Here is a 60948-nt window from a genome sequence, read left to right on the forward strand (position 1 = left end):
CTATGACAAGTTAGCATCTACGTTGGCCATTCTTTTTGAAAAAAGTAATAACCAACTCTTTCAATTTGTCTTTTAGTCTGTAATGGTGAATACTTGTGTAAAGTGTAGAAAAAGTCAAACTTTTTAATACTTTTGCAAAATGAACGATTGTATGTTCTCTTAAAGATCTTTGGATTTTTTAGTACCCGCATCTGATTCACTCCACCTCTAGAATAGGCTGTTTCACAATAACCCCGAAGCCCGACTTTGATTGCTGATTAGATAGACATTAATGATTTATAAAGAGTTTCCGTGGAGCACTTGAAAGACCCATCAATATACCGTTGTTTGTAAAGACACTTTTCTAGTTTAGGTATCCAATACAGTGATGGAAGATCCAGTTCTTCATCTTTGGTTGAAATTTCAAAGGAACAGACCTATGATTATCCCGGATTTCCCCTTTGATAAGTGTCGTGATCATGATATATGTTGAGTTTTCAAGTGAGTTGTCAATACCTAATTCATTTATCAAGCAGTTTATGTAATGAGATTTAGACATAAAAACGATGTTGTTTGGGGCTATATCTGTGCGGACAACAACATATTTGTCACGGAGGAAGGACAAGTGTTTTGCAATATTTGGGTCTTTAAAGATTGACGTAGCATGATTATTGATAGACCCATTCAGTTGCTTAATTCTTATTTGTATCAACGACCTAAAGCCTTAATCCATTCGGAAAGAGTATCTACGTATTCTTTCTCTTATAGTCGGATTAATATTGCAATATGTGTAGCTATTTCCCAATGACGAAACCTGCTTCAATATTAATGCACATCATAAAAAAATTGTATCAATATCTTAAAGTGTATATAACTAACATTAGTGTATTTAATAATGGTTGAATTTAACTTTGCTTTTATGATAGCTCCATGAGAATTGATGAATTGAAGTAATACTCCATCTAGTGTATTCAAATTTCAAACAATATAATGGAGGAGAAAGGCTGATATAATTATAAACATTTACCATTACCCTCCCTTCTATTTTTGGTTTCGGTATCGGTTTCTGTTTTGGTATCGGCTTAGGGTGAACATGTCTATTATTAAAAAAATATATATAGATCAGGCGAGCGACACAGGCTCTTTATGGCCTCTGGTTACTGATTGTATTTGTTTTTTCTATTCCCCGCACGATTTGTTTTAGAAATTTTATCGCCAATTTTCCCTTTTTATGTAAATTTAGACCAAATTTCTACTTTAATCCGTTGCCACAGATCACGTTTTCTGACTTACAGCAATTTACAGCATCTATAATTGAATCAATTAATTATCATCCCAGAGATGATGTTTTATTGAACTTATCTTTACAAAATAGTGATCAAAGATCATTTAAGACGACTAGAAATTAACTTTGGGTTTGTAAATCAATTTGGCAGACGACATTTCAGTATTTGCAGACTATATCGCAAGAGCATAGAGTTTCCTCTTAGGAATTATTTAACCATATTACTGTCATTGATAATACAAAGTGATATTCTACGCCGAACCTAACTGTCTTCCTTTGAATTAAAAGTGATTTAATTTGTTTTACATCCATCAAACCAAAATAGAATGTAAATTGTACTATGAGTTTTCAGCACCTTGTCATTTTGAAATAACAGATTTTTGCCGAGTATAGATTTTTTATAAAATATCTTATATGAAATATAAAGCCATCGCTTGTAACAGAACTCGTTAGCATAATGAGAAAAACACTAATCTATGTACTACATACGAATAAAAGTAAATTGAGATTTTTTTCTCCATTAAACAGCAACCGAACATATAAGAGTACTTGAATGATCCTGTTTGCTAACATGTCCTATAGTCATCTCTTTAATGTCCGGGGCCGGGAGAGATCAACTATTTAGCATACATCTGTAGGTAACTGTATTGACCTGTTTATACGTTACAGTATTTGGAATGGGAGTCTTCGTAGAAAACCTCATATGGTATAATTGACAATAAGACAACTATCCATAAAGACCACAGAACAAATATGTGAACAATTACAGGTCACCATTAAGGAAAACAATAACTACATTGTAAGCTATAAAATTCCCCGGTATGACCATAACAAAAATACGTTAAGAACCAACAGTGAACTAGGATGGGCAACATATTAATAATTAACAGTAATATCGTAGAGATGCGAATATATTGACAATAAAATAACAACTATGGTTTTATATATTAAATCCATCCTTTGATCGGCGTATAATACTACCAATTCTCCAAGATTTCAATTACAGGGAACGATCAGCTGTCCAGTAAATGAGTATTGGATACATTGATAAAGGAAATGACAAAACATTACACACCAGTTGACATTTTGCATTTTATGTCGGGTTATAATTAAATTACCTTTAACCAATTTGATTATGGAAGGCAGAAAAGCAAATTATTAAGAGAAAGTCAATCAAAACTATCAAATGAGAGATTATGCATTTTCATTATCTTCTTCTTCCAGATAAGGTACCGAATTCAATACTTGAATGTATGAGGTCCCGCGAAAACTAACACAGTGTCGGACATCACAGAAAGTTTTCTCTTGGCTATTTACAGGATAAAACGTTCTATATATATATACAATTAAAACTTTTTAAAGGATGTTACTGTCTAAATTTTTGCAGAGCATGCCATCAATGCAGTTCTGAATCCTTCAACTGTGTCAGCTGATGTCGCTGATGTTAGCAGTTGGTTCAAGTCTCTGGTGGTCATTAGAAAAAAATGATTAACCGGAGGCGTCTGTTGTAGCCCTTTTTTTGAAGAAGCGGTTCTTACCTCTGGTCCAGCTATCGTTTGGCGTCAGATATTGGTGCCGATCTATTTCTATTAGATCATGTTGAATTTTGAACAGCATGTATAGCCTATTTTGTTTCCTGCGGTCTTCAAGGCATTTTCATTTTAAAGGTGTTACCATTTTTGTTACACAGCCAGGTGCGCTGTTTGTGTAGTTGTTGTTTTGGAATCAGGCTGCTCTTTTCTGTACTTTTTCGATTGCTTTTATTTTACCCTGTTTTGTAGGGTTCCATAATGTGTAAGCATACTCAAACGAAGGTCTTATTATTGTTGAATATGCTGCTGCTTTAACCGGTTTAGTGAAATCTTTTAGGTTATGTCGTATGAAGCCAAGTGTTTTGTTTCCTTTACCCACTATATTGTCGATGTGTCTGTCCCAGGTTAGATTATCGCTGATTGAAACTCCTAAGTATTTGCTAACTTCTATGGTGTCTAGTGTGTCCATGTAATTTATAATTGGTTGATATTACAGGACGGTTCTAGTGTTGTATTCGAATTACAATGCATTTTTTCCCATTGAAGCTCATTTGCCACTTATTTTCCAAGTTCTCTAATGATGTTAGATCTTTCTGCAGTAGGTCACTTTCTGCTTGGTTACTTATGGTTCGATAGAGGAGGCTGTCGTCTGCAAAAATTTTGGTCTCTGAAGATGTTGCTGTTTCTGGCATGTCTTTTATGTAGGCCAGAAACAGTAGAGGTCAAAGAAGTGTGCTTTGAGGAACACTAGAGAGTACTGGTACTTGTTCAGAGACAGCTTCTTCTAGAATAACAATTTGCCTTCTGTTTTGTAAGAACGATCTTGTCCACGTGTTTTCTTTAGGATTTACTCCATAGTACTCAAGTTTATGTAGTAGGCGATGGTGTGGCACTTTATCAAACGCTTTAAATAGCAAAATATAGTAGGATGATATCTACCTGGATGTTCATTTTTATTTTTTATGTAATATCATGAATGGTGATGATTAGTTGGGATTCGGAAGATCGTCGTTTGCGGAATCCATGCTGTGCGTTTGTGAGCATTTTGTTTTTGTCGAAATGATCCATTACGCTGCGGTGTACAATATGTTCCAGGACATTGCATGTAATGGAGGTAAGTGATACAGGTCAGTAGTTTGGTGCTAAGTGTCTTTCATCCTTTTTGAAAAGTGTTACTACATTTGCATCTTTCCAATCTTGAGGGACTTCTCCGGTGTTGAGGGATGATCGGTACAGTTCTGTAAGAATGGAGCAAGTTGGTCTGATGCTGTCTTTAGTATACAGGATGGTATAGCATTTGGTTCAGTTGCCTTGTGCGGTTTTAGATTCTTCAATAATTTGTTAACTCCTTTTACATTGATTTGTATGTCAGTCATGGTGATATATGGACTTTTCCCTTTATTTGGGAAGTTGTTCTTGTTTTCTTTTGTAAATACGGACTGGAATTGGTCGTTAAGGATGTTAGCTTTACTTTTGTTGTCGCTTTGGAGGAATCCCATTTTGTTCTTTAATGGTGCTACTCCTGTCCATTCCTGACCGTTGCTTTTAATATAGGACCAGAATTTCTTAGAGTTGTCCTTGTAGTTGGAGCTGACTTCTTCCATGTATTTCTTATTGGCTTGTCTTACTTCCCATTGTACTTCTTGTCTTAGTGTCTTGTATCTGTCTTGGTATCTTTTCTTTTTGGTTTTCCTAGCTAGCTTCCTTAATGCTTTTTTGGTTGATCAAGCGTCTTACTGCTGTGTTCATCCATGGTTGAATTTCTGATTTGAAGCTGAAAATTCGCATACATTTTTTCGTATTTAAATCGTCAATAAATATTTCAATCGGTCAGTGTTGCTCGGGAAATATGGCAGCTTATTAAAAGTCGTGTTTTGAAGCCGAAGTTTAGCGATTGTTACTGGTTTGTAAACAATTAATAAAGAATAACGGATATTCAGTTAAGCACGTGTATGACAGGTACAATAATAGATATAGTTTATCTTAATGACGGAGCGATGTTTACGTTTGGTTTTCCATTCGCACTTGCGTGTTGCGATCACCGGATTTTTACGAGAAAGGTCACGCTTAGGTAACTGTACATACGGAAAACATGTCGGCGAATTGTTTGCTGGAAGCAAGCAATTAAAAAAGTCAACGTCTTCTAAATTTAGACAAACTATAGAATTTTCTTCAGAAAAAAAGTATATGTACATAAGTTTTATAATAAAAACTATCCATTTTATTTTAGTTATAAAAAACATGAATATTTTTTTTTCAATTTGAGGTTTCATATGACTTTAAATTAATGTCAAGTATGTCTGTTTTTCCCCTCTAAATCCATGTGCGATTTGAACACGTGTTTGTGCCATGGATTACCTTGCATGCTATGTGTATTTTTTTTCTCAACTTAACACTACATTTTAAGGTTTGGTTTAAAGTACATTATTTTATTATTACATCACATACTGTTATCTTCCTTGTTTGAAGCTTTCCTTTAATGAATAAATCGCCATGAGGGCTTAATCTCTTCAGCTTTGATAAGGGCATGTCTCGTGACATTTTCTTCTAATATATGATTTAACGATAAGTCTGTCGCATAACAAAGATCTAGGTTATAAGCACAATCAAACTAAGTTCAAGCTCAGCATCGTTTTCAAATTACAACAAAGTAATCCCTCTAACTAACGTCTGGAAATCAAGAGAAAATCATTGTGAAAACAACAAGTGAGTACTTATCATTAGTTAGATTAAATAGGAAACATCATTGTTTATAGAAAAAAGAAAAATAGACAAACAATGGTCCCAAAAACATCACACAAACATGATTCCAGAAAAAGCAAACAAACCACTTAAAGTTACTCATTTAATGTTAAAAAACTTAATTGTAAAATCTTATGCAAAGGCAAGCCATAAAAGATAAAAGATGAAAGAATTTTGCTAACAACAGGTGGAAAACATCTGTTGTTATCCAATGATTATGCTACCTAGCGGTGGAACACACAAAAGTCATGTGGTTATCAAAAGATTCTGCCAAAAACATATTGAACACATCGGTGGTCATCTAAGGCTTGTCTAAATAACTATAAGTGGAACACAGATTCGGGAATCTGATGATTGGGCCTACAGTAAGGTAAAAAAGAAAAAAAATGACTGTCGATTTCGATCATATTGACTTATATATATAGCATGTTTGGCAGGTCAGTTTTGTTATCGAAGATGTCAACAACAACATGGGGTTCTGAAAAATACCATTTAGATTTTATGGAAATGATATAAAATTGTTGGACATTTGTTTCAAGTATTATATATATCCTCTTCAATATTCAAATTATAGTAGTACTGGACAATATAAACATTGTAAGTGGAACAAAAACAGGTAAAAATGGGCCTACCTCTTTAGGTTAAATTTGCAGCAATTTTTCTTATTTGTTCTTGCTGAAATCGTATCTTTAAATATTTTGATTTATCAAGTTATTGTGCTGTTGAAAAGGTTTACATTCTTTGGTAAAATTTTGCATCGATAGACGACTCATAGATGTCTTTATCCTGAACGAATAAATGTATATCCGATAGAAATAAATAAGCTCTAGATTTGACTGTTGTTTTGTTTTTTTAAATAATTTCCTTCTTAATACAATACTCAGTTTGCGGTGTTAATGTTTCATCGTGCGTTTGTCATTTAGTCATGAGCTTTAAAACTTGCCTTTAGATTGTAAGAACCTGATTGTATACAACTGAAGCTGTTACACGGTTAATTAATGAAAAAGGGTCCTGGTGTGAAATACATTCAAGGAAAATTAGTCCCACATATTTAGAAAAACCATAGCGTGTTTGTTATACGGAAGTACATGTTCTCTACTTTTTTAAATTTAGCAAAATAACATCCGAGATATGAGAACTTGTTCATTCTTTAATATTGAAACCATAAGTTCTGTTATTTGTAGTATATATAAAACAATTTGTGTAAATGAATGCACAAACACATTTAAGTACATTTATTGAGTATAATTCAGTTCCAAATAAACATGCTTTCAATCATAAAGAAGGAAGTCCCACGTCCAAACATGACAAGAATATGATATAAGATGGTTAGCAACTTATTGATGAACATGACATCGCTAATTTACATCGCGATTATTAAGTTACAGAAGCTTTCAAATCCCAACTAAAATGCTGTTATCAAGTTATTCAATTCATTCTTGTCAACTATAATTTCTTATGGTCATTTGTCTTTCCTCTGGATCAGAATGTGTTAGGTTTGACATAAACATCGATTAACTTTCCAGATTATACGATGCTTATACGATGCCTTTATACAAATGTGTATTTCTTTACTGCACATATGTAGATAATCAAATGTATTGTATGTATACTGTAGCTTCATTTTTGTCAATAATAACATTTGACATATCTGAAACTGAAAAGTTCTTTCTATCTTCAACCCAAATCTTCCTTACACTTGCAAATATGATGACAGCAATAATACACATGTTGATTGATTCCAAAACTGTCTATTTATAAATTGATAAACTGAGGTTTCAACTTCCTCATACAAAATTGACTGCAAGTGGAATTGACTGTTATTTCAAGGTTATTTTTGTTCATAGCTATTCTACGGCTTCAACTGTTTCGTTTATTTTAATCCTTGGCTTTCAAATATTTGGCGTGTTGCGTTCCTGGTGAAGGTAAATTGAGAAAAGAGCTTCGGAAGCGTGAAATTTATAAAGAGTTGGTTTTATTTTTTACAGCACTGTGTCTATACAGCTGCTGGTAAACTATCATGAAGTTCCCGCTGGTATCATCGTCTCAGTAATCGGTGCTTGAGTACAGACATGACTTATCGAAAACCTTGTCCGTTTTTAAATTTAGGAGAAACCAAGGTTTCATCTCCTTCATGTACAGTTGACCTTAGATAGATTTCTTTTTGGTCATAATCAGTCTATGGAAGAAGCGTATCGATAAAAACTTTTCTTATATCACATAGCGATATTGTCTAATATCAATTGTAAACATGCAGACATTCCATGCGGAAAATGTTGTTTTCGGCAACGAAAAATTAAGAAAATACTAACTTTAAAACTTATTGTCCAAATATAAACAACAATTGAGTCTTAATATACATTCATAAGTTAGTTAGAAGCTAAAGTTCGTGTAAAATTTGAAGTTTTGTGTTTTTCTTATATACATAAATAAACAAATGCTATTAGTTCTTATATCAATGCGGTACTTTTAAAATATCATAGCGTTGTTTTTGTTATATCAATATTAGTACTTATTAGTATTAATATTAGACTGCTGTGCCCATATTTTGACAATTTTACCTAATATGTCTGTTTTGTTCACGCATCGTTGTAAATATGACAGAATGTGATGAGACTGTCATACACGTGAGAGGTTAAGCGCTATAAAACCAAGTTCAATCCACCATTTTCAAAATTTGAAACTGCAGTACCGAGTCAAGAATATGACAGTTGTTATTCATTCGTTTGATGTTTTTTGTCATTTGATTTTACCATTTGATAAGGGACTTTCTGTTTTGAATTTTCCTCGGAGTTCAGTATTTTTGTGATTTTACTTCTTAGTAGTATTGTATGTAAATAAGCAGTTTTAAGACCATTGCTTAAGTTCATATTGTTTTTGGTAACATCTTACAAATTTCTCAATTGGTTTTGGAAGCAAAACTAATCGAATAAGGGTTTAATAAACAATGTCGTAATCAAATAGCTAAGTATCAAAATGATTGTTCACATATATAACATTTAGCAAATTTTATAATGAACGCACCGAAATAATATATATCCGATATGCTCGCAACGCACGCATGAAAGACTTTCTTTATTGATAACAATGAAACTAACTTGTGACAAAGAGGAATCATACTGTCCTCGTTCAGATTAATTCGACAAAATCTGAAAATGGTGGATTGAACTTGGTTTTATAGCGCTTAACCTCTCACGTGTTTGACAGTCTCATCAAATTCTGTCATATTTACAACGATGCGTGAACAAAACAGACATATTAGGTAAAGTTGTCAAAATATGGGTACAGCAGTCTAATATTAATACTAATAAGTACTAATATTGATATAACAAAAACAACGCTATGATATTTTAAAAGTACCGCATTGATATAAGAACTAATAGCATTTGTTTATTTATTATATGTAGATAAGAAAAACACAGCATTTCAAATTTTACACGAACTTTAGCTTCTAACTAACTTATGAATGTATATTCAGACTCAATTGTTGTTTATATTTGGACAATAAGTTTTAAAGTTAGTATTTTCTTAATTTTTCGTTACCGAAAACAACATTTTCCGCATGGAATATCTGCATATTTACAATTGATATTAGACAATATTGCTATGTGATATAAGAAAAGTTTTTATCGATACGCTTCTTCCATAGACTGATTATTTTTAACGTTTTGTTTTAGACATACAGGCTTATCAACTGTTTCGGTTCGTATACATCCTTGGTCTTCAAATATTTGGCTTTCAACGTTCCTCGAGAAGTTAAATAAAGAAACGCGCTTCAGACAGATGAATTTTATGATGAGTTGCTATCATTGTGTATAAAAGAGGCGGAAGATATCAACGGAATATCAATGGAATGATTAGTTGAAGAATAACGAACAACGACAAATACAAACAACGGTGTACAAAACACATCGGGGAAAACTAAGATTAAGCCACACGAACCCAACCAAAACCAGGGGTTATCTCTTCTGGGGTTATTAAATACTACTCTATGTGCGACACCAGCCGTGTAACTCCTATAAATACACATAAAATAGTATACAAGTAACGTTAGAAATAAACATTTATTTTCTAACGAGGGAACATGACGGGCAAAATACGTATGATTATAATCGTTATTTAAATTCTAATTCGTAAACTCAAACGAACATAAAATATTTATCAAATAACCACAAACTCTTACATGGGAGACGCCACTTGCAGAGACAAGTGCGCTCGAAACACAAAGAACGGGAAAATAGCATTGAATATTTATTTGAATTTCTTAATTGCGATGAACAGATAACTGTGCTGGAAAGTCTTCTCTAACGTAACCATTCTATTCTCTGTCCGATTTTCACCTGTTATCCTTCAGAAAAATCTTATCGGAAGTAGAGGTGTTAGCACTGCTCTTGTAATGAAAGACCAATCATTTCGAAACTTATGAACATTTGACTTCTTGGTGAATGTTATTCTAACTAAATATTAATCAAGGTGTATGTCAGCATCTTTAATATAACTATTCAAAGAATTTTGTTTGTTTGTTAAATAATATACCAATGAGCATGTCTGAAATTCAGCCTAATAGCTTCAATAACCGTCAGTATTGTCTAAACATTCGCCCTAGTGACTTTAATAATAATATGCTAAGTTACTTAAATAATAAACAGCCTAGTTGCTTCATCAACAGTCACCTGCCCAGTGTCTTCAACAACCAGCCCAGTGTATGTTATAACAACTTGACCAGTGTTTTTGAACAACAACCAGCCCAGTGTCTTCAATAACAATCTACCCAGTGTCTTCAACAACAACAAGCCAAGTGCCTTTAATTAAAACGTGCCCAGTGTTTTCAACGACAACCATCTCAGTGTCTTTAATAACATCTCCAGAGTCTTCAAAAACAACCAGCCCAGTATCGTTAACAACAAGTCGAGAATTTCAACAACCAGCTCAGTGTCTGTAATAACAAGAAGCCCAGTGTCTTCAACAACAATCAGCAGTGTCTTCAATAACAACATGCACAGAGGCTTCAACAATAAACCTGCCAAATGTCTTCAACAACAACATACCCAGTGTTTTCAACATCAACATGCCATGTGTCATGAATAACTACCAGCCAAGTGTTTGTAACAACAACCTGCACAGTGGCTTCAACAAAAACCAGCCAAGTCAATGCAAATGTCTTCAACATCTACCAACCCAATGTCCTCAACACCAAGCCCAGTGTCTCCAACAACAACTACCCAAGAGTCTTCAATTACTACAAGTCCAGTATCTTAATAACAACCTGGCCAATGGCGTCAATAACAACATGCCGAGTGGCTTAACATAACTGTAACTATCAGCTTAGTAGCTTCAATTACTAAAATGCCGCGTGGCTTCAACAACAACCAGTCAAGTGTCTTCAACAACATGCTGCCCACCGATGTCAATAAGAACCTGACCAGTGGCAATAATAACACGCCCAGTGGCTTTATATAACTATCAGCCTATATCCGCTTTAAGATTTGAACATATAAGAGCTAGATGAAACTTGGATAAAAACTATGAAGAGAAGAGGCAACGGTATTGTACTATCACTATATATGTTAATGAAAGATGTATTGCTTTTCAGCCTATTTCACAGAACTTTGCCATATTTGAAATATTCCTGTAACTTCCAATCTCAAAGTGTTGCACTCAGGTTCTTACATTCAACAAAACATTTAAGAAGCAAATGCATAATAAAATCAGTTTTGTAATTATGATGGATACTAGCTTAGAGAAATATTATAGCATATCAAGAATTAACTGAAACAACTTTCTGACAGGATATAAATACAGTCCCTTACGTGTCCATTCGGGGAAAACGAAACAATTGATTTACTGCCAGCAATGATAATTTCCGCAAACACATTGCTTTTCAGTTTAAAAATATAATACTTGAGATAAACAAATTTCTAATCAGATTTGTTAAAAACTCTTGTATTCCCCTTTGTGCGAAATATTCTTCCGCTTTGATGATATTTGTCGACTTTTACACACGGCATTTGTATTTCCCTCATTTTATCTATAATATATTGTACATCATACATGAATTGTTTTGTGCGTACCAGGAAGTAAATATAGTTGTGTACTCTTTAGTATAAAACCCAGGAAAATGAATTTTGATTAAAGCTCGGCTCTTGTGTCCTAGTCCCATTTTTCTTCCTTTAATGGACCATATCGAGATTAATAGCAGACATCGATTTTCTTTCAGAATGGGTCAAACATATATATATGGGGTCGTTGAAACAAATCAGAATATAAATAGAATAAATGGTTCTATCAACACGCATGCTATGTTCTTTTCAAAGAGTCGAATCTTGCTTTGAACCAGAGCTACCCCGTGGCAAATACTAGCTAGTAGTTTGTTGTCGCAGCAGAGATCAGATTGGATCCGCCCCTGGTATCATATAAAATGTGTTGAACTATATAGGGGTACAGCTGCAAAATAAATACAAAAGGAGCTTAAATAAAAATAAACAAACTCAAAATATGCACAACTTGGCACGACGTACACAACAAACTCAGTGGCGGATCCAGAACTTCTCATAAAAGGGGGGCCCCAGTCATGCTTCAGTGATTCCCTAGCTATATAATCAACCAAATGTTTTCCACTAAAGCCCCAGAGGCGGATTAAGTGGAGCCCAGGAGGCCCGGGCTTCCCTTTTTGGGAAAAAAAATCGGTTGCTTATATAATCCTATATAGGGAATCACTGAAGCGTGACTGGAGCGGGCCCCCTCTTAGGCAGTCAGTGGGCCATCACTTATGAAAATTTCTGGACCCGAAACTGCGCCGCCCCCCCCCCCTCTTTGGATACGTCTATGAAACTATTGTTTTACTTCTTTTCTGAAACAAATTAGACTATGATCACTGAGGGGGAGGACAGGGGTAAGGGAGACAGGGAGAAAGGGGGTAGGAGAAAGGAGAGGAAGGCTGGGAGAAAGGAGAAAAAGTTGGAGAAAGGAGAAAAAATAAAATATCTCTCCTTTTAAAAAAATTTCTAATATTTCAAGAAAAAATATCTCAAAAGGAGATGTTTTATTCTAATGGGAGAAAGGAGAACGGGGGTAGGAGAAAGGAGAAGAGGGTGGGAGAAAGGAGAAGGGTATCCCCCTGTCCTCCCCCTCATCACTTATAAATATATGATTTTTTTTTCTCTTCTCAAATTTTTAGAATCATGCATACAATGTATTAAATAAAATTGCCCCCCCCCCCTTTTCACATACACATGTATATATATACGATGGACTAAGACGATGTGTCAGAGCCTTTTCAAGATATTTCTTCAAGAATCTAGGGTCATCTAGACCACAATAACATTGCATTCTTTTAATAACTAAATGACCTTGAACTTGAATAAGAAAACAACATTTTGCGTTTTAAAAATATCGAGAACTTTCGAGTTTCAGCATTACGGCCATAAAAACAATGAAAACGCCAGAGGTTAACAGAACGAATAAACGATATCAACAATACAGACGATTTATAGCAGAACTGACAGAGTAAAGATGACGTTTGTCCCAGTGCTTTGGAACCGCTACAATCAGTCTACACAGCATGATTTTGATGACATGTTTCACTTTATGGATGATTGGGAGCCTATGTCCGTAGGTTGTGGATATGGTCGTCACCCACCATGCCAGGGAATGGCAATGCGTAGGAGGCGCAGACCGGAGACTTCACTGGCGGATAAAAAGTGGACATACAGCGTAAAAATCGGAGACTTTGATGCACAGCATGTCAAAGTGAAAGTTGATAACGGTGAGTTTTATAATAATCAAATACGTATGCTTAAAATTTAACAAAATATATAACTTATAGATGTTACAGGACATCGTTCTCAACTACTTATTTTGACTGACTTGTGGTTCAGCGACAAATATTACATGCATATATATTTAAAACCCTTAGAAATTTGAATTTTGAAATTGCGTTTACAGGAGGTAATCCAGTGAGAAAAAGGGGGGGGGGGGGGGGGCAGTTATATGTCAATAATAGAACGACAATACAGACGACAATATTTCAAAAGCATTGATTTATTAGTCAAAAAAGGGGTTTCAACCCCCCCTTTTTCAATAATAGATAAAAAAAAAAATACCAAAACTTTCCTCCATTTGTTATGATCTGTTATCAAATTGTATATCCATTTGGCTTAGTCTCCACCGAATATTTTTTTTCATGTTATGGTGCTCCAAAGGAGATCTTACATATGAACATGTTCCATTTTGTTAGGTTTTATTATTCACTTAACCATGGGTTTTCACTATATCACATGTTTACTCAGGACATTGTCATAATATGTTCCTCCTTGATTCAGGATGTTACTCTGCAGTTTACAATAAGTCTTTGAAATCAACTGTAGTCAACAATAATGTATAGAATCTAGAACTGCATAATTTGGCAGGGGCGGATGCAGGAATTTTCGAAAGGGGGGGTGCTAACCCAGGGCACCCAGGGCAAAGGGGGGGGGGTGCAAAACATGTCCCGATACAAATGCATTGATCCCCCCCCCCCCCCCCCCCCCGGATCCGCCACTGATTTGGTATTAGCTGGTTAACATGGTTAAGTAGCACTTAAAAAGTTTGCTTTTGGTAACTTAATTTCTTTGTGATGATTTTGCTAATTACTGGGTTATTTGTAGTCCTTCTATATAGGTACATGTATTATTGAATTAATTGTTTTCTGATTTTCATTGTTATTATATGTAACATTTGTTAATCCACCAAGATTGAAAGGGGAAATTTGAATTATTCAGCAAATAGATTAACCACTCTTAACTGTTCAAGTGCCTGTCTTAATTCAGGAATCTTGTCAGCAGTTGTCTGTAAATAATTTTGAATACTTTATGTGGATTTTAAGGGCTTCTGTGATAATGGCAAATCCCTGTTAAATTTATTCCAAACTTATCTAGACTCAATTGGCTATAAGACCTTAAAAAATTAACAAACTTTGACTGGAGATGGCTAGATGGAAGGGTAATGCTGTCTACATTTGTGTTGTTAGACATTGCTTCCTCATTGACATTCATGTAAACCCAACATATCCCTTTTTATTTATAGGTAATGTAATTATTCATGCCAAGTACACTGATGGTAATGATGAATGGGGGGATACTGTTGAACGTAAAAGGACAGTCAAGGTTCCAGAGAATGTTGATGCTGAGAAAATGCACAGCTTCATGAGATCAGATGGGACTATGGTATTAGAAGCCCCTTACCTTCATCCGGAGGAGAGACAACTCCAAGTTGTACCACATGAAGGAGCCTTAGTGTCAAGTGATAGTCACAGCAACCTGATGAAATTCAATGTTGAAAATTTCCGACCAGAGGAAGTTAAAGTGTCATGTAAAGATGGATTATTGACAGTCCAAGGAGAAAAACAGAGGTCTGAAGATGGTCATGAAATACGAGAGTCATTCTGGCGTCAGATGACAGTTCCACGATCTGTGGATGGAAAGAATATTGAATGCTTGAAAGATGAGGAAGGAAATCTTACTATTCGTGCACCAGTTTTTGAAGATGTTGAAATGGAACAAGCCAAAAAATAAATCCAGATTTGACTGTCCAAGTCACAATAGCGGGTTTTAGACTATACTTTTGAACTTGATTACATTTTTGTAGTCAACATTCTGTCTATTGTGATTTTTTTTGCAATATTTGACCAATCATTTGATGTGTCTCATACTTTCAGTAATTTAAAAAGAAAAAAGAAAAATCATTTATGTTTGCTAATTTAAATTGTTAGAACTTTTTTTTCTTCAATTGTTTGTCATTGTATAGTGTAATATTATTATGTGAAGCAGTATTATGTTAAATGTTTACTATATTCTATAATGGACCAATCATTGAATGTCGCATAATTTTTAGTTCAGTTTAAAAAAGAGAACAAATATGTTAATACTTTGCTCTTGTGTATACATGTGTTTGTTTTGTTGTTGTCAGAGAAAGACATTAAATTGTCTGACACAGTATTTTTATCAGTTTATTATTGTTCAAGGTTACAATTTTGATAACAGCACTTTTCAAAGTCCGTTGAGGCCAAGGTTTTGTTTGGTGTTTATCTGTGTTTTTATTTTATACTGCATCTTATTACTTATGCTTTCATTCATACTTGAATGGTTTTATATTCTAATATGGCAAATTAGAAAATTAATTCAAAACATCGATTTGATAAGTGTTATCCTATGTCACTGGTTGGACTCACATGAAACACTCTATAATGCTCAGTGCTGTTTTGTTTGCTTGATAAAATATTCATTTCAAAAGACAGTGTATGATAAACTGCTTTACCTTTGCGTCAAGCTGACAGTCCCTCCATCTTTTTACCATTTAGTAACATATAGCCATCAGTCCTACCCTGATATACCCTATCTTTTTCGGGTAATTAATACTGATAGCGTTTGACAATTTTAGCCGAACAGATTTATCAATTTTACATAACTTAAATTATTGTATGCTGGTTCATATTCTGGACGCCAGTCTTTGCTCCTTTATAATATAACGGGAAGGATTGTGCCTGATGTTCATATGATGAAATCATAATCTTTCAGTCAGTTTAATTGAAGTCTGGAGCTGGCATGTCAGTTAACTGCTGGTAGTCTGTTGTTATTTATGTATTAGTCATTTCGTTTATTTTCCTTGATTACATCTTCTGACATCAGACTCGGACTTCTCTTGAACTGAATTTTAATGTGCGTATTGTTATGCGTTTACTTTTCTACATTGGCTAGAGGTATAGGGAGAGGGTTGAGATCTCACAAACATGTTTAACCCCGCCGCATTTTTGCGCCTGTCCCAAGTCAGGAGTCTCTGGCCTTTGTTAGTCTTGTATTTTTTTAATTTTAGTATCTTGTGTACAATTTGGAAATTAGTATGGCGTTCATTATCACTGAACTAGTATATATTTGTTTAGGGGCCAGTTGAAGGACGCCTCCGGAAGCGGGAATTTCTCGCTACACTGAAGACCTGTTGGTGACCTTCTGCAGTTGTTTTTTTTTATGGTTGGGTTGTTGTCTCTTTGGCACATTCCCCATTTCCATTCTCAATTTTATTCTGTCTGATTTCACATCGATTTGAACCAAAGATTTTTTTTAATTTTGTACCATACTTCACATAGCTAAGCTATATAAAACGACTGTCAAATTCCGGAAGTGGTACTGTAATTTCCGAAGAAAACGGTCGATTAAACCTGGTTGTATAGCTTGCTAAACCTTTCACTTGTATGACAGTTGTTTATCATTCCTTAATATTAGTATAAAAGGATGAGCAACTCAAACAGATATAAAAGGTAAAAGTGATAATATTTGGGATAAGACATGCGACACAACTGATTAAAAAATCAAACAAACCTACGAAACTGAAAACTCCAAAAAACTATTGTTCTATTTGGTAGTAAAGGAGTAGGTCCGGTAAGGACCGATTTTGGCCTCAAATTTGAGGTTCATCTGACGAAAGATTTTGACCACTTTTTAAACACTGAAGTGTCTATTTCATTTGATTCAATCAGTTTATGTGAAAGATTTTAACTGATTTAGTCGTTAAAAGCGATCCGATTCAAGCTCAAATATAAAAAATCTACCAAATATGCCCAAAAATGTCACTTTACAGATGTTTTTTGTCTAAAATGAAAGTGGCCGCATCCGTGTTCATCCTCAACCTTTATATATGTTATGTATTATCATCAAATACAACTTACATTTTAATATTAAGGATGAACACGAATGCGGCCACTTTCGTTTAACATGGAAACCGTCTAATATTTAACTAAAATGCTAGAATTGTGAAGATTTCAGTAATTTAGCATGACTTAATGGTGCTAGTACCCGATATATGTGCATTGTATGGTCAAAAACAGCCCAAATTTATGTAGCAGAAGCATTCTACTGTCCAATAAATAACTTAAAGTTTACATTTTAAAAATTTTGTAAAACTGCTATATTTTGGGGCCAAAAATGGGCCTTACTGGACCTCCTCCTTTGCCAAAGACGTCAACAAAAAATTATTCTACAACACGTTCTCGATAAAGTACAATCTTCATCAGGGTATACAAAAATCTCTGGTGTCTGAATCTCACATCTGGACCCACCGACGAACGCAAAAAGTCCAAAACCTGGTAGCTGGATTTATAAATAAGTATCGCATCAACAGTCATACGTAAAGGAGCGTAATAGCACAGTCAAATAAAAGAAAATAACACCAGCAGCACTTTAACTCGAGACCATTTTGTATTTATTGTGAAGTAAGCACTGAATATTTATCTATTAAATATAGGTCTTGGTACTTTCCGATTAACATTTTGAGAAAAAGGCTGAGACGCTCTATAAAAAAACCTGGCTCACGTTCTACCAAGTCCTATAAGTTTAGAAAGGTGCACTCCATACGTGAATATGCTGTATTAATTGCTCCTTAGATGAGGAAAATTAATAATTTCAAAATTGAAATGTCTCGTTTGTCACGAATTCTAGTTATCAGATGACTGCTGTAGAATTATAGCTCCCCATGTCAGCTACTGTCATCAATTGGCGTCTACAAAAAAAATATTGTTTAAACGGGACTCGCTGTGTAGCATACTGATACTCTTGATGCGATGGAAAAAATTAGAAGTCGGATAAGGATTTTTTCTTACTTTCATTATATTCTACGTTGTGCTGAGAAGTAAATGCATGTTTGTTATACTGATTCCTAATAATAAAGCTACTATATACTGGTATGTAACCGGTATTACAATTAAGCTTGAAAAACACTGTATTTCGGAAAAAAACATACAGAGAAATTCAAAGAGTTAAATAAAGCGGATTGTACAGCGAATAGCGGCAAATTGTTGTTTAGATTAGAATAGGTACCTTTTGCTATTATTGTTTCTTGCTTCGGGGTATGACCCATAGTGCATAGTCAGCTATGAAAGGTCCCGAAATGAGAAATGTTAAACAATTTTAGTGAGAAAAATAACGGCTTGATTTATATAAAAATGTAACACAGTACTGAATAACAGGCTCCGGACTTGGGACAGGCACATACAGAATGCGGCGGAGTTAAACAGTTTAAAGGCGCCAGCCCTCAACCTAACCTGGGACTGTGATGTAACAGTACAACATGAGAACAAACGTATCAAAATCAGTTGAAAAAGGTTTAAGCCACCCGATGGATAGAAATAGAAATGCATCTAACAAAAACACAGACTGGACTTGGACGTGTACTTGTACATCCCAAAAACAAAAAGACATTAAGTACAGTTCTGAGAGAACTCGCAGTTTTTGACAACTCTTTCAAAGCCAATTACAACTCTTGAAAAAAAAACATACATCTAAGGCTAAATCAATCAGTTAACATCCAACATCCAATGAATTTAAGGAAATAACTTTTTCACAGACTAAACTATCTATCACGTGAGACAAGCATGATCTTGTGGTGCAATGTCAAAATATAAGTATCGACAGGATGAAGACCCACAAGAGTAAATAAGAGTATGTACAGCATTACATATTTGGTTGTTTTAAGATATCAAAATCTAATCAATGCAAGTAAAGTTGGTTCCTGATTCTCATATGAAATAGATAAATTCTTGTATGAAAGATTTTTCATTAATTTAAGTCCAGTGGCAATTATCACATGTATGTTCAGGACGGCCACATATCTATTTAACAATTATTTTTAAAATAGGTTAAAAAAAAAAAACGACGGTAGGTGTACTGAAATTACATTCCCCCTACACGAGGGACCGGATTTAACGTCTCAATTCCAGCCTGACGTGGTTGCATGGATATTTTTACATCTTACACAGACAAAATGAAACTATGCATTAAGAAGGCAAGTTTTATATTTGATCAAATTCGCTTTTATAAGCTCATAATTTTACCTATGAATCTATACAATACCGCCTTTCAAAATGTTCTGACGGATTGAGGTTTTCTAATAAAAGTCACTTGAAATCCACAAAAGTGCTTCTAATGCACAACATTTATATAGTGTTGGTTTCTTTCACTAGCACCGGGTTGATACCTTTTCTGGTCGACTATCCGAGTGTATAATCAGCTAAATAGTCAGTTATTCGGTACTGTCATTATTTTCAACAAACTTTTCTTATATAATACGTTGAAAAAACTATTAAGAAACAAAGGTTGACAAAGTTGACCAGTTGTCTCATTAGCAATCAAAGTGATACCACAGCTCTTTATGTTTATTCATATATGTTTTTGTCATATATATATGTACGTCTGAGTCAGTGACAACCCTACAATATATATGTAGCTCATCGTGTGCATTTGGAATTGTACATCCTTGACTTTTAAATGTTGGGAATGGAGTGTTCATGATGAAGGTATATCCAGAAAAGTGTTCCGATCGCTCGAAATTATTCAAAAGGTTTTTTTCTTCATTTACTAGCACTTGGTCGGTAAAACTGCGCTTGTTATTATTACAGTCGATTGCATGGAGTAAAAAAATACCATTTAATAGCAACTAATCATTTTTTTCAATTTGTATAAGGGTCAATTCATTGATTGTTTAGTAGCATTAACTCCTTGCAGTAGTTAAAAGTATTCGATTGTTTCAGACATGTTGTTCCCTTTTTGTTTGCGGTTTTTTTTTTGCCACCTGTATCTTGGCATTGCACAATGTCATGTTTTTCTCTGACTGTTTATGACGTCTGTACACTAAATCCATTGGATGTTGGATGTGTACGGATAGATAAATTAGTCTAAGATGCATGATTTTTTATTAGTTGTTAGTGGCTTTGAACTAGCTGTCAGTTAACTGCGAGTACTCTCATATCTGTATCTAGCGTCTTTTTGTTGTTGGGATGTACAAGTACCCGGCCACGTCCACTTGTATTTTTGTCCATCTGATGAGTTTAGCTATTTTCATCTGATTTTTATAGATCGTTTTTATGTTGTACTGTTATAACACTGTCCCAGTCACATTATGTATGAATGTGCCTGTCCCAAGCCAGGAGTCTGTAATTCAGTGGTTTCTCGTTTGAATTGTTTTACATTGTCATTTCGGGCCTTTTAAAGCTGACTCTGCGGTATGGGCTTTGCTCATTGTTGAAGGCCGTACGGTGACCTATAGTTATTAATTTCTGTGTCATGTTGGTCTCTTGTGGAGAGTTGGCCCATTGGCAATCATACCACATCTTCTTTTTTATAGCTAGACATGTACACCTTACAATCATTCCATACACCAAATATAGTTAACATATTGCATACAGTATAAGAAAAAAAGACCAAAAACACAAAAACTTAACTATAACCACTGAACTATGAAAATGAGGTCAAGGTCAAGGACACCTGCCAGTTGGACTTGTGTACCTTACAATCATTGAATACACCGAATATACTAGACTAAATGCTTAAAGTATCTGAGATATGAACTTGACCACCAAAACTTAACCTTGTTCACGGATCCTTGAAATGAGGTTGAGGTCAAATGAAAACTGTCTGACGGGCATGAGTACCTTGCAAGGTTCGCACATACCAAATATCGCTATCCTATTACTCATAATAAGAGAGCAATTAACATAAAAAAAAACGAAACTTTTTTTTCCAAGTAGTCACTGAACCATGAAAATGAGGTGAAGGACAATGGACATGTGACAGACCGCAACTTTGTAACATGAGGCATCTATATACAAAGTACGAAGCATCCATGTTTCCAACCTTCTAAAATATTGAGAAGTTTAAGAAGTGAACTAATACCCCCGCATGGAATAAAAAAAATACCATTTAATAGCAACAAATCATTTTTTTCAATTTGTATAAGGGTCAATTCATTGATTGAAATTACCTAAATTTTAAGGTGAAATACAAATTTTTACCTCATGTATAATACCCTGAAGATCATTGGGAACCAAGCTTGGTTACAGTTAGTTTTGCCAATTCACTAACGCCAAGTGGTAACAATAGGTCACATGGTCAAAGAGACAGACAAGATATAAAGTAAAGCAAACAAGGGAATTGACAATACATTATTGCATTGCTTGCCCAAATTACTTATTTCTGATAATTTCTATGGATGAATTAATTGTATATTGAATCAAAAATTATTATTACATGCATCTTGATAATATAAAAAAAAATTTAACATACGTTCAAATGCATCTATTTGCCAGAAAAATACAGAAATATTTTTCCAGTGAACCCAATTGCCAGATGAATATGGTTGCCTAAAATTAGTTACATCCACTTGATTAGAACTTTAGTGTATAGTTGTCTCATTGGTTATCATACCACATCTCCTTTATATTCATTGGTTATCATACCACATCTCCTTTATATTCATTGGTTATCATACCACATCTCCTTTATATTCATTGGTTATCATACCACATCTCCTTTATATTATCATACCACATCTCCTTTATATTATCATACCACATCTCCTTTGTATTTTCATACCACATCTCCTTTATATTCATTGGTTATCATACCACATCTCCTTTATATTTATTGGTTATCATACCACATCTCCTTTATATTCATTGGTTATCATACCACATCTCCTTTATATTCATTGGTTATCATACCACACCTCCTTTATATTATCATACCACATCTCCTTTATATTCATTGGTTATCATACCACACCTCCTTTATATTATCATACCACATCTCCTTTATATTCATTGGTTATCATACTACACCTCCTTTATATTATCATACCACATCTCCTTTATATTCATTGGTTATCATACCACATCTCCTTTATATTCATTGGTTATCATACCACACCTCCTTTATATTATCATACCACATCTCCTTTATATTCATTGGTTATCATACCACACCTCCTTTATATTATCATACCACATTTCCTTTATATTCATTGGTTATTATACCACATCTTCTTTATATTTATTGGTTATCACACCACATCTCCTTTATATTCTTATATATCTTCATCTTTTGTCTCAAGTTTTATTTCTTTAAAAACAATTTGAAGATCAATCTATTATATTGGCCTTTACTTTATATATCTGCACATTTATGACGGTTGTCAACTTAAAATAAGGGGTATTATCTACTAATTATGTATACCTTACAACCTGTAGTTTTAGATAGTGTTGCAGACCGTTAATCTACCACCAACAGTCTACTGAAGAAAACACTGTCTATGTCTGGCTTTATCAGCATGTGTGAATTTCTAGACAAAAGCATTTGGTGCATCTTGGAAGCTTCTATATACAAACAATATATCATTTTTAACATATACAATTAAAAACACAATTTGTCTTAAATTTTATTGTCTATAATGCTACAATATGGATATTAAATTAAAATACAAATGCAATTCAAGATAGATTGATATCTATTTTTCATCTTTAATTAGATTAAAATGATTATTTCTTATGTACAAATCATCATGATAAAAAAGTTAAGCCATGTAAAACCTTCTTGTATCTATCAAGAGTTTGCAAGCAATGAAGAATCATATATCACTTGGATCAAATCCTTTATCAGTAAATGTAGATTTTATTACAGTTTAATTTATTAGTGAATAATTTTATCCTCAATAGTGAGTTTTTATTATAAATAAAATCTTATTAAAATGAAGAGTATATTTACTTTGAACTAATATAAATACATAAAACTTGCTATCTTAAATAAAATACTTTATATGTAAAGTTATAAACTACTAATAATTTGTGTTAACCTTTCCCATATACAAATGGACAGATTATAAGTTTTCCAAAATTATAAATGTTCGTGGGCATTTATATATTTCTGATATAACACATAACTTGTGTGACAATAAATTTATAAGTCTTATCAGTCATTGTAAACGAATACTTTCACATTAATGAAATATATTAGTCTATGCAAATGACAGCAAAATTTCAAATTACTGATGCCAACAAAAGAAGTTGGAATGTTATATCAGCTTTTTCAACAGTATATGCAAATTTAGTGTCTGGAGTCTACACATTTGATATAAATATGGCATTCAAAAAGCAAGAAACCTTGAAATATTATTCCTTTTCTGATGCAAAATATGATTAATTTTCATCATGTACAAGGAATATAGAAAATTCAATATATTACAAAATAGAAACCATTTTGTTTGCGAAATTCAAAACAGCAAAATTTAACAAGAGAACACAATGAAATATCTTGCCTTCAGCATTGTTTGTATACATTTTTAAGACAAATAAGTTTTTAGTTCAAGTCAATAACACTTGTTAAACAGTCATGTTCATTGTTTTATAATACTCGTGTGCCAAATACTGAAGCCCTTGTGTGTATATGAATGAAAGCAACTAACCCACAAAACTATCTGATAAAGGAGCAAAAAATAAGGCCAAGAATATCTATATCTGATGGATATATATATCAACAGCAATTTCACATACTAAGTACTTAATACTGTTGACCTGTATGCACATTTCGTAGAAATACCTGTGACCCTAAATTGGATTGTGATAAAGAGGTCAAAATAAAATAATGTATATGCAGCAGATGCCTACCTATAAAGAGAAGCAAACACCCTTTGTACTAGTTTAATCTGTCTAGTTATCAAGTAAGACCAAATCAAGACCATTGGACTGTAAAAAAAAGTTCACAGCTATATTACATGACATATACTCTTAACAGCCACTCTAAAACACATGTTAATGACTTGTCAGGAACAAAATTACTCCCGAGCACAACTGGCATTAATGGCATTTAGGATGGTTAAATGTCATGGTTCAATGACCTGAAGTCAAAATTTTCTGATAAGAAGCCCACATGAAATATTTGTTAACTTGGGTGAGAATGGAATGAAAGAAAAAACAGCAGGTGAAAGAGAAACAAGTTAATATTCATATATACAGAAGCAAGTTAATCTTCACAAAGCAAATATATTTCAAGTAGGATATAATAATGTTGTTAATGGTGGTGGACAAAGATCCTTGAACTTATGAAGAAACAAATATATGTCAAGTGTATTATTCCATTCTATACAAATTAATTGATGAAGTGATTATTTTCATTAAAAATAACCAAAATTTCAATACTTTCATAGAAAATTCTAGATAGATTTACTATTTGTAATACATTCTATGATAAATACAATTTTTTATGTGATACAAATCTACATATGAGAACAACATAAGTTAATCCATGAATACATTTCATTAAAAAGCACTCTTTTATAACAAAATAAAAAACATTTTCCTTCAAAATACACTACACATAAAAAGGCATAAACTGATGTCAAAATGAAATCATGTAAAATAGTGAAAAAAGGTGTACGCACTAACAACTTTTAAAAAATAAAGATTTGCAGAAGTAGATAACTGAGAGAATACGATTATTTGGTATAAATCAACCAGAAAAATTATTACTATCCTTGCAATGTATGACAATTTCATACTGCCTGTCATATCTTGTTTAAACCATACCCACACTTAATCATATTTTGGCATAGGAATATTTGTAAAAATCTATAAAATCATATACCCCATTTATTATTATAAACCACTCATTTCTGAAATGAAATAAGTTAACATTTATTTTTATTTTGTTTCAACTAGTTCTAGAAATCAAAACTTCATCATAGAGAAATATATAAAAAGAAATTAATTGATCTCTCATGAAAATCTATGCAAGATCAGTAAGTCAGTATTTATTCTGTTAAATTTTCTTATCAAAACCAAGACATAAATGCATACAAAGTTTTATATAAGTTTGAAATGCTGCCCATTTGCGTATACTTTGTCCCAAAGTGAGTGTTTTTTCTTTTTCTATAAATAATGGCGGTAGTCATTCTAATGGCACTATACAGGATATCAAACATCTACAAGGATTACAAATTGTTTCAATTTTGATGACTTAACAGATGTCTTTTAAACAATCCAGATAAGTTTGGATTAGGAAATTATTCATGAGAGATTTTTAATCCCACACAGAATTTATCATGACTTATAACAGTTTATGGCTCTTATAAAATAATTTTATTGCATCATTATCGAAGAATTTCATTCACCCATCTACAAAAATCACGTTTTGTACATTAAAATTAATATGAAATATAAACAATTTTTGAAGTAAATCTAATCTATATTTTCTTCTTCATGTCTTTGTTTATACTCCTCAATTGTTTTGTGAATAGTTTCTGAGTTGTATTTACATTTAACACAGCCACAGGCACATGTGAATTGTTTCCATTTTATCATCCAAAACTTCTCACCATAGTCAAACCTGTAAAATACAAACAAACAAGAACTGTTTAATGAATTCATAAATAGATACCCTTGTCTGGAAAATTCTATTATCTCCCCTTTCAATGTTGGGACAGGATAATTTCATTTTTGCACATTCTTTAAATCTAGTAGTTATCTACAACAGTTTAAAGTTTTCATCAACATCTGTCTATCTGTATGGAAGTAGTTGCTCTTTTGAGAATTTTTGTATAGCATATTGCAATATTTGAATTTTATGAAACTTGATTATCTCCCCTTCAACAAATTGGACTGGGATATTTCTTTATTGACATCCTCGAGTAATTTTCTACAATCATGTGAAGTTTCAATATTTTCAGTCTAGTAGTTTAAAAATCTGTACAGGTTTTTCCTGATTCTGCTTGCTTGCAGTTTTGTATACTTTTACTTTTGGTTTTAGGTGTACCACCAAACCATGGTCATCACATCCGGTTGTATGAGAAAAAAGGTCGAAAAAAATTGTAAGTAATTAATCCTACATTTTATTGCAGTAAAACATTTCTGTTTCATATACATATATATTTTTCAAAGCACCATTATTTTTTTATTTGGGGTTTCTATAGAATATTTTGTAAACTTGAGGTTTCATGGTTACTAAATCTTGTACACATGTTAAATAAGGGGGTATATTTGATTGGTTAACTTCCAGTGATGGTTATTTTCTTATATGCAATGAAATGTTATGTTAATTTTTTTCTGTAGAACTGGACAGGATAAAACTTTACTCAGGCCAAGTATTTCTTTATTTGAAACAAAGACAAATTCTGCACAATTTTTTTAAAAGTGCAAATTTAACAAAGACTAATAGAGGAAAATCGCTGGTGGTATTACACCTTTAAAAATTTAGTGTTACAATACACCAATATCCCTAATCATTGTGATTTATTTTAGAACTTTTATAAGTTATGTCAGCAAGCTGTTTAAATAAATGAATGAAGAGTTTTACCCTAATTCCTCATTGGCTTTGATATCCCTCGATGAGAAGAAACAGATTCTAGGAAATCTCAGATCTTGATGGTCCACAAATACTTTAACTGGAATGATGTTTGGTTCACAGAGATGATTAATAAATCTACTGATGTTACCATATCTACGTGCATCAATACAGTAGGTATCACCATCCTGAAAATAGGAAAAATAATTTATATGTACCATACTTTATTGGTATTAGTCTTTCTAATAAATAGCTGTGTCAGGTCCATATTATATGTTCTATCATACACATATTTAAACTGTTGCAAGCATACAATGGAATATTGTAGAGGTCTTCAAATAAGTTGTCATTGGAATGACCCAATAGAAAAAACTTGGAATAAATCCTTGAGCAAGTTAAAAATCAGAATATTTTTTATTACTTGAAATCTAGCTTACTTTCATGAATCCAATCAATACAGTTTTAAGTTAGTTGAATGATGCATAATTTAGTTAGTGCATGTCATGTAAAAAATGCGTTTAAACTGATATACCATATTATCGCTATTTTGTGCATTTTTCCTTTGATCTTTTTTTGTGATAATTTTTATACATGTATCATGCTACTTGCTTGAGATGGAGAATTATTGCTAGAAACTAAAGAGGCACATGGCATTGTTAATAAAAATTCAAATGAAATTGACAACGTCGGCATAAGTAAAATAGCGATAAACAGATTATCATTGGTCATCTCAACTCTATTGCTTTTCTTGGTAACGCCGTCCCGGCTCAAGCAAGAAAATCAATCTCGTTGAGATGTTCAACATTAATCTATAAATACGTTCCACTAAAGACAGGCATAATACAAAAGTTAAAACATTTTTATATGTACCTTACTCCCTGCTTTACTAAAAACAAAGTCAGGTACCATACATTCAAAAATTGTGAAGATTTTAGCCATGGTACTAAGAAAGCTACTCAAATTTTTCAATTGTATTTAGTCTAGATTTTTGATTTTTATCATTCAGTGTTTAAGATTATCTAACATAACCTTACTCTGTTATCCAGGTCAAATAAGTAGGAGTCATCTTCTCTGCTGTCTGCCTCAGAATCAGATAACAATTCTCCAATATACCTGAAATTACATAATAATGTTTTAAATTATCTTTTATTTTTATTTTCAACTAATTTAATTTAATGTTTATGCATTAAAATACCATTACTTGATGCTAATGTTTTAAAATTTGATGTACCTTGACCTAGTTATTAAATCAGCAGTTACAATAAGCTAAAGAACGTTTTAGTTGTAAGAAGTATTTGTGACTTTTATCTACCATTCCTTTATATAACTGATCACAATTCTTTTACTGAGTTACTCAGTTAAATTGATTGGTAATTGGTAAAACAAATATTTCAATTATTGGCATGAGTTTGTTTAGTTACACATTTGACGTACTCACAAATGCTCAACATTTTTGAAAAATAAACTATGAAAATGAGGCATACTTACTCGCAAATAAAAGATCCTTTGGGTATATCTAACAGAGTAATAACTCCCCAGCCACGACCATCAGTTCTAATTAATTTCATTCGGCATCTGAAAAATAATTTTGTATTTTTGTATTACTTTATGAAGATTCCTCAAAAAATGTGACAAAAACTTAGAACATGGCAAATATGTGTAAGAATATATATGTATCCAAAACAGGATGTTGGAGATTGGTGAATCTGAAACTGCATTACATGGGATAACATTTCTATATGAGGACTGATGACGAATCCCAGGAAGCTCTAATTTGTAGTTTCTGAGGTAAACGATACCAAATTTAATAGGACAGACAGAGGGTCATATAGAGGTAAAACAATATACCCCAGCTGCCTGCTTCATTTAATATATATTTCCATTTATTTTTACTTGAAATAATTCTCTAAATATTCATATCATATACATGACATATTAATATTTAGTATGTAACAGACAATGTCAAAACTTACGAAATTCCATTCTGAACGACTCTGTTATTACAAGTACTCCAGCATCTGCATCCAACATTACATTCAAATATCAATGGAGGCTCTGACATGTTAAATTCTGGCACTAAATGATATGTCTAAAATAGAAAAATATTTTTAATGTATTATTTTTATTCTATTATGAAATCTACAATAGTAAATAATTATCTAAGGCCAACATTAGTTTTTTTTATGCAATTCTTATGTAATAAGACTGTATGTTATGCAATGCTCATTTAAGCCCCACTTGTATTTCAAATTATCAGAAAATAAACTCTATGTATTCAACAGATTCAAAAAGTACTCAATGTTACAATACATCACCACGAAGCTGCTGACCAAATATGAATTGATATTAGGCGATTGACATATTTTTTGAACAAATATATGTTCTGCTAAGGTGAATACAATCCAGTCCATAGTCCACGAGTTTGATTTTTATAACAGTGTTTTTCTTGACAAAATTATTATTTGTACTTTTACAAATTACCAGGTTTGCTGATTTTTGCTGTATACCAGCATGAGCTTCAGATCAATTTCGTTTATAACATATTATAGGCATTCCTGTCATATTGACTCTATCTTACCTTGTCATACCAACATCTGATACTGTTTCTACCACATACACAATACATAGAGGAACAATCGTCTGAACAACGACAACTCTGGAAAGAAAATAACTCATTCTTAACAACTACAGAATAATGATTCTTATTTATTGTTACACAGGTGTTGGCTGATAACTTTTCTCATTAAACACAAAATTTAACAGTATGCATATAGACAAAGCTATGTATAGGCTATCATGAAAAAATATATCAAAAAATATTCTAGTCAGCATATAGTATTGAAAAAATCATAACCTACTATAAAGAGTTATCTGATGATTTGAGCCATGCAACTTTTCTAAATAAATTGTACTGCTGATAACTTGTAGTTTCTGTCTACTATAGGATCTGCTATAACACTCAAAGGGGTAAAAATTGGCATTCCTGGGCAATAACTCCAATTAATAGTTAATAAAACATAATACCTCTAAGTGAGGCATAAAAAAAGACAACAAACTTTACCTGGAGACTACTTATAGTCCTGTTTATATGAAGATCAGCAGTTTCTACATTGGCAGTGACATACTGATAATCTGTAGGTAAAGGTTCATCATCCGTTCCATTATATACAGGAATTGGAATGTTCTCTCTACCCATGGACACATCCCTGTAATATAGACAGAAATAATATTGTAAAACATCTCCAAAACATTAATTTAAATAAAAAAGAACCTTAATTGAGCAAGCTCACATTCCTCATACCCCCTATATAGAGGACACAAGCATACTTATTTTTTCCCTGTTCTGTTTGAAGATATGATTCTTTTTATTTATAAGCGCAGACAAGAATATTGTGTCAAAAAATAAATATTTAGTAATTATAACCTTAGAACTAGTGACTAGTTCCTCTTATTATATATGACCATATATCCAAGTAAGAGAAAAGATTTTACATCTACTGTAATCACCTGTGAATTAATTTTTCTGTTCTTCCAGTACGACTAGCAGCAAAGCCTTTCAACTGTTTATTGACTTTCAGAGCAAGACAAACTTGACTGTCCTCATCCAAACAACACTGTATTGGACTGTCATTTTCACTATTTCTCAACTCAACATCAGCACCTCTTGCTAAAAATAACCTGCAAAACAGACAGAAAAATACTTAGTCTAATTTATTTTTACAAAACCTTATCCGTCTATATTATAAATAATGGAGAAGCAATTGTTTGATATTATGTATAACTAATTATATTTCTCTTCTTTATTTTAACTTTATCGTTTGCAAATTGCTAGCCAAGTTCATATTCTGTTTTGGTATTAAATTTTGTATAAAAGCTGAATCAATGGACGACTGTATACCATAATACGTTCTGTTAACGTGCATATAAAAACTGATGTACGCAGTAAATTGACTAAATCAGTTATGTTGAACTAATTTTAGAGCTTGGTTAGTTAAAAACTTTTTGGTATTTACATTTTACATTCTATTGTAATTTTGAAGACTAGCCCAAAAATCAACATTTTTATTTGAGTGTATGAAAACTTAAAAGATGGTTAATTTTCAATATTGATCATGCTAATTTATTTGTGGTCTTTACTCCAACTAGCAGATTATTTTGCTATACACACTAAGTTTTCAAGAATATAACTTTAGTTTGCTGGGAATGATAATAACTAAACATTACATTGCTATAGGTATTGTGTGCAGATGTTACTACTAAATAAAGAGTATTGTAGAGTAACAAACACATTTAATACTCACACAACACATTCATAGTGATTCTGTCTTGCTGCAATATGTCTGAAAAAGATATAAAACGGGAATTAACTGAGAATGAATTCCATTTATGTTATGTAATGATTATAAATTTCATACCGGTGATTCAAATTAAAAACATATGCAAACATATTTAACCCTGCCCAGATTTCATATAGCAGCAGTGTCATTATCAGTACAGAAAGGTATGATTTGAGAAATACCAAAAATAAACGGTACAGAAAGGCATGTGTAACAAACCGTTCTAATTTAGTTTATATTGGTTTTATTTAGGGACGACATCAAAAAATAATTGTAGGATAAAAAATTTAATTCATATAGTTTTTTCACTGACCCCCCTACCCTCCTTTTAACTTAATTTGGGAAAAATTGATTGACCAATAAGGATACATATAAAATCCAAGTCAATTAAACAAAACTTGCAGCCACCCCAAACTATTTGAATTAAGTTTTTTTTATCCTTCATTGATTTTTTGATGTTGTCCTTTACAGCTTGAATGATTATTAACACCAACTTGTGGACTACAGCTAATAATCTTTTAGGCTTGTATTTTTTAATAGCCTTACTTTGCCTATGAATTATGGTAAATTAACACACATATTAACTAATCTATACAACCCTACAACCCCCATCTGTGGTGCCCACATATATAATCTTACAAAACTTACAGTGGTCTATCTCCATGTTCGTTTGGGGCATCTAATGTACAGCCACCATTTAAAAACATTTCACAAATATCTACACTGCCTGAATATGCTGCCCAATGTAAACTAGTGTTTTCTTCCTGAAATAGATACACATTTTTCTATGTTTAGAAAAAAAAAAACTGAATTTATTGGAGAAAAAATATTATTTCATTTTCAATACTGGGGTACACTTTAGCTACAAAGGGTATTTTGAATCAATATCTTAATGGAATGAGCAAAAAAGATGTTTAAGTGAATATTTTTTATACTGGTATTGCATTATAATAGATATAACTGTTATACAAACTTTGAAGACATGACTCAGGGATCTCCATGGATGAAAATTAAACCATGGAGGAACTTTCACCATTACAAACCTTGTCTACGCTGTACAGTGTAGCGCGATCGGAAGTATTTTATCCCTCCATACAAGGAATGGTGAACATGCTAATTCATTGCTTATTTAAATTATATTTATTTGAATTTTCATTATAGAATTAGAAGTATCAATATTTTCATTTATTGCCGTTTTTAACCATTCAAATGCCAAGTCTTCATGGTCCCCCCTTAGTCGAGAATGACCAAAAGCTGTCATGAAGGTCCCCATGCAGATTTCTTTTATTTTTGGTAATTGTTATGGGGGTTAAAAATCATCTGATGTGGAGCTTATTTTTCGTGGACACTGTCAAATTCAGAGCCCATTACCGGTATGGCTGATTTGCAGCAACAACAAAACAATTCGTACGGGTTATGTAAAAGGTTAAAGAGATTTGTAAAGCAAACGTTGACAAATGAAAAGGTTTTTAATGACTTTATCTGGAAAAATTGATGCTGTGCAACATGCATCTTTCGAGTCTGAATAGAAACCGGAAACGCGGATGTATCAATTTGATTGTAATATACGAAATAAATTCGGAATTTAGATACGATATTTCTTTACAGGAAATATTTAAGTTTTTACTTTTAAACTTTTAAAGTAATTCTAACTTATCGTTACAGCAGTACTCGAGTTATTTGCGATGAAATAATATTTACTGTTTTGCGTCTTATTTTGTACTTCTTAAAAAGGGGGATGCTGATTGCGTAAGTCAAAATAAAGCACGTGTTCGACTTGTTAAACTGTTTTCTTTGTAACTGGATTAATTTATTAATTTATTAATTTAATCTAAATGATCATAATCATTTGCTGAAACTTAGTTGATTACTTCAAATGGATCGTCTATCCTCAGATAGTATTCTCCTGTCTGGTTTGTTGATCTACCTGTACAAGCTCAGGTACAAGTAATTAGCGATCTTAATCCGGATATCCCTCAGGCGTTAGAACTGTATTGGATTATAACATAAAAAGCCTAAGGGTTATGCAATTACATGCATTTGATTATAATTGATAAAAAAAATGGCGTCGGGCTACAAAAAACGATGAAGTTTTGAACGATGGCGGAAGACAATTTAACGATGGCGCAAGACAATTTAACGATGGCGCGAGTCATTTGACGATGGCGCAAGACATTTGAACGATGGCGGGGCTCCATCGTTAAACAGGCCATGGAGATCCCTGATGACTACTTTAAAAAAAAAAATTACATTTGCAAAGTTAAACTGTTAAATTTTCATATTGCATTCAAAATATCATTATAATTTACATTCAACAATACAGGTTTCATCCCCCACCATATACAAATAGTGCTTACTTTATCTTTTAGTGTGGACTGAGCTCCTTGGTTGAGAAGAAATTTAACTGTAGAAACTAACTTATGTTCTGATGCCCAGATGATGGGAGTCCAGCCACCATCATCCTGTAATGTTAATAAAATGTTCGTAATTTCTATTTCTGTTAGATTAAACAAAATATTTTGTGGCTTCAAACATAAATAAACAAGAAGTTGCAAAAATTGTTATGCTGAGCATATCCCTTTTTAGTTTCTATGTAAATTTGTATATATTAAATATACACTATGTATGCCCCACTTGCTGCTGCACTTTCTATTTCCTTGTTGAGTTCAACATGAAATTTTGGTGAAAATTGTAATTTGGCTTATATTATTCATAGTTCACATAAAAATAAATAAATGTACTAACTTTCAAGTTGGTCTGACAACTTCATGGTAAACTATCTTAACCATTTTTTAACCTGAGAATGAACTGGTTTTTCAACCATAACATATCCATGTTCATTAGACATGAAATTGGGTATCAAAACCATAGCATATAATTTAGAAAGTTCATATCATAATTAACATGTGTACTAAGTTCAAGGTTGATATGATTGCAACTTTGTCATTAACTGCCTTAACCAAATCTTTAACCTAATGCAGGACAGACTCAGACCAGAAAACATAATGGTCATCAAATATCAAAGCCAGGACACAAAATTTCATTGACTTCAGTAGAAATTCTAAGGAAATTTGTTTGTTTATTGATTGTATGCTGACAGCAGTCTGTTTTGTTGTTTCATTGCTGTCTTATTGATGTTTAATTCTCACCTACATTTATTAAAGTCAGTATGCACATGTTATTTACCTGTATATTAATATCTATTTCACCTGTGTCCAGCAGGATTTTTATCACATTATTGTGTCCAGCCTTTGCAGCATAATGTATCACAGTCATGCCATCATCTGCCTTAGATAGAAAACATGGCAAAAATCAAACATTTATCACAGTCATACCATCATCTGCCTTAGATAGAAAACATGGCAAAAAGCAAACAACATGCATAATTAAACAACTTTTGACATTTAAGTGCATTTAGTATTATAGCCAATTTTAACTAAAAATTATACATATCAATATTTTGAACAAGAATTCATATGGTTTACGTTTAAAAAAATTGGGAAGATAAAATATATTTATTGAAAAATCTTACCCTTGCATTCACATCTGCTTTAATCTTCAGTAAGTATTTCACTAAAGATTCATGATTATTTTCAGCTGCATACATCAATGGAGTTTTCAGGAACTGATCTGTAACATTAATTGAAGCTCCAGCCTGCATAATAGAACAAGACAGAAATAAGAATTATTGTTTTATTATGTGTGATTGAACATTCTTATATCAACAGTATAAGTAAAGGATAACAGCACTAAATAACCTGTGTGTTTTAAGTATTGTATAAATTTTAGATAAGTGAAAAAAGTTTTTTTTTTAAATTCAGTTGGTAATAACACCCAAGAGCTTTTAAATGTTCATCTTCAATTGTTGCTTTTTTCAAACTATTTAGAATAAAAATAAACAACAGATTTTTTTTTAAAACATGAAATATGAGTTTTTTTCTTTTTAAAATACACATTTTGAAGGTGGTGACATATCATAAAATTTTAAGTTTGATCTACTCTACCTGTACAAGTATGTGCAGTATAATTAAGCTCCCTGATATGGCTGCAGCATGTAATCCTGTCTGATTTTCATATTCCTCATACACATCATCTGGATTTTGTCCATCCTCTAAAAATATTATTCATTTTTATTATGAACACCTTAAAACAATTTTAAGCAGTGCCTCAATGTAAAAGTAATCTACATGTAGTTCAATCCACACAAAAATATGAATTTTCTTTACCACTAAACCCATTTCTTGAAGCATTTTTTTCTGCAGATGCAAGACTACTTGTTAAGGGTATGAACAAGTATAACAAATCTTAAAGAAATTGGCTAGGGTCAAGCCAAAATGCAATTATTTGAAACTTTTGAAATGTCATCTGCAACACCCCTATTTAAAAAAACCTTCAGATTTCAAAAAGTAAAAGAAAACAAAAGACTGCATATGGACAGATAAATGTTTTAAAAATGGTCGACATGTTCAGGTTCCAGAACTACTGAATCTCCACATTGTCATCCTGCAGTTTTATTACATTTGACAGGAATAAGTATTCTTCCTTAAAGCATAAACCATTCAGTTTAAATTACTTTCAGGTTGAGCTTAAGACTTTTTGAAAGAGTTACTGGTCCATTTATGTATGCAATAACAGTAAATTCAGTTTTTTATCAAGTTTTATATTAACAATAAAATCTGCAAATAAATTGGATGCCTACCTTACAATGTCATCTGTAATGGTTACTTATTTGAAAAAAACTTGTAGAATGAATAATATTAAAACTTACCCAGCATATACATAACTTTTTCTATGTCAGCTTCATAGGCAGCATTATACAGATATTTAGACATATTTCTATATTTTTTAGGTCTGCAAAGAGAAAAATTATTATTCAATTATTGAATGAGAACAAGATTCCATGAATCTGATATTTCAATGTTAACAAAATTCTGCTTTGCAACAAGAAAAACTTCTGGATCCCAGTGTATGTCAATTTCCTATCTCCAGGGGTACAAATTACTACACAAAAGGTCCACAAACTTTTCATATGTCCTCTGCTAAAGAACTTTATTGCTGGCTTTTTAAAAGTCTAGTTCAGACAGGAGTCTTACATCTTCAGTTAATCAAAAATGCATCATACACAATTCTTCAAATACTTGCAACTTCGGCTCAAATAAAATTCAATAATATATAAATATTCAGTATTATATATCCATAAGGATATCTGACCTAGTTGTGACACATACACATGAATATGAGCTGTTGGTTTTTTTTCTTTTTTGAATTGTTGATCATCCAGTGACCTTTTATAACCTACTACAATGAAACCTACTGCAACCTGTTGTTCACATCTTTATCTTGCTTTTGATTTTTTAGTATGTACCAAGTGGTTTAATTGGCATTAATACCAAATATCTTAAGTTTTGTACATATTAAAATATTAAAAAAAGATTTTGAACTTGACCATACATTGACCTACAGATTTCAACCTTGTTTGTGAAACACATAGCCTTCTAGTTGGAACCAATAATCAATGAAGTTTAAGCAGCACTCAATATATACAGCGGACACTCATATCAGAATTGAAACATTATCCCAAGATCTACAAATTTAAATTTGTAGCATTATCATTGAAGATATATTCCAACTAAGTTAGTGATTCACCCTCTAGTGGTGGCAAACAATAACATATTACTTCAGTCATACTTTTTAAGAATACATGATTACCTTTCTTGCATCATACTTTTAAGCACTCTTTCCAATAAAGTTTTTTCTGGTCCCATTGATATACCACCTACAAAATAAAAATATGAATATAACCCAAATGTTGATGTATTATACACACATAATCATTCCCAGCAAATCCTATAAATACCTACCAAAAATGTTCTCATGAAAATCCCTCAAAGAATATCAAATAAGAGTGTCATACCTTTACAATAATGAACCTAATTAACTCTAGTAAAATGAAACAAAATAAATCTAGAAAAAAAACACAGAAACCAGAGGCTCTCATTTCTTACTAATTTTTAAAAGTTTGAAGAAAATCTGACTTCTACTTTTCTCAACCTTAAAACATAACAACTATGTATAGATATCATTAACAAGTACTGGAATCTCGATTCTATTCCTATTGATCTGCAAATAGATATTTGATGGAGAAACCTCAACAGGCTAATAAATAGTGGAAGAAAGTACAGAAGCAAACATGACTTCTATTGACTGGTGCTTCAACTTCTTAATCATCTTGGATACAAATTTTTACAATCATGTGTTTATGTTTTTGCAATCCACATTAGGTCTGAATTAAGTTATTTCTTATGACCACGAATTTAAAATTGCAGCCATCTTTTCCAATCTAAATTCAATAGGCCAAAATCCAGCACTTTAATTAGTACATATAACTGTAGCTGTCCAAAATATCAGACATTCTAAACTCACCGGTTGATATAAATTTTTCTGACCCAGACAGTTTAAAACTGGCTGTTGCCGATTCCTCATCATCTTTATCTGATGCAGCAGCAAACTTTGATCCTAGACCCATTCTGGCTCTTTCTCTGCTTCTGTTAAACATAAAAAAAATTCTTTAAAACCAGTTTTGTGATGGAAAAAAAATTCTACGATGTCAGAAGAACACAACTTTCACAGCAGACTATAAAGAAGCAACCAGAAAATGTCCACAGGACTCTCTGTCTAACTTTCACCATTAATTTCTGTGTTCCAGGAGCTAGGAAATTAAGTCAAAATCCAAACTTGGAAATGCAACAAAAATACTATGCCCAGTGTAGGTATAGGGGGGTTATGGTGCCAATCATAACATTACATAGTCTTTCAGTTGGCATCATTATATTTCAAGTATTGTCAAACAGGAAGAGATTACCTGGCAGATCAGAAGTCACATACATTGTATCATAAAATAATTTATAATTTAATTTATAAACAAATCCTTATTATAATTAAGCTGAGAAATATGTGTCACAAGTTTCATGTTCATTAGGTAATAGAATTCTTTGTAAGTAATTGCTTGCCAGCTTTAAAACAGTAAATCATATTATAATAAAGTTACAGATGAAATAACACATAATTCTTTCATACCGAATCATTTTCTTTTAAAAACCAATATACTTACGATGCTTTTGTTGATTTATCTTCAACCATGGACACAACTCTTGGCTCTTCCAGCTCAATGCTGACTTCAACCTGATGAGATTCTTCCCCACAGTGAGGACAGAAATATTTACCATTCCGTACCACCTGACACTGATGATGAAAATAATGTACTGACTGGGCACCTTCTTTTCTACATTGGTAAAACTTCCCCTGTAAAGAGAACAGTAATCTATCTTACTATGAAAGTCTGTGAGTTATGTAAAGGTAGAAGCAAGTAAAAAAATTTACAAAATAATATACGTAGTCCTATAACCTGTATACTATTTGAATCGTTGAAAATTGCTCAAGGGGGGATTGAAGAATTTCTAAAAATCAAATCATAAGTTAGACATAATTATGTCATTTTCAATGAAACCCAGTTGGTGGTTTAGAAAGAGCTAAGGCAAAGATGCATCACTATTTTTTAGATACAATTTCCTTATCCCTTTCATAGATAAATAAACATTTTTTTCTATTGCCAAATACATGTGTGTTGAAAACAACTAATTCAGAACCTAAGATTTTATGTTTGTTAAAAGCCTGTTTCTTTTAAAAGTTAATATAAATGTTGTTGATATAACAAAAAATCTTACCTGTGTACAGAAATGACCACAGCCAGGACAACAAGCATGTAACCTCAGCCTTTTTCTATGAGCTTCACATATTGCCATGAACGGAATTTTGACACCGGGTCGTATTAACTGATAGTTTGTCACTTTATTACAGCAACCCATAACCTGAATCAAAAGAAGAAAAGCTATTAAGACATGTATCACAACAAGAACTGGAACAGTTATTGTACAAAGTATTGAAAATCAACATTTAATGTGAACACAATAGTGGATCAGAGAGGTCTACCTTACTCATCAAAACTTTAAAGGAAAAGATTTGTATAGATTATCGGGTTTCTACACATTGATATTGTAAAATATCAGCTGCGAGCCACAATGTGAACCTTTTTGGCAAGTGAGCGTAGCGAACGAGCTAAAAAAGTTTCACATTCTATCGAGCGGCTGATATTTTACGATATCTATACGTAGAAAACCCGATTATCAGTTTATCGTTCTATTAATGGTCTTTTTCCCTCTCCCTAAGACAGTTTTACGTTTGACGAAAGCAAGCTTGATAACGTCTCCTCTCGCATTTTGAAGTCGCTGATAACTTCTCCTCTCACATTGTGACGTCGCTGAAAATGCCTGGTCTCGTTTTGAAGTCTTGATAGAATTACGGAGCGACAGAGCAGTGTGATATAGGCGTAGGGAAGGACGATAAGTTAAGTTATCAACTTTAAAATAACTGAATCAAGACATTGTAAAATTGTAAACTTTCTTTTTATATCAAGTATATTACAGGCTCAAAATTATTCAAAAACATTTTATTGACTTATACAAATAAACAAATTGAAAACTATAGGGATTCCTAATCCTTGATGCAAGGACCTTAATAAGCAGAATTTACTATGAATGAAACACTGGATTAAATGTCAGTACATTTATAATCTATATAACAGAAAAACAAAATTAAATGTTTGCAAAATTGGTTAAAATTTTTCCCAGTAACAATACATCTAGAAACTCTAATGAATAATATGTTCATACCTTGCAATCCATTGAATCTAGAGCTTGGCAATATGTCACAGTTGAACCAAGCTTTTTGAAACTAGCACCATTTATTTTACAACAACACAAAGGTATTACATCTTTGTCTGGAGGGGTTGGTCCTGAAGGAGCCTACAATAGATATAATACATATAGTGCTTGTTCTCTGGTGTTATAAATACAACTTTAGCATACTCAATGTATATTAGAAAACAAAAACTTGGCCACAAACAGTTATCACAATCATGTCCTTATATATATATTATATTTTTCTTTTCATTATTTAGAAGATAATAAACTGGAACTTATGGCTTAAAAAACAAACATAGCCATTGATAGTTTCTGGACTAAATATAGATAACTTTCCATCATTTCTTGGTACACAACTGAGTCTTTACAGCAATTCATTATATGATGAAAAAAATGTATTGGAAAACAGGAAAATATCAAAAACACCAATTTCTGATGCTCTTTGCATACTTTAATTCCATGCAAAAATATAGTTTACAAAATATTACAACATTTTTTACTTCTGAAATTCACTTCAATCAGGAAACATCAACAAAAATAATAAAATATATTTGGTATCAATACATTGAATCAGTCATGCTTAATCACAGTTTTTCTGAACTACATAACCCACAGCAATATACAACAGTTTGTACAACAGAGGGATCATGTACAACAATCATATGCATCAACTTACTTCCTTATAACATACACCCATAAAAGTAGGAAAGCCAACAGGCTGCTGTTGTTGCTGCTAGAAATTCAATTTTTTATTAACACTTTAGCTGAACTAAAGACTGTAAAAAGGTACAACAAAATCATTTTTTGGTGTTTGCAAGCATAAATGTCGAAGTCTTTTTTTTATGTATTTGAATAAATTTTCTTTTTCAACTGTAAACCACGAATTGTAATGTTATAATTTTAAATGTTTGATCTAAATATTATATATCTTTTTATTCAGGACAATCTAGTACCTGTATACAATGACATTTGTCCTTTCAAGTTATCAATGGATGAATTTTGAAATGAAGTTTATGGTCTAAAATATACTTGAAGACTGAAGAAGCCAACTTTTTGAAATTTTCTTGTTAAAAAAATTGCTGGATCTTTGCTTTCCAAATATTTCACCTAACATCAATCAAAAGACATTAGAAATGTGGTGCATTCACCTTGTCCAGTGTAATGCACATCACTGTACATCTAGTTCTCTATTTGCCATTTGAACAAAAAGAAAAGCATGTATAATTTTGATGTGTAATTTTAGTTCAAAAACTACTGTAAAGTCTGAAATTAGATGAATGCTAGATTTATGTTATGTACTGCTTTCAAACAATACTTAACAATTTTAAAAGGCTATCAAATTTTAAGCGTTAGGAATAACATGGCAAAATGTTCTGCATTTCTGAAAATAACCTTTTTTTTTGTCTTTCTTGATACTTACAGATATTGAAGAATCTTCACTCAGTTGGTCATCAGGAGTTTTGGGTGGTGTAACAGGATAGCTGGTTTCACTTGAAACTGACAGGGAATCTTTTGAGGCTTCAGTATCATTAACGCCTTCCATATCCTGTGGAATAACCTTGTGTAAAACTGGTGCCTGGTCAGAAGCTGATGAGGCAAAACTATCTGGACCTGGCTGAGGATCCAATGGAGGTAGTCCTACAGAGTTCATAGGATTGGAAATTAGTGGAAATGTAGATGCTATGAGCGGTTGAGACACAGTAACCAATGGCTGTGAAATGTTTGGTGATAATAAAATGACCTGTTGTTGATTTCCTAACAAATTAGATTGTGATGTATTTGGATTTGACATTGTCAATAAAACTGGACTACTGCCTTGTGATTGAGGGAATGCAACAAGAGGCTTTATAGATTTAGGCAGTATTGATCTCATACTAGTGGGCGTTGGCATTGATGTGGATTTAGTAACTGCTGCTGTAGGGGAAGTCTTTGGTTCTTCTATCCGTTTCTTTTTACCTGTAATAAATAAAGCTCCGAAGAATTAATATTATGTCAGGGTTCTCACTTGGTAAGTTCTAACTAAATACTTCATTTATTCAAATAATTCAGAGTTAATCACTTAAATTTTTACTAAAACAAGAATGTGTCAAAAGTACACAGATGCCCCACTTGCACTATCATTTTCCATGTTCAATAAACCATGAAATTGGGTAAACAAGAATGTGTCCATAGTACATGGATGCCCCACTCACACTATCATTTTCCATGTTCTGTGGACTGTGAAATTGGGGTCAAAACTTTTATTTGGCATTTAAATTAGAAAGATCATATCATAGGAAACGTTACTAACTTTCAAGTTGATTCAACTTCATCAACAACTACCTTGACCAAAAACTTTAACCTGAACTTCACACTATCATTTTCCATGTTCAGTGGACTGTGAAATTGGGGTCAAAACTTTAATTTGGCATTAAAATTAGAGATCATATCATGGGGAACATCTGTAATAAGTTTAAAGTTGATTGAACTTTAACTTCATCAAAAACTACCTCGACCAAAAACTTTAACCTGTAGCGGGACGAATGGACGCACAGAAAACATAATGCCCCTCTACTATCCTAGGTGGGGCATAAAGGGCATAAAAATCTAATTTGGCATTAAAATTAGAAACATCATACCATAGGTAACATATGTGTACCAAGTTTCAAGTTGATTGGACTTCAACTTCATTAACAACTAACTTGACCAAAAACTTTAACCTGAAACTGGCACCATCATTTTCTATGTTCAGTGGACGAACGAACGGACGAACAATTTTGCGGTCGTATAAAAATATAATGCCCCTCTTCTATCGTAGGTGGGGTATAAAATTAAAGGGATCAAAGTGAATGGAATTACCAATAGACTAGTCTGGTTTATGGTATAGGTTAGAAAAATGAAAATTTTTCAATTTACAACGGTTCAAACATATAAAACTGCTTGATATTGAATTTTCTCAATTTTTTACATTCCTGTTTCCTTAAAAATATTACTTATGTCATGCCTCCTTCCACATTTATCACAAGGAAAACTAGTATATCAATAAGGATTAGGTTAACTTGACACAATATGTAGCTGCCATGCTTTTGACATCAGTGAGGTTAAACAGTAAAATAGCCGATTATCACAGGAAATACTTTAAACAATAACACCATACCTGTTGTGCAATTTGGATCTAACTTTGTGCTATTACTTTCTATATGATCATCTTCATCTGAAAGAAAAATTAAGATATTCTACATAACTCATTTGCATGGCATGAGGTCTCATATTATGGTATTGTAATGACAATTACATATGTATATTTCAGGTTGAAAATTGCAATAAAAAGAGCATTGACCTCATTGATAGGACATTTTTTTTAAAGTTGAAAAAATGTTGGTTGCTTCTCATTGCCCCTTTCTTCTTTATTGGACAACTTTTTTCCTTTTCCAAGGTTTCCTCTACCTTTTAAAATTCACTTCAATGACCTAGTTTGACCACAATTTGTTAACAAATGAAAATGTAAAAATTCAATTGTTCATTTTTTTTAAGTGAATAAAATAAATCAATTTTATGTTCCTTAAATATTATTTGGTGCAGATTTTTGATAGAACATAAGACACCAAGTTTTCAGGACAGTTGTTTACATCAAATATATACATAGAATGAAATTCAAAACAGTGTGGCTGTGGCCATTGATTGACACATTAAATTCATCCATTGACTGAGACAATTTAGGTGAACGTTTCTATGTAACGACCACTGCTCACTATGTACTTTTTAAAGACACTTACACTATGGGGTCACCAAAGGTTCTCAACACCTTAATAAAGTAATTCGAAAAACTAATCAGATATAACACGATGTTTGGATTTATATCAATTATATAAATCAAAACATGGATTTATATCAATTATATAAATCAAAACATAAAGGTTACTCCTGATTAATTTTTTGAATTATTTTATAATTAAAGGCGTTAAGAAACCTTTGGTGACCCCACAGTTGAAATGTCTATCGTAGGTACGTCGTAAACAGTGGTCGTTACAGACAAATGTGTAAATTGTCCCGGTCACTGGATGAATTTAATGTGTCAATCAATGGCCACAGCCACACTGTTTTGAATTTCATTCTATCTAACCTTCTTTCTTTCTTTTTCGAACTCCAGCATTACTTTCTAGACTTTCTAAATCGTCACAGGTTCTCCCATTAGTCTGAAACCAAAAATACATTGACATGTTAAAAAGGCAATATACACTGTAAAAGTCAGCTAACAATAGTCATGTAAAAATATTTAAAACTTTTTTATCAATGTGTAGGTATTGTGGAATACTTATAACCACTATTAAATATTGACTTTATTTTTTTATTCCATATGAGGAAAAGGTAATTTCTAGTGTTTTTGTTACATTTTATTTATATTTATTGTAAATGAAAAAGAAACAAATTTGTTTTTTTTAAAACAGGGATGTTTTAAATTTAATATTCAATACCGGCAAAGAAATCTTCTTTGAAGAAGTTGAACAGTTTAAAACTTACTTGACTAGAGTTTGGAGATTTAACTGAAAAATATTCTGTTATAGGCTTTCCTTTATGTTCATGTAATTTTTTTGAACTTGGTGGAGTCTTTGCACTAGGTGGGGTCCTGCCCTGGCGTGTACTACCCAAGGTATTTTTAGTCCTATGAGCAATAGTCTTTCCTGAATCTTTGGGAGTCCGTAATAAACTATTTTCTAAACTTTCATTGTCCATTGAACAGTCTCTATTGTCTGTTGTTATAAAACTATCATCCTGTTTTTCCTCTTTCACAGAAATAATGTGTTCTTCAATTTCTTCATCTTCCCCATCTAATTTTTCCTTCTTTTTTACAGTTTTATTCTTTTTCTTTTCAAGAGGTAATTTATATGTTCCCATACGTTTCTTACGCTTATGAGATCTTATTTTGAGCAATTTTGATCCTTCAGTTTTAGGCAGATCAGATGAATTATTCACATTTGATTCTTCTTTTACAATTTCTGAACTTGTTGGCTCTTTTTCCACACTAGGAAATAATTTTGGCATTTTACTTGGAGGTTTAGCACTTTTCCCCATGGAACTCCCCATTGTAGCTCTTTGACGCATTATTTTTGGTGGATTCAATGATCCACCCATTGATGCTCTTGTTCTCTGTCCTCCAAGAGATTTAGATTTATTGCTCCGACCCAAGTTGCTTAACTCTTCAAGCATACTAGAATTCAACTTGATAGGATTATCAAAATCTGGAAGCTTTACTGTTAAGTTTGATGGAGGCAGTCCTAAGTTTTTAGCAACAATGTCCTGCGATTGTTTTGAAATGGGAAGTGCTGATTTGCGAGCTTTAGGCATCTTTGTTATAGGTTTAACAGAAACACTTGTGTCCTTGGCATTCTCTTCTTTATTGTCCATATTACTTGTATTTGTTGGTGTATTACACCTTGTATCACCTACTGGTGTACTATTTCTTGAACTGTTTCTAGAAGTTTTTAAAATAGGTGTAGACTCTCTTGAATTGTCTGAGGGAGTTGTTTCCCTTGATGAATTAGGAATTTTACCATTTAACACAGTATGTAAATCACCATCAGGCTTATCATTTGTAATTCTTTCTGAGGATTCAGTTTGTTTTGTCTTAACAGCATTCAGCTTTTCCTGAATACCACATGAACCGTTTTTAATATCTGATAAATTAAGAGTTTTTGTCTTATTAACATCATTTTTCAAGCCATTTATTTCACCATTTATACATTCATTTCCTTCCTTCATGGCGGACTTGCCATTTATCAACCTTTCTTTCACAACATCATTCTACAAAACAAAACAAAATTACTGTTATAGAATGTAATATCAAATTAAAAGCACCATTTTAATGTTACCCATCATTATTCCTTTTCACTAAAGTCTATTTCTATCTGGAACCAACACTGAACAGATATTTAAGCCAGTAATTATCAACTTGCACCAGCTAACTGGCTAAGAGGACAATAAAATGGGCTTTGCTATTGTCAGAGTAGCCAGAAATTAAGGAATTTATTACACAGAAAGCACAGGAAAATATTTGCATCCAGAAAATATTTTATATCATTGTACATGTACGTAGATACATGTACCAAGTACTGGTAAATATTTTTTGTTGTTGAAAATATTTAACCACCTTTTGTAAATAAGTGGGTTTTTTTCAGATAACAAAAAAAAAAAGAGTAAATTTATTCATCTGTATTTCATAAAGACAATACAAACTAAAGAATAATGAAACATGATCAGTTTTCATTCTGTGTTCACAAAGACGAGCACTTAAAATATAAAGAATCCCTGTTTTCCATATCTTTCATTATTTATACATGTACATAAAATGTAGGGAGTCATTATCTCTTCATCTAGTTATATGTTTAGTACCTGGCCAAAAGTATTCGTCACCTGCATTTTTTTGCTATATATATATATATATAATAAAACACATTTTTTCAAAAAAATATTTTGAGGGCATTGATGGTTGGATTTTTAGCAACAAGGCCTTAAAAGACATAGAATTGTCTAAAGTATGTTTTCTTAATTATTTGGTACTAGTTAAAAACTGTTTTGTCTTTAGGTGTTTTTGTTTATTCATGATGTGAACACATACATGTACAATAAATTTTATGATTTAATTTGGTTGAATATATAGCGAATTTCTGACCAGAAAATAATATTTGAGTTTATCTTGTGAAATAATTAAAATAATTCACAAAATAAATATAACCAAATAATCAAATAAACCTGTGACAATTCAGCTTCTTTTGGTACCAATTTGCTTAAAATCAACCCATTTTTTTGTTGTTGAAAAAATGTAGTTTTATATACAATATATAGCGAAAAATATCAAGTGACGAATACTTATCAGGGTTTGACACTAACATTAGAGTTGATGTAGTCCACAGGACTACCAAGAAAAAATTTGGGGTAGTCCTGGTAGTCCACCTCTATCACCGGTGAGGGCCGCAACGCGACCCGAACTAGCTAGGGGGGTTTGGGGGCATGCCCCCCCAAGAAAATTTTTCGAAATAAGATGCAATTTCCTGCCATCTGAGCACCTCAAAAGCACACAAATGTTCATTTGAGTTTTGAAAATATTTTGGTTTTTTTTTCAGATAAATTAAAGTTGACATTCAGTGAATAAATTTTATTACTCCTGAACTTTTACCGTCAGAAAATTTTGAAATGCAAAATCTGCAATCTGAAACAATTTCTAAGGCCTTGTTAGGTGGAGTTATTTGACCTTTTATTCCAGGATTATTTAGAAAAGGATAAAAATAAGTCAAAGTTTTCATTAATTCTTCAAACAGTTTATAAAGATTTTTCTTGTAGAGATACAATGTCTTTGTTTGTGAACTAGAGGTCAACTTCATCATCACTGTTGAAAGCAATTCAGTGGATATGTTGCTATTATTTTATAATGGTTATATTCTCCCACTGATAGATTATTGTTGTATTATTTGGAGTGGTTGTGCTAAAAATGAGCTAGTTAGAATAATAAAATTGCAGAAAAGGGCTGCAAGACTTATTTTAGATGCTGATCCACTTTCATCATCAGCTCCACTGTTTAAACAGCTTGGATGGATGACAGTAGAGAACAGAATCTCATACCACAAATCAGTTTTGATGCATAAATGCCTTAAGAATGAAGCCCCTGTATATCTCCCTGAAAAGTTTAAAGAAATGCCAGAAATAAACTGATATTTTTGTAATTGTTTGTTATATTTCATTGTATTTCATGAGGGCCTCATGGAAGATTAGCTTTACAGCTAACTGTGTAACCCTCTTTAAATAAAGAATTATTATTATTATCATTATTATTAAAACAAAATGCCTTTAATACCATTTTGAATGACATGCATATATATGGGTTTTTTTAATAAGAAAGCCACCAAAAAATATTGTTGGCTTTTTTTTCAAACTACCTCTTCCTGTTTCTTTTTTTAGGGGTAATAATTTTGTTTTCCAAATTTGGGAAGTATTTTTTTTTAACTCTGACACGTACGTTTTTATTGCTGACCTTTGCTGTCTAATCTGCAGTTTCTTCACATTTTGGTTATCAGACATTTTCATTTTACATTGAAAATCCCATGTGTTACAAACACTGTGAAGATTCTGATCAGAAATCTGAATCTTAAAAGTGCTTTCATAATAACAATATAAAATTTACGTTCTTCCAAATGCCATCACTGTCTTTGAAAAATGTAAACATAATTGGGAGGACTTTTATGCCAATTTTTAGCATTGAAATAGCCAGACCATATACAAATTTCCAGGTGGTCCACAGGACTACTGATTAACCATGTTTTGGTAGTCCTCCTAGATTTTAGGGGGGCACCGGACTACCGGACTACCGTTAGTGTCGAACCCTGCTTATGGCCACACTCTGTATATGATTGCTGTTACTTAGAATCTGAATAATTTGGTCTAAATAACACGATTCTGAGAATTTAATACATGGCACGGTCCCCTATATACGTGATACATGTATATCATATACATGTATATATAGTAGACTAGTAGAATGACTGTCACCATATATCAAACAGTCTTGTCTTTAAAAGATAAATAGTAAACAAAATAATGTGACTAAATAATAAGCTGCATTATTATCCTTTCATATCAAAGACAAATCTACTGAAGAAGATTCTGTATCACTGACCTAGCATTTAATAAAACTTAAAGTATAGACCCAATATGTTAAGGTATATAACTATTTCCACAGATGCAATATAGCCAAGTGATGGAACAGCTTTTCTGTTTAAGAATATCATCTGTAACCTTTAGTTTCAAATGTCTATATTCTTTGTAACTGAGCAAGCATGGTTATCTATACAACTCCTTGTTCATACAGCATGTACAATAATGCAATAATACTCCTACTGAAATAAAATCATTTAACTTTTTGTTCTTACTGTTCAACCTACACTCATGACATTACTGTATTTAAGACATGCTTTCCCACAGGTTTGCCATGGATGATTAAGTAAAATAATTTCCTTATTTTTTCAAATGATTGTAAATGATGAAAATTTGTCTGAGCAGGAAATCCCTATTCTAAAACAACTTAAGAATTTTCAACCTTTACGGAAAAATCAGAAACAAATGACAAAATACACTTATAGAACTAAAAACAACGTATATGTTACCTGTATTTTTTTCACCTGGCCAGGTAGATTGTGATCAAATATTACAGGTAAAGTTTCTGTAAGGGGACTATTATGGTGAATCAGAGAGCAGACTTTTAAATACCATGTACTAAAGTGATCAATGTACAAGGAACAGTTACAACACGCATCATGGAATTGTTTGATATAAAATCAGGAGCAAGACACTATAACTGTGGGAATAAACCCAGGATTACACTGTAGCCTGTAGTTCAAACCATTTCTGATCAAATAATGTCACAATGAATATGTACAAGTCCAGTGAACTTGTCATTGTTTGTAATCTTTTGTAAATTATGCATGTAAAATGCTGATCATCCCTTAGTTTAATCTAATCTTTCCAATTTCTAACCATCAAATCTTCTTGCATTCACCTTTAAGGCTTTATCAACCAGTGAAAAAATGTTGCTTTTGTCTAGTAATCTCAGTTTTAAACAAGAGAAGTAATCAGCCATGAGTTCAAGAAAATGCAAGATAACAACCACAATATCACACACTTTAATAGTATTTATAATAGTTATAAAGGTTGTTTTAAGGAGTTGATTTTTAATTTGGCTTTTCACCTACAAACAGTGCAAGGCTATGTTAAGACATTGAGAAACTATTTGAAAATAGTATTAGTTACAAGTATGATGATTCCAATAAAATTCAATAACACACTGTAGACAGACACTGAGATATAACCTTATGTGTACCTTGTATAGTATAAAATGCAATATAGTTTAACACAAATGTTTGAGAACAAATTGATAAAACATACATTAAGATGTTAAACTATGCAAAACTTGATGTCATCACTGAGGGTGTATGTCCAAATTATCTCCTAGTAAATTAGATATGTACCATGTTGACCATTGCTAATACAACTACACACAGAACAATATTGACTTATCATAGGCATGTGACCTTATCACACACTTACATGTACATGTAAAATATGCTGCTTCAAAATGTTTCTAAGTCAACAGACTATGATTGAGGGGGAGGAGTCAAATAATCTCTTTGGAAATAAAATGTGTCAATGTTGATATATCTCAGCGCTAAGTAAACATGTTTTCCTTTCCATTTTTATTTTTTCTACTTAACATACTTAAGCTGACCTAATATTAGAAATATGCAACAGCTTCAAAAGCAACAAACCATGATTGGGATAAGCCCCCCCCCCCCCCCCCAAAAAAAAAACCTTCCACAGAATGAGATGTACCAATGATATAATACAAATGTTTACCAAATACCAATGACATTAGTTTTTGCACTAAAACTTGTTGATGCTTCCATACCCCTAGATAGAAAAACAAAGTATTACCTGTACAACTTTGTACAGGCAACAAAAAAATTGTGAGAAAATAAAAATTGTCATCAACACTTTGAGCATGTTGAGTGTGAAGACATTAAAACAGTATCACATCATGAACTAGACTGAACTGGACATGCACATTTTTTTTTATTACCAAAGAATCAGAAATACATGTAACATTGGAATTGTAATAAAAAATATCATTTGATGATGGTTTTGCTGTATCAATTTATAAGATCCAATTCTGGTCAGAAAAATATTTGAAAGTCATGTAAGCATTTGTAAAACAGATACAACAGTCATGTACAAGACAAGTCCACCGCTGGTGGATCACCAGTATAGTTGTATAATGTATAATTTATTGGATAACCAATCATTTTAAAACAAATTATCAAAGATATATATTTACATGTTTTGTTATACAAGTTCCTTATTCCTTTGTCTGTACAATGGTGACAGCTGATCCCGACAATAATGGCATGTAAAAAAGAAATTAACACTGAGGATCCAGCTTTCAAGGTTAAATGATTTCATTACCACCTTCAGCTTGTAATACAGAAATTGCCATCTATTTAAAGTGTTGTAATGCTTGTAGGGTTTCATTTTTTTTTAAATTCATTTTAATATTAGTAGATGTGTAATATGTACAAAAAATAAGACATGTGTTGTCTTCTGTGTCTATTTTTTTTTATTGACTATTAATATTTTGCCAGTATGTAATCTAGACAAGACTTTATAATGACCTATTTATAGCTCTGCTAAGGTTGACTACACATAAGTTTTATACTACTTGCTAGACAAAAGCAATGGAAACTTTCCCAATCACAATTATTATTTTATAGTGACAGTGATCCTTAATATTACAAGTTTGTGCATATAAAAGATATGTTTGTGAAATGTTTATAACTGGTATAAGACCATTATTATATATTTTTTCCAAAAAGAACGAAAACAATCAAAATAATACGTATTTTTACAAACTGTATAAATCTATGGTTTAAATTTCTAAAACTACTGACTTTTGTGAACTATTTCTTCAGAAATAACTTACTTATGAACTTATTTCTAAGAAACTATCGACTTAGGTGAACATGACTAACTTGAGTGAACTATATTTTTAAAGAATTTCAACTGTACAATGTACATCAGGCTGATGCAGTTCCTTTTTCTATCAGTGTGACTTCAAGTGTAACTTGAGACTTAATATAAAAAGTTTAAATGTTGCCAGTTTATCTACATTTCATACTATCATAAGTAGATTCTTCTTCTTACATAAGCTTAAATACATGTATAATGCCTTAATGGATTGATTTGAGAGTCTACATGCTAAGGATTACATTTCTATCGACACTTGCATAAACCACTTAAACTTCCTTCATCTAAATACATAGAATAACAACAGGATGAAAAACCTAGAAAAAGGGAATCTGTTTCCTCCATGTTCTGCAAATAACTTCATGTTAACGTTTAAATATGCATAATTATATATACATTGTAACTGCTTGTACCCTCTTCTGAGAATATGCATCACCACAGTATGTACATTTGTATAAATTAGGCCATAAAAAAGAATAGGTTTGTTTGCCCTAACCCTACCTACCCGGAAAATAGCTGCCTACTCAAAATCTTTTATTATCCTGATGTGAAAATATTTTTTTTTATTCAGCTAGGCTTGAACATGTGGAAGACTTACATGTATAAACATCAGATACTTAAATTTCTCTTTGCAGAAAAAAAAGAAAACGCCTATTTACCTACCAACTGTCTTGATGTATAATATTTGTGAGTGTGGCCTAAGCTGGTTATAGTTAACTGTGAGCCAAAGTAGATTTTAAATTTGCCCAAGTTGATAAGAAAAACATAAAATTCTATACTTTTCCAAACATTTACAAGTTTATATATGTGGAGGAAGATGTTGACAATTTAGAAAAAAGACACTTCAGAGATGTGCACAAAATAAAATGTTTGGGCTGAACTAGTCTTTTTTTAACTTCAAATACAGCAAACATTTGTACCTTACAAAACCAACAAGGATAAAAACTGTTGACCATGTACTAAATGTACTTATTCTGATATTGTTTAAGAAGTTTCATAAACCTGGTTCAACTAAATTTAAAGGATTCAATACAGCAGAAATTTTGTGTTCTGGAAACCAGCCAAGAAGTTTTATCTAAAATCAATATTCATTGTAGGATACACTATGTACACTCTTAAAATTAATTATACCTTCTGAGGTCTCACCAATAATGCACACACAGAAATGATAGAATAAGCCATTGTACAATAAATAAGATAGCAATACTGCACATGCAAATTTGGAGAATCAAGAAATACATTGTACAATAAGATAGCATTAATGCACACAGAAATGAGAGAATCAAGGAATAAATTGTACAATAAGACAACAAAAATACTTACACAGAAGTGAGAGCATTGTGCAAATGTTGTATTAAGATTTGATCACTTTACAATTAACTACTTAATTGAACCAATCTACCATTGGACTTACAAATGTACATGTAAGTTGATTACTCTCCATTCTTCTCTTTTATTACCGTTAGAAATTTTTCAGCAAGAGATATAACTGCTTATGATATATATATATATATGAGGGTGGTGATGGGTTATTTTCTTGTAACCTGTTTTCCCATTTTTATTTCATGTGCAGCTGTGAAAAAGGTAAGTTATTCACTGTGTTTCATGAAATCTGTAAAAAAAATTGACGTGCAAGACATTTTTAATTGTTCGCTCATCGTGAAATGGCAAATTTGTTTCACGTTCTTCCGTGCAGATACCCCCCTTTACACCCCTCATATATATGTCACAGCTCAAAAATAAAAGCAACCAGGGTCACTGTTTCAAATGTGTCAAAATGCTAATGCTTACAAAATTTATATCAGTATAAATTCTGTTTTAACAAATAACTTTCGTGCAGTGCAAATGTAATTTTATGCCTGTATATATAGTAAAGGCCCTTCTAAATTTTACCTGATCCATTTAATGCAATATTACAAAATTTTATTTAAATCTATTAGTCCATCAGGGAGTAAAAATGCTGTTTTGCTTTTACTCTCCTACCACAAAATTCATTGGCTCTAGGCTACCTTGGATTCTTATCATGAGCAAATGTACCATTACAAAATTTTTTTCAGCAGTTTACTGTTTTTGTGCTAGAATGAGATTTCTTTACTCGTTTGGTGGAAATTCATATGTAACAAAATTCTGCACATGGGCAAATCTGTACTAAGTTCAAACGAAGTTAGCATGCTCCAATTTCAATTTATTCATGATATAAAAACAGAATATCTAGGTCCACATGAAAAGTAATAAGAATACAAAGTCTAATGATATAACTTCGCATGTTATACAATACATGTACATACATTTTGTACATTGCAAGTGTAATGTTTCATCTTATCAAATCCGATGCACAGAGCATTGACACACTCCCTTGATATAAGTTAATGTACAGCTGCATCAGCTGTTACTGTGTACATAAATTATACAAATAAGTCTGGGATTAAATCAATCAACAGACAACAAGATATTACAAGAAAAAGATCTACTTGTCAGGGCTCACACTACTTCAGAATTATAGGGAGAAGTGACTTCTCTTTTTGAAACTGATAGGGAGAAGTGGTGAGATTTGAAAGAGAAGTGCTCATTCGCGCGGGTGCGCTACAATGTTTGGATTTTACAATAGTATAAAGGGCCATATGTAAATAATGTTCTTTTTATGTTGTTCAATTCATATGAGTAAAAAATTACAATTAAAGTAACATTTGAAATTAAAAGTTGTTTAAGTTTTACTAAGGTTCTTGTGAGAAACTACCATTGAACTTAATATCTAGCACTAAAAAAAATAATTTTATTGTAAAAAATGTAAAGAAATTATATCAATTACAATTTAATTAAAAATTATCTTGTGTATGAAATTCAGTGTTTCTCATAAAAAAAATATAAAAGTTATTAAGCTGGGCCATAATATATTGTTATTAGTATAATAGTCTCAGAGTTAAGCAACTTTAATCAATAGTTTGAAACATTCATAAAAAATATAGGGAATTATATACACCAATCAATTAGATGTAACCAAAAGTCTCTTAATGCGTGTGGGATGCGTAATTTTCCCCTTTGGGATCAATATTCTTCTGTCAGCTGTTCCATCCGTGCGTCCGTAGTAATTATTGTAAAAGTACGGATTTCGGTCATAGCTGGTCCGGTTCAGATCGGTAGTTTAGAAATCAGTCAATGGCGGAAGAATGCAAGAAAATTTACAAAAATAAACGATGTTTGACAAGTTATTTGGAAAGGAACATGACGGTTTTAATGCAATAAATGGATTAAACATTTACTGGAGGCAACTTTTATCACCTTAAAATGAAGTAATAAACTTATTTTGCCGCCGAAATTTAGGTTGATGTACGTTTTCGAGTAACAAGCACTGGAACTTGCGAAAATGCACGAAGTGATAAAAAGTTGTATTTTTATCAAATAACCTGATACACACTGCGAAGACAATGATTCAACCTCTTTTCTAAAGATAATGAATAGTTTATGTCTGAATTTCTTTAATTATCAGTTAAAAATTAATGTTTCATCAACTTGGTAAAAATTGAAAATGTCAGATGACGGAAGCGACTGAAAGCGACTTTCGTCAAGAACAGGGCGACTTGTTTTCGCTTTTGGGGGTCGGGGAAAGCGAAGTGACGGTCGGGAGGGCGACTTCTTCGCCCAAGTCGCCTGGTAGCGTGAGCCCTGCTTGTGGTACCATTGAAGTTCTACCAAAGAGTAGCTATCCTGTTGAAAAAATCAAGATTCCAAAGTCAATTTCGGTAATATGAAAATAGTCTATTGGCAATAACTAATAAATACAATAGTTTCCAGTTCAACAGGCGATACTTTGATGGCCCATTTCAGTACTAGTGTACACTTGATGGACATGAGAACAATAAGTTATAAGGGGTGGGCCATCATAAACAAGGCGGAGTCCTTGTTTAGACATGTATACAATGTATCAGACCTGGACAATGGACATACAATTTCCGGTCTGGACACAACATAAAAAAAACCAATGCAATGCCCTGGCTACACTGGCCAATTCACTTAAGCTGTTAAAGATCATTACAAACATGATTCTTGTTAATATTTCAACTAGACACATTGTTTTGACTCAGAATCATTTTGAAGCAGTCTCTTTGCTCTTAACAGAAAAGCAGCAAATACCAATTTGAAGTCTTTGGTTTGATCCTGGCTGGGTTAGAAGCCACTACCTCTGACCCTGCAGGTGAATATGGGCATGCTACCTCAAACTACCAAGGAGGTAATGAATATAAGATGGTGTCAATATGTGCATCAACTGTGAAATTAATGGCAATACAAATTTACATGTTATCAAATAAATTCATTTTTTTAGAAAATGGAAATAACCACTTTTCCTCCTTACAACTTGCAGTATTCCAAAATGGCCTACACAACTTTAAGCCAAAATTTGATTTGTTAGTTAATATTTTTAACATATTTGCTTATAAAGTATCCATCACTCATAATTTGGAAAACCATGATGCTTATACTTTATCAATATCTTGGGTTAAAACCTTTCTGTCATTAATCACAATGTTTATACTTAACAGAACCAATACATAATTATTATACAGATGGACAAAATAATTAAAAAAAAAAACTTTTTGTGGAAGTCCTTTTTATTTAGCCTGTCAGAAAACAGCAAACAAAGTGAATTCTAATTTTGGCCTGAACCCAAATGCTTTTTAAGGTCTTGTTGGGTCTGTTTAACAAAGATAAATCAAGAGCAATCTAGAATTACAGAATTATGTGTTCCAAAATGTTATGCAGAGTAGATATTGTAAGAGTTCTTCCATACCAGGACCTCCATAACCTGTAAATGATGGCACACCACCTTTGTTAACTTTCAAATGTATTTTCAACCATCACTTAATAATTTCCGGTCACTGTAACATTTATGCCACTGCCATTTTAGTCTGCAATTACAATCAATTGCATTACCCCTCTTTAACTATATTCCAAGGAGTCTTGGAGCTCCTAATTACTCTCACTATGCACACAATAGTCCAGGAATCAAAATGAGGAACAGATTGCAACAGGTGTTGATACATGAGCGACAAACCCACGCATACTCTGACAGAATTAGTCTTAGACCTTTACAGAACAACTGGTTTGTCGTACTCCTTGATTTAGAGAAACCAAGCTTAATTTATAAGGAAATGTGACAAAAGACAACAGATGTATTGACATACATATATAATAAACAACATATTTTTACATTATGAAATGACTGTACTGTCTATTCCCTATAAAATTCTAAAATCTTGAGCTACTTACAATGAAAAGGTATCTCGTTATAAATGTATCAACAGCCAAATTCATACCCTTATTTGTTATTAATCATTAATAGTAATACTTATCATGTCTTCAGATTTCCTAAACATAAACAAAACTCTTTTTTCCATTCTTCAAGTTCAAAACATACCCCCCTTTTCTTGTATACTTTATAACAGTAACAAAAGTTAAATGTTTTAAAACTGTGCACATATGTAATGTTTGAGTGCTATTTCATCTTGCAAAGACTGTGAAGAAAGGTTAGAATGGTTAAATAACAACGTTTTCTATCAAGTTGCTTCGCCATGTTCGTTTATGGCTTTGGGTACCATTTGTCTCTGATAAACATGATATTTGATTTTTAACTCAGTTTAACGTTTATAAAGTTCATACAATTTAACGTTAAAATGTTCTATGAACAGAATCTTCTGAACGAAAGGACTGTCTTTGTCGCCATTCAATCGTGCAATCAGATGGTTTACTTCCTGCCAGGACCAACACTCGACAACAGAAAAGCCACGCGATGTAAACAAATCGATCTTAGATTGCGCAACAATGACCCATATTTAGCGTGCTAAATATAGCTTGAAACATTAAATATATTATTTACATAGTCACACAATGATTGAAAATGACTTATTAAATGAGTCTGTACTCTTTCTAAACTATTGCTTTCTGACCTGCTCTGTCGTCTCTTTCTGTGCCGCCATGAAGAAGGTTGTGACGACGCATGCGCTCTTTATGCCGTCTAAGTGCTCTGTTGTTCCCGCGGTTTTGTCACCAAGACACAGAAAGCACTAAACATAACGAACATATCTGTCTGCGTAATCTTTAATTGGCATAGGAAAAAGATACGAGTGCATATCCTGGTAGAATTCATATGGTTCAAGATTTATTGTCACATTAAATTTATTGTCATTCTCAAATTTTAGGGAAATTCGGTAAATTAAAAATGTCCTATAATATTAAAAATGGTAGTAAGACCCCACAGTATAGATCAGTAAATACAGACATTGCCAACGGTATTTTCCTGGTTAATAAATGTGTATTATACGGGAATAAAATGAAAAATAAGTATGTATCATAGTAACGACTCATAGTAATTATACCGAAAACAATACAGCAAAATTAATCAAATTGCATAATTATGTAAACTTGCACTTAAATCTCAGTACTAATTCTTAGAACAGACTGGACAAAGACAGCATAAAAATCAAATTTATCAAGATGACCTGTTATTAAAAAATAATCAACAGATAAATATAAAACATATGTTAAGTTTATTGGTTCCCTTTTTAGAGTGAAATCAGCTATCACTATAACTTATGAATGAACAGTAAAATCTGAGTTTTATTAACTTTATCTTCAGAAGCACGGTATGACCACACAAAGATGTCACCACTGCAAATATAAAGATATTGCCCAATTTTAGACTATACACATTTGTAAAACTAAGAAAAGGTATGTTCTGTTTACGGATGGTGTAGATTATAATGAGAAAAGTTCCAGAAGCTTTATTCATGTTTATCATTCCACTATCAACACGATTAAGATACGGTTCACAATCATCTAGCAAAATTAAAGCATATGACCGGGCGGATGAAATAGGATGAACCGTAGTGAAAGCAGGCAAACACATTTTAGAACATTAAGTATCTGTCTCGAATGAAAGCCCGATCAATATATGCATCGTTTAGCCACCAGCTGCTACATCAGTTTTGTCTTCCTCTTTGCCTAGACATAATTTGATTTTCATCATTTATATATAAACATAGGTCTACGAAAAAACTTCCGATTCCACTTTTTGGTACGAAAAGTCCTTTGGCAAAAAAACGTTCTATTTCGTTGAAACATATGTGGCTGTTTATTGTCATCTTTTTTAATGTATATAAAATTCGGATAAAATTTAATCAATATAATTTTACGAGGAAAAATTGAAAACTGTGGTACACATGTTATGTTTGACGGTAAAATCTGATTTTAATCAGACTGATACAGTTATGACGCGTTTAATGGGGGGTATCTGTACTAAACGGGCAAAGAAATAGTATATAATTATGCTGAATAGATTTATTCTAATAAAAAAAAATCTTCATTATCACATATATATATATTTTTTAGATTAAAGTGAATTCGATATAAGACTATATATAATAGGCATGCTAATTATCAAGTGATTTGAAATCTGGCAGTATCACGGAACTACCTCCTTTTGAGTCTTGGAGTACTACGTGGATATATACACAAACAGCAACCTGACTATTTCATTTATATTAAGCCTTTTAGCGATGAAAAATACCACATAAAAACGAAATATAGAGTTAAGAGGTTTGTGCAAGATGTTACAATTCTCAAACGAACAGCCAGAAAAAAAATTTTCAGTACACTTGAGTCGTTAAACATAATGCATTAACTGACAAGTCACTTGTTATTCATGCTAATAATTTGTCTGGTTTTGAAAATGCATTCTTACTAGTTTATTGTATTGCAAGTATTTCTTGATTTCTTGTTTCGTTAGAGAAAATAAAAACTATTTAATTACAGAACACTTTATTTAGATTACGGAATTAGGTCTATATGTTACAATATTTTAATTTGTTCAGTAATAATGCATTTTAATATTTGAAAGATAAGATCGTAGTTACTCTGTACATAAATTCGCTGTACGTGTTTAAAACAACGTATCTGGAAACTGACGGGAAAAAATCTACCTGTTGTGCGCATGCCTGTAGCATATCTGTTGTAATACTTACAGATGACCTAGAAATGACTGGTTTATTGATATTCAACAGCAATGCACGAATACATTATAACAACTTCCCAACCGGCATAATACTTTTTTTCCAATTTGAAGAAGCATATAATAGATATTTTGTTATTGTAACAATGAAATAAACAGATTAGACTCAAATGCTAGTATATCAACACTATGCCTTGAAGAGAACCAAGTTATAACTGACACAACCAGAAAAAAATAATCTCATGATTCATCATCATGTTCATGTCAGATGTACAAATTCGTGTTCTATAGACATTTCAATAATTTTTATATGCATTTTAACCGGCTAAACCACAAAATAATCACCATGCAATGATAATAAAGCTTTCGATAATTATCTTTCTTTTAACTAAACCATTTTTTCCCCATTATAACTCATTCCTGTTTAAAAAATGGACCGCTTTATGGGATTGATAATGTTTTGTAGATTGTTTTTTGTTTGTTTTATAATATATACTTATATGTTCTCACTTTTAATCTCAGAAATTTAAAGAAAAAAATATTCGCACTAAAAGAAAAAAAAGAACGAATACTATCAAAAGAATAAGCTAGCATAACACATGAAGGCTCACACATAAACCATACATTATTCCAATTAACAGATGTATACCTAAATGTATGTCACAAACAAAATAGTATGCATTGATATTTAGTAGGTGTATGACTAAATGATATCAACATATCGGGATATTATAACTATCTAAAATACCCATAAGAGAGACATGCGCTAAACACAAGTGGAGTAAATGGCTATGCAATAGAATTTTTTTTAGGAAATTCTCCATGCAAAACGATTGCATGGAACTGCATATTATAATTATGCAAATCGTGATGAAATACAATTTGTAACTTTTGTTTCATATATGTCCACATTAGAGACATTAACAATTAAATATTGTATTTATATACAGCAAAACAGGAACGCGGTTTCTACTTACACATTTCATGGGACTAAAACAGAAACTCTGTCAATGAAATAACATTTCTACTGGAAATTCACAAGACAGGGTTTCGAGAAATACCTAGTCAAAGTTAAAATTGTAGTACTGTTGTGGGACATTGAACGTATTCCATATATGCTTTCTAATTATAATTGCCGGTATTGAACATCTGCTAAATACTGAAGAGTATGAGAGTTACGTATCCCTTGTTAACTTTAAATTTTATCCGCAGTATCACAAGAAGCTTATTCGCTGATTATCGCCGAGACCTTCCATCATTCCTGTAGCTGATATCTACAATATACCTACTGGACTTTTCATTTATCTGCAGCAGCATTGAATCAGCGTCTGTATATGTATTATACATTTTAATTTTGTTTATATTGATAGAAGGTTGCTGCTTAAAAAAAAGGGGGTGGAAACAGGATTTCCAAATGATACACTCGACGTTATTTCTTCGACAGTTTTGCGGACGTAATCATGATATGGCTGATCTTTTCGGAATATCGATGTCACAGATGACCATCGGGTATATGTTCAACTTTCGTACCCAAACAATTCTGTCCTATTTTCAAAATATTATAAATCACCTATTACAACATATCACGGAATTTTATCTGCCATGAACACAACACAATGTGTGCCACTATCACGTGG

At 32.3% G+C, this 60948-nt stretch overlaps 2 protein-coding genes across 3 annotated transcripts; one reads left to right on the forward strand and one right to left on the reverse strand.

Annotated features, from left to right (window-relative positions):
- Positions 1-12884: 12884 nt before the first annotated feature.
- LOC139513142 (small heat shock protein p36-like) lies at positions 12885-15512 on the forward strand. The gene is made up of 2 exons (XM_071301401.1): positions 12885-13303; positions 14602-15512. Exons 1-2 carry the CDS (start codon positions 13051-13053, stop codon positions 15087-15089), a joined length of 741 nt encoding a protein of 246 aa, XP_071157502.1. The 5' UTR covers positions 12885-13050; the 3' UTR covers positions 15090-15512.
- A 7248-nt stretch (positions 15513-22760) lies between these two features.
- On the reverse strand, positions 22761-57350 carry LOC139513143 (histone-lysine N-methyltransferase EHMT2-like). 2 transcript variants are annotated; one of them, XM_071301402.1, is made up of 25 exons: positions 57252-57350; positions 44266-45546; positions 43868-43940; positions 42902-42958; positions 41186-41721; positions 39736-39867; positions 38731-38874; positions 38118-38308; positions 37430-37551; positions 36716-36782; positions 35775-35857; positions 35011-35117; positions 34539-34661; positions 34193-34294; positions 33364-33468; positions 31655-31770; positions 30971-31009; positions 30177-30347; positions 29731-29875; positions 29248-29325; positions 28643-28758; positions 28158-28244; positions 27704-27782; positions 26682-26857; positions 22761-25715 (listed from the first exon to the last, which is right to left on the reverse strand). In XM_071301402.1, exons 1-25 carry the CDS (start codon positions 57279-57281, stop codon positions 25568-25570), a joined length of 4308 nt encoding a protein of 1435 aa, XP_071157503.1. In that variant the 5' UTR covers positions 57282-57350; the 3' UTR covers positions 22761-25567. The 2 variants fall into 2 exon arrangements, with proteins under 2 accessions (XP_071157503.1, XP_071157504.1); XM_071301403.1 differs by lacking the exon at positions 57252-57350 and adding an exon at positions 56965-57102.
- Positions 57351-60948: the final 3598 nt, after the last annotated feature.

Source organism: Mytilus edulis, chromosome 2 (assembly GCF_963676685.1).
Source record: "Mytilus edulis chromosome 2, xbMytEdul2.2, whole genome shotgun sequence".
Classification (NCBI taxonomy): Eukaryota; Metazoa; Mollusca; class Bivalvia; order Mytilida; family Mytilidae; genus Mytilus; species Mytilus edulis.

What these genes read in the sequence shown, in the direction of transcription:
- LOC139513142 (XM_071301401.1), top strand. Translation starts at nt 13,051, where the DNA reads ATGACGTTTGTCCCAGTGCTTTGGAACCGCTACAATCAGTCTACACAG. An exon ending in CAAAGTGAAAGTTGATAACG is followed by an intron (nt 13,304 to 14,601) that starts GTGAGTTTTATA and finishes TTTTATTTATAG; the next exon opens with GTAATGTAATTATTCATGCC.
- LOC139513143 (XM_071301402.1), bottom strand. Translation starts at nt 57,281, where the DNA reads ATGGCGGCACAGAAAGAGACGACAGAGCAG. An exon ending in AAAAGTTATGTATATGCTGG is followed by an intron (nt 35,118 to 35,774) that starts GTAAGTTTTAAT and finishes TAATATTTTTAG; the next exon opens with AGGATGGACAAAATCCAGAT. An exon ending in TATTTGACCTGGATAACAGA is followed by an intron (nt 26,858 to 27,703) that starts GTAAGGTTATGT and finishes TCCTATTTTCAG; the next exon opens with GATGGTGATACCTACTGTAT.